Source organism: Narcine bancroftii, chromosome 1 (assembly GCF_036971445.1).
Source record: "Narcine bancroftii isolate sNarBan1 chromosome 1, sNarBan1.hap1, whole genome shotgun sequence".
In the NCBI taxonomy this organism is placed as follows: Eukaryota; Metazoa; Chordata; class Chondrichthyes; order Torpediniformes; family Narcinidae; genus Narcine; species Narcine bancroftii.
In genome coordinates, this window is record NC_091469.1 from 422,872,834 (window position 1) to 422,944,922 (window position 72,089).

Sequence of the window (72,089 nt, forward strand, 5' to 3'; positions counted from 1 at the left end):
CATAATGAAGACAAAACAGAAATATTATGAACTAGGAGGAAAAAACGCACAAAATTCTAGCATGGCAGCTTAAAACAGAACAAACTAAGAGAATAGTATTGGCATCAAGGAAAAAAGACAAACAAATCACATATAATCCAACGGAGATTAATGAAAACTTCAGAGAATTCTACGAACAATTATACCAAACTGAAAACGAAGGGAAAGATGACAAAATAGACAAAATCCCACTACTGATGACAGAAGAATTCTCGTCATAATGAAGAAAAGTCCCCAAACATATGTCTGACAGATCAGAAACAATCTTCAGGAAGCAGATGTGAATATCAATGACTACTGTCTACAGAAGACTTTTTTAAATTTTTTATTTTTCACACTATAAACCACATTGATCAAGATACATACATTTTCCTTTTCAAATATATACAGTGTCGTTTTCTCCCACCATTTCCATCCCACCCTCCCTACCTCCCCTCCCATTCACTTAAACTACAGAATCTAAGACACATTAAACCAGTCAATGTTGTCACTCAATAAAAATAAACAAGAAATTCGACTGAGTCAATTCTTTTCATTCCCTTCTCCTTCTGTCATTTTAGGTGGCAGATGTCCCCAGTAGGTTTTCTCTATTGTGTTTCATGTATGGCTCCCATATTTGTTCAAATATTGTAATATTATTTCTTAAATTATATGTTTTTTTTTAATGTAATACATTTATTCATTTCTATATACCATTGTTGTATTCTCAAGTTATCTTCTAATTTCCAGGCTGACATAATACATTTTTTTGCTACGGCTAGGGCTATCCTAACAAATCTTTTTTGTGCACCATCCAAATCAAGTCCAAATTCTGTTTTTTATGTTACTTAGGAGGAAGATCTCTGGGTTTTTTGGTATATTGCTTTCTGTAATTTTATTTAATATCTGGTTTAGATCTTCCCAAAGTTTCTTCACTTTCTCACATGTCCATATTGCATGAATTGTTGTTCCCATTTCTTTTTTTTTACAACAAAAACATCTGTCAGATACTGTTGGGTCCCATTTATTTAACTTTTGAGGTGTAATGTATAGCCTGTGTATCCAGTTATATTGTATCATACGTAACCTCGTGTTTATTGTATTTCTCATAGTTCCAGAGCATAACTTCTCCCATGTTTCCTTCTTTATCATTATGTTTAGATCTTGTTCCCATTTTTGTTTAGTTTTACCATTTGTTTCCTCATTCTCCTTTTCTTGCAGTTTAATATACATATTTGTTATAAATTTTTTGATTATCATTGTATCTGTAATCACATATTCAAAATTACTTCCCTCTGGTAACCTCAAACTGCTTCCCAATTTGTCCTTCAAGTAGGATTTCAGTTGGTAGTATGCCAACACTGTATCTTGAGTTATATTATATTTATTCTTCATTTGTTCAAAGGATAGTAATTTATTTCATGAAAAACAATTTTCTATTCTTTTGAACTTTTTTTCTCCCATTCTCTAAAGGAAAGGTTATCTATTGTAAAAGGGATTAGCTGATTTTGCGTCAGTAGTAGTTTTGGTAATTGGTAATTTGTTTTATTCCTTTCTACATGAATCTTCTTCCAAATATTGAGCAGATGATGTAATACTGGAGAATTCCTACGTTGTACCAATTTTTCATCCCATTTATATAATATATGTTCAGGTATCTTCTCCGCTATTTTATCTAGCTCTAATCTAGTTCAATCTGGCTTTTACCTTGTTTGATAAAAATCTGATAGGTATCTTAATTGTGCGGCTCTATAATAATTTTTAAAATTTGGCAGTTGTAAGCCTCCTTGTTTATACCATTCTGTTAATTTATCTAGTGCTATCCTCGGTTTGCCCCCTTTCCAAAAAAATTTCCTTACTATTTTCTTTAACTCCTTGAAGAATTTCTCCGTCAAGTGTATTGGCAATGCCTGAAATAGGTATTGTATCCTTGGGAAAATGTTCATTTTAATACAGTTTATCCTTCCTATTAGTGTTAGCGGTAAGTCTTTCCAATGCTGTAAGTCGTCTTGTAATTTTTTCATTAGTGGATAATAATTGAGTTTATATTGATGGCCGAGGTTATTATTTATTTGTATACCTAGGTATCGCATTGCCTGCATTTGCCATCTAAATGGTGATTCTTTCTTAAATTTTGAGAAATCCGCATTATTGATTGGCATTGCTTCACTTTTATTTGGGTTAATCTTGTAACCCGACACTTCTCCATATTCCTTCAATTTCTTATGTAATTCTTTTATTGATAATTCTGGTTCTGTTAAGTATACTATAAAGTCATCTGCAAATAAACTGATTTTATATTCCTTGTCTTTTATTTTTATCCCTTTTATTTTATTTTCTGTTCTTATCAATTCTGCTAGTGGTTCTATAGCTAACGCGAACAATAAGGGTGATAGTGGGCATCCCTGTCTTGTTGATCTGCTTAAGTTAAATTGCTTTGATATATATCCATTTACTGTCACTTTTGCCAATGGCCCCTTATATAAAGCTTTAATCCAATTAATATACTTCTCTGGTAAACTGAATTTTTGTAATACTTTGAATAAATAATTCCATTCTACTCTGTCAAAGGCCTTCTCTGCGTCTAAAGCAAATGCTACTGTTGAAACTTCCGAATAATAAAACACCAGGAGAGGATGGATTCCCAATAGAATCCTATAAAACATTTAAAGATTTATTAATTAATCCCCTCCTGGAAGTAATCAACCAGATTGACAAAACACAAATATTACCAGACTCATGCAAAACAGCAATAATTACAGAAATACCAAAGACAGGGAAAGATCCACTCGCACCAGCATCATATAGACCAATATCTTTACTTAACACAGATTATAAGATAATAGCTAAACTATTATCAAACAGATTAGCCGACTATGTACCAAGAATAGTAAATCTAGACCAAACTGGATTTATTAAAAAAGACGAACAACAGACAATATTTGTAAATTTATTAACTTAATTCATGCAGTAGAAGGGAATAAAGCTCCAACAGTGCAGTTGCTTTAGACACAGAGAAGGCCTTTGACAGAGTAGAATGGAATTATTTATTCAAAGTACTACAAAAATTCAGTTTACCAGAGAAGTATATTAATTGGATTAAAGCATTAGATAAGGGGCCATTGGCGAAAGTGACAGTAAATGGATATATATCAAAACAATTTAACTTAAGCAGATCAACAAGGCAGGGATGCCCACTATCGCCCTTATTGTTCGCGTTAGCCATAGAACCACTAGCAGAATTGATAAGAACAGAAAATAAAATAAAAGGGATAAAAATAAAAGGAATATAAAATCAGTTTATTTGCAGATGACGTTATAGTATACTTAACAGAACCAGAAATATCAATAAAAGAATTACATAAGAAATCGAAGGAATATGGAGAAGTGTTGGGATACAAGATTAACGCAAATAAAAGTGAAGCAATGCCAATCAATAATGCGGATTTCTCAAAATTTAAGAAAGAATCACCATTCAGATGGCAAATGCAAGCAATACGATACCTAGGTATAGAAATAAATAAAAACCTTGGCCATCTATATAAACTCAATTATTATCCACTAATGAAAAAATTACAAGACGACTTACAGCATTGGAAAGACTTACCACTAACACTAATAGGAAGGATAAACTGTATTAAAATGAACATTTTCCCAAGGATACAATACCTATTTCAGGCATTGCCAATACACTTGACGGAGAAATTCTTCAAGGAGTTAAAGAAAATAGTAAGGAAATTTTTTTGGAAAGGGGGGAAACCGAGGATACCACTAGATAAATTAACAGAATGGTATAAACAAGGAGGCTTACAACTGCCAAATTTTAAAAATTATTATAGAGCCGCACAATTAAGATACCTATCAGATTTTTATCAAACAAGGTAAAAGCCAGATTGGACTAGATTAGAGCTAGATAAAATAGCGGAGAAGATACCTGAACATATATTATATAAATGGGATGAAAAATTGGTACAACGTAGGAATTCTCCAGTATTACATCATCTGCTCAATATTTGGAAGAAGATTCATGTAGAAAGGAATAAAACAAATTACCAACTACCAAAACTAGTACTGACGCAAAATCAGCTAATCCCTTTTACAATAGATAACCTTTCCTTTAGAGAATGGGAGAAAAAAGGGATCAAAAGAATAGAAAATTGCTTTTCAAGAAATAAATTATTATCCTTTGAACAAATGAAGGATAAATATAATATAACTCACGATACAGTGTTGGCATACTACCAGCTGAAATCCTACTTGAAGGACAAATTGGGAAGCAGTCTGAGGTTATCAGAGGGAAGTAATTTTGAATATGTGATTACAGACAATGATAATCAAAAAATTTATAACAAACATGTATATTAAACTGCAAGAAAAGGAGAATGAGGAAACAAATGGTAAAACTAAACAAAAATGGGGACAAGATCTAAACATAAAGATAAAGAAGGAAACATGGGAGAAGTTATGCTCAGGAACTATGAGAAATACAATAAATACGAGGTTACGTATGATACAATATAACTGGATACATAGGCTACATATTACACCTCAAAAGTTAAATAAATGGGACCCAACAGTATCAGACAGATGTTTTCACTGTAAAAAGGAAATGGGAACAACAATTCATGCAATCTGGACATGTGAGAAAGTGAAAAAATTTTGGGAAGATCTAAACCAGATATTAAATAAAATTACAGAAAGCAATATACCAAAAAACCCAGAGATCTTCCTCCTAAGTAACATAAAAAACAAAGAATCTGGACTTGATTTGGATGGTACACAAAAAAGATTTGTTAGGATAGCCCTAGCTGTAGCAAAAAAAATGTATTATGTCAGCCTGGAAATTAGAAGATAACTTGAGAATACAACAATGGTAAATAGAAATAAATAAATGTATTCCATTAGAAAAAATAACATATAATTTAAGAAATAATATTACAATATTTGAACAATTATGGGAGCCATACATGAAACACAATAGAGAAAACCTACCGGGGACATCTACCACCTAAAATGACAGAAGGAGAAGGGAATGAAAAGAATTGACTCAGTCGAATTTCTTGTTAATTTTTATTGAGAGACAACATTGTTTGACGGGTTTAATGTATCTTAGATTCTGAACTTTAAATGAATGGGAGGGGAGGTAGGGAGGGTGGGATGGGAATGGGGGGAGAAAACGACACTGTATATATTTGAAAAGGAAAATGTATGTATCTTGATCAATGTGGTTTATAGTGTGAAAAATAAAAAAAATAAAAAAGTCTTCTGTAGACAGTAGTCATTGATATTCACACCTGCTTCCTGAAGATTGTTTCTGATCTGTCAGACATATGTTTGGGGACTTTTCTTCATTATGACGAGAATTCTTCTGTCATCAGTAGTGGAGGTTTTCCTTGGAATACTAGTCCCTTTGTGATTATTTAGCTCACCAGAATGCTCTTTCTACTTAATGATGTTCCAAACTGTTGATTTTGGTAATCCTAAGGTTTGGGCAATGTCTTTTACTGTTTTATTCTTGTTTTTCAGCCTCATAATGGCTTCTTTGACTTTCATTGGCACAACTCTGGTGGTCTTTGTTGAAAATTAACAACTACAGGCTCCAAAAGTGATCAAAAGCTTAGAAACAAGCCTAGCTGTCTTGTACATGCACCAATGAAGCAATTAAACATAATTGAGTAATCACAAACTGCTGTGAAACCAAATGTCCCAAACATGATGCCCTGAAAGAAACAGACTCTGTACAAAAATGTTATCATTTTTACATGGTCAAACCAAAATGTATACAAATAAACTTAATATTTGGAATGTGCACTTTAATTATATGTGAATTGTTCGATTACAAATTTAAAACTGGATCGCAGGCAAAAAAGGAAAAAAGTATCTTTGTTCCAAACATTATGGAGGGCACTGTATTTGGGTTCCACATAAATGTAATGATGTTACAATATGAAAAATCTTTTCTAATTTCCCAGGCACAAATATTTTTAAAAAAATGTAAATCATCTATTTTTTTCCTGAGAATCGAAAACAAATGATTCTAATGAAACATAAGTGTACACTTCAAATCACAATGACAAGATTAAATTTCTCTAATATTGTAACTTACTCATTTGTATTTTAAATGTTCTCCATTTATTTAGGATTTAAATTCTGCAAATAAACGGTATGTTCTTGTAACCAGTGTCCTAGCTGAAATACAGGCATGATTTTCTGGAATTTTCCAGTACATGATCAGTTATTTTCCAAGATTATCTGTACCAAAACTAAAGCAAATTTTAAAAATCTTTACTGTGCTTGTTTATTAAATATAAAAACAAATTAGCTTGTGTATGTTTGAGAAGAGTGAAAGAAATAGAAAAGTCTACTGCTTATTTACCAAGTGATATCACTTTCTAATTTAATATACTGTATAATATATTGTAATTGCTTTTTTCATGAAATATCTGTTTGATTACAGCAAGTATGAATTTTGATGTTTATGAACACTGTGTACGGCAATAAACTTGTTATCATTATTTTTCTCAGATGATCAGTCTTTTCACCACCTACATGTGGCTTGTGTGTTCCTAATGCATGACTTTTAAATCCTCAATACCATCCTGAATGCTCTTACTCTGTCTTGGGCCACAGAGTCTCAGGAATTTGTTGGCATGCTGCATTTCTTCAACACATTTTTTAATCATTCATTTTGTGTGCTTGGTAAACCAAAACTTCAATAAGGGGAAATGTTTGCCTGGGTAGAGACACCAGCCTTTTTTTCTTATCCTTCAAATAATTTTGGAAAATGTTGTGAATGCTGTTTAGTTTTTTTTTGTGGTATTTTTCCAGTGCCTTGAAGTGCCTAGGTTGTCCAAATTTCTCAGAAATTATGGGAGGACAAGAAGCCATGCTGTCTGGTAAACCATAATCTTTGTGGCACATCTATCTTGCTCTTCAAATATTCTATTCCTCAAACAACCAAAAGCCCATTTGTCTGCATTTGGTTCACATTCCTCTAAGCATCCCCCAGCCATAAATCTGTATAAGTCTTTTTTTGGAGTATTTTATTTTTGCTTTTCCAAGATTCCCACAAATCCAGAACAACAATGCAATACATTCAGAGCCCTTTTTCCTTGCCTAATCCTCTACCTTCCCTCCCCATACCCTAATATCACAAGAAAAAGATGATTTAAATTAAATAGACATTTTTAAAAAATCTTTTGAATCACAGACCCTTAAAGGAATCAAATATAAACCCAAAGTAAAATGAAAAAGACACAAAACAAGAGTACATCATCTGCACCATGACCCACTTCATTTCACTATTAGTACAGATTTTTACCTTTCTTCTATTTATAAGGGGTGTAACTATAATCTGCGTATCTATAGGCTGCAGATAAGGCTGCAGATAAGGCTGCAGATAAGGCTGCCTATAGCCCAACAAATGTGTTATACTTCCTCCTCAAATTGTACATGATTTTCTCCATGAGAATACAACTCTGCATTTCTGCATTCCATTGTGCAGTATTTAGTTGGGATTGGACTTCCATGTGACCATTATACATTTCCTGGCTACCGCCAAGGCGACCTTCACAAATGGAATTTGGTATTTAGTTTAAAACTCGCATCCATAATGTTTCCCCAAAGGTACAATTCCAGATGCTGTGGAAAATCTGCCTTCATAATTTTTTTAAGAATGTCCCCCAGGCCCTCCCAGAAGGATCTCACCTTTGTACACAGCCCAGGTTGAATGGATAGAGGTTCCAATCTCCACACGACACCTAAAGCACATTTCCAAAATTTCTGGTTTATATTTATGTAATTTTTGTGGTGTGAGGTGCAGTTGATGTAAGAAATTATATTGCACCAAACTGTATCTGGTATTAATAACTGCTGTCGTGCTGTCCCAACACAGGTCTGACCAACACTGCTCATGGATTGTTGTGCCCAAGTCTGTCTCCCACCTTTCCCTTGCCTTAAAATCTTAATTATTTTTAGTTTTGAGGCAAACATAATCTAAAGCAGGGGACAGTACAAAGCTGTTTGCTATTCCTGTGTGCAAGGCCATTAAATCCTGTCCCAGCCTGGCTTCAAGCCCTCACTTTGGAATAGTAGATACATCATAGAAATCAACTTATACATATTCCCCCTTTGAATTAGAATCTCCATGGGTAGAGCCATTGATGGTCCCAAATTATCCCTTAAGAAAGATCTTAACTGAAGATAGCAGAAAACAACTTTTATTCAACAAATCATACTTATTCCTCAGCTGTTCAAATGACAATCTGATCCCCTTCCAGCACCAGGTGTCCAGGATATTATTATCCAGAGTCATAGGTTAATCTCTTCTGGGACAAGGGTGTTTTAGGAGATAACACTACCTTTAGCCAATACATGTCTTTTTTTGCCATGTCTGAATTACATGTTTTAATATGTAATACATGATTCCCTTGATTTCAATTTGGTGTCTCATGTATATAGGAACTCTCCTATCTTTTCTCCTACCATATGCAGTCCAATTTATGTCCAGGATGGGATACCACCTCCCTCATGGAGAGAAATGATTAACCTGGGCTGCATAATAGTATTTTTTTTTTGTAGTCTGGTAATTTCAGAAGTCCATTTTTCCATAGAGACCTTAGCCACCTTACTGTTCCACAAGAACTTCCTGACACATCCTAAAGAAGCTCTGGCACAATGGGATAGGCAAGGACTGAAATAGATATTGCAGCCTTGGCATTACATACATTTTAACACAATTACCCCATCCCACCAAAGTTATGGACAGGGTTTTCCATCTATCCAATCCTCCTCAATCTTCCAGAGCAAAGGGAGATAATTGAGTTTATATATATAAATTACTCAAATCCTTATCTATATCTATCCTCAAATATCTAAAGCCATTTAAACTTGCTCCCTTGTTGGGACTGTCTGTAATCCCTCTTCATTAAGGGCATGATTTCATTTTTATCCAAAATTTATCTTGAACCCAGAGAACTTGCCATAATCATCCAGGGTGGTCTTCAGTCTGACCAATGATCCCTCTGGGTCAATCTAATTTATTAGCATATCATCCACACATAAATTGATTTTGTGCTCTTTCTGGCCCATCTTGATCCTCTTTATTTCTGTATCCCATCAGATGGCTTCTGCCAGTGGTTCAAATAACTAGTATAAACCATGTTGGGGACAATGGGCATCCTGCCTACTGGAATCTACCCAGCAGGAACACTGGAGACATCTTCCCATTTGTTAAAATTTTAGCTTGGGGTTTATGACAGAGTGCTTTTACCCAATTAATAAATGGTTGTCCCAGACCAAATTTCTACTGTACTTTGAACTGAAAATTGCGGTCATCAGTGACTGTGCCAGATGCACTATATTAAGTAATCTACTTATGTTTTCTGCTAATTGTCTCTTTTGTACAAATCCAGCTTGGTCTGGATTTGTGAACTTTGGCAAATATTGCACCAATTTATTGGACAAAGCTTTTGATATAATTTTATAATCTGCATTCAATAATGAAATGGGCCTATAGGAGGAGGGATTCAATAGATCCCTTGGGATCACCTAATAGTTGCTGTTGAGAAAGACTCCAGGAGAGTATGTGTCTCTGCCGCCTGATCCACCACCTTCATAAGAAGGGGCATTAAGAGATCTTTGAAGTCTGTAAAATATGGCAGGGAACACATCCTCCCCTGGTGACTTGTTGATCTGTAATGATCCCAGAGCTTTCTTGATCTCCTCTCTAGTGAACAGTACATTCACACCCTCTCATTCATCTTGATCCAAATTTGGTGATTTCAATGTAAGCAAGAAATCATCTATTTTAACAGTTCTTCATAAAACTTTATTTATAAAATGTTCTAAATGTTTTGTTTATTTCCTTTGGTTTATGTGAAATCTTGCCTTCCTCTTTTTGGATCACATTGATTGTACTGAGATCTTTTCTGCTCTCACCTGCCAAGACAAGACTTTATGGGCCCTTTTCCCCAGCTTGTAATATTGTTGTCTAGATATTAAGATCAACTTTTCTGTCTTATACGTTTGGATTTTATTATATTTGTGCTATATTTTTCTTCCGAACCTGATAATCCTTTTGCAATTGGGCTATTTCCTGTTTCAAGTTGTTAATCTCTTTCATATGTTCCTTTTTGATACCTTTGGTATTTCCAATTATCTGGCCCCTTAAATAAGCCTTTAATGTGTCCCATAATAAGAAATTATTGGTAGTAGAGGGACAGTTTGTCTCATAGCGCAAATCTATCTGAGCTCTAATGAAGCTGCAAAATTCTGCTTTTCTCAACAGCAATGAGTTAAAATGCCATCTATACATTATGGCCTGCTTATCTGGCATTATGATAGATAGAGTCAAGGGTGAATGGTCAGACAGTAACTAAAATTGGGCTGATGCCAAAAATAAATCAATTCTGGTGTAGGAAATCATGTTGTCTCAAGTAAAAGGAGTAATCCCTCCCTCTTGGATTCTTCCTTCTCCAGACATCTAATAAATTTAGCTCTTTCATGAAGGCCAGGATAGACTTAGCTGCCCTGGCCCTTGTTACTTTCCTTACTGACTTGTCCATGTCCAGATTCAGACACAAGTTAAAATCCTCTCCAATCAAAACATTTTTACATCCCTCTGTTACCTTCAGAAATATATCTTGTATGTTTATCATCAAAATGTGGGGCATATAAATTCATAAGTGCCCATGGTTCAGAGTATATTTAACAGTGGATCATCACAAATCACCCACCCGGGTCAGTGACAACACCCTGGACCACCACTTGAATATTTTTCCCTATGAGGATAGCTATTCCCTGACTCTGGAAATGAAGGAGGATATCACCATCTGGCCTACCCACCCCTCTTTTAACTTTCTGTGTTCTTGATATGTAAGGTAGGTCTCCTGTAGAAATGCTATATCTACCTGCATTTTTAGGGGTGCCAAGATTCTTTTTCTCTTTATCTATAATCCCATTTATGTCAAAACTTATGAATTTAATAGTTTTATCTATTACCCCAGGACCTCTCCATTCATTTCCTCTCCTTTCTTCTTTTCCCCTGATACTTATCTTCCGTTCATCTTATCATCCAGTCTCTGATGCAGATGACCACCCTCCAAATAAAACCTAAACAAACTAAAACCAGCAAATTAGACAAAGAAAAAAAGCCAGAAACACCCCCGGTACCCCTCCTTCCTTCTCCTCTTCCTCCTCGCTCTCCCTTTCCCTTCCCAGCACACAATCCCACAAAACTGGCACCAACTCCCGACTGCACCCATTTACCTCTTACTCTATTTCTTCCCCCTTCCCAGAGCTCCCCATATGATTTCTTTATTTAACTTAGACATTTACATTTCTAGCAATACAACAATAAAACATTCCCCTCTATCTTCATATAATTTCTTTCCCATTTATATTTATTTAATCCTGAAAGGGTGGCAAGTTTTTAACATAATTTATTAACTCTCTCGCATCCACAAAGAATTTTCTCCCCTCCTGGCCTTGTTATTTTTAAAATTGCAGGGTGAAGGAGCGTGAACTCTATCCCCTTATACTTTAGATTACTTTTTTTTTTAACTGCTCCACGCCCTGTTTAAATGTCTTAACATTGTAATTGTACCCTGCTTCTACTGCTTCCTCTGGCATATACATACCATTCTTTGTGTGGAAATGGTTGCCTTTCAAATCTTTTTCTTCTCACTTTAACTCTATGCCCTTTGGTTTTTGACTCTCTAATTCTGGGAAAGAGACAATGAATACTTGTGCTATCTATGTTCCTTATGATTTTACATGCCCCTATAAGGTCATCTCTCAATCTCCTAAACTCCAGTGAAATTAATTTCCTAGCCGATCCTGGTTCAACTTATAACTCAAGCCCTCCAGTCCTGGCAATGTCATTCTGAATCTTTTCTGAGCTTTTTAACATTATTATCTTTTGAACAAATGAAGGACAAATATAATATAACTCACGTTACAATGTTTGCATACCACCAACTGAAAACCTACTTGAAGGACAAATTGGGAAACAGTCTGAGGTTACCAGAAGGAAACAATTTTGAATATGTGATTACAGACACAATGATAATTTAAAAAATTATAACAAACATGTACATCAAACTGCAAGAAAAGGAGAACGAGGAAACAAACTGTAAACCTAAACAAAAATGGGAAAAAGATCTAAACATAAAGATAAAGAATGAAACATGGGAAAAGCTATGCTCCGGAACTATGAGAAATACAATAAACACAAGGTTACGCATGATACAATATAATTAGTTACACAGGCTATACATCACACCCCAAAAGTTAAATAAATGGGACCCAACAGTATCAGACAGATGTTTTCACTGTAAAAAAGGAAAGGGGAACAACAATACATGTAATTTGGGCATGTGAGAAAGTGAAAAAATTTTGGGAAGATCTAAACCAGATATTAAATAAAATCACAAAAAGCAATATACCAAAAAACCCAGAGATCTTCCTTCTAAGTAATATAAGAAATAAAGAATTTGGACTCGATTTGGATGGAGCACAAAAAAGATTTGTTAGGATAGCCCTAGCCGTAGCAAAAAAATGTATTATGTCAGCCTGGAAATTAGAAGATAACTTGAGAATACAACAATGGTAAATAGAAATAAATAAATGTATTCCATTAGAAAAAATAACATATAATTTAAGAAATAACATCACAATATTTGACAAATATGGGAACCATACATGAAATACAATAGAGAAATCCTACCACGGACCTCCACCACCTAAAATGACAGAAGGAGAAGACAACGAATGAACTGACTCAATATATAAAAGTAAAAGACAAAAATTTCTTGTTTATTTTTATTAAGTGACGACATTGTTTAACGAGTTTAATGTATCTTATAGATTGAACTTTGAATAAATGGGAAGGGGGAGAGGGAGGGAGGGAAGGGAGGGGGGAAAAGGGGAGAAAATGACACTATATATTCAAGCGTAAAATGTCTGTATGTATTTTGGTCAGTATGGTTTATAGAGTGAAAAATAAAAAAATTAAAATTTTTTAACATAATGTCCCAACTCCTTTCCTGGAGCCAACACACAAAGCACGTCAATACCTCTACTTCCTCAGGAGTTTGGAGAGGTTTGGTATGACATCGAACACTGGCTGCATCATGACTTGGTATGAGGGCACCAATACCTATGAGCAGAAAGCCCTGGAAAAGGTAGTGGACGCAGCTCAGTACATTACAGGCAAAATTCTCCTCCTAACATCAAGAAAATCTACACGGAACGCTGCTTTTGGAGAGCAGCAGAAATTATCAAAGATCCACACCACCCAGGATATGCTCTGTCCTAACTGCTGTCATCAGGAAAGCGGTATACAAGCCAGAAGAATCATACCACCAGGTTCAGGAACAGTTGCTGCCCCTTCATCGTCAAACTCCTAAACAGCAAACTCAGAGACTCATTTAAGGCCTCTTAATGTGCACATTATTGATTACTGATTTTTTTTTGTATTGCAGTCAGTTTGTTTACACTTCTTTCTCTGTTTACATTTCTCTCTTTTGTACATGTATCTTGAGTTCAGTTTTTGCACTACTGCCAAGAAGAAATTCTGCCTGGCCAGCAGGAAAAATAATCTCAGGATTGCATGTGATGGGATGTATGTACTCTGATAATAAATCTAAACTTTGAACCTGAGTGCCAAGTGTGCCAAATGCTGCCTTCACCAGACTCAAAAGACTACAGGTGCTGAAAAGGGAAACAAAACAATCTATGGGCAAAACTCAGTGGGTTGAACAGCATCAAGTCAAGTTTATTATCATCTGATTGCACAAATACAATCTGATGAAACAACATTCTTCGGTTCTCTGTGCAAGGTGTGCAGGCACACAACCAGACATAATACATCTACAAGCAAGCAATCCATATGGAAGGTAAGTATTCATATATGCAAATAAATAAATATTGTTTTGTGAGTATAAACGTCTCGGATAGCTAATGTGAGCATTTCCTTTAGTCGTTTCGCATTCTCACTGCCCATTGGAAGAAGCTGTTTCTCAGTCTGGTGACGCTGGCTCTGATTTTCCTGTATCTCTTTAACGACAGGAGCAGCTGAAAGATGCTGTGTGCGGGGTGGAAGGGGTCCACGATGATTTTGCGTGCCCCTTCAGACAACGATCGTGGTAGATCACGTTGATGGCGGGGTGGGGGCAGGCGGTGTGGGAGGGAGACTGCTGTGATCCTCCATGCCATGAGATTGGCCTCCGATCCATTTCTCTGAACAACTGGACCACACTGATTCAGCCAGTTAGGTGGCTCTGGGTAAAGCTCCTGTAGGTTGACCTAATGGTGGTCAGTAGTTTTGCCCACTTCAGTCTTCTCAGAAAGTGCAGTAGCTCTTTCCTCTTCCTGACAAGAGCTCATGTGTATCCATTATAAGTCACTCGTTAACTTGGTGCAGCAGCGGGAGGAGAATTTATTTTGAGTTGGAACCCTACAGGACAAAATCAGTCTTTAAATGCATAATTTTGATGAAAAGTTCGGACCCACTACGTTAACAATAATTGTTCTCTCACAGATGCTGCTTGGACCGAGTTCAGCCAACAGAAATCTCTGCTTCGGCACCCCTTGTCAGCACTTACGTTCCCCGGGTCTCTGCACCGCAATACTCAGTCGCCTTAGTCTTTAACCGAGCAGAATGATACATCTTGCTCTTCATCCATCTGCTGCTCCTTGGTGCCACTTTCCCAGTTGATTCCCCCCCTCCCGATAAAAGCCCGTGTGTCTCTCCAAGTGCGCACCGAAACAGCGTGCGAGGTCCCCCGTGTCCCCCCCTCCCCTCCCCTCCCCTCTCCTCCCCTCTCCCCTCCCCTCCCCTCTCCTCCCCCCTCCCCTCCCCTCCCCTCCCCTCCCCTCTCCCCTCCCCTCCCCTCCCCGGCGCCCCCCGTTTCAGACTAAGAGCTATTGTCGTGAAACAAGGGGCAACGATGGTGCCTGAGCGCACGTATTATTATATATTCGGCCCATTAGGTGATCATTGAACGATCAGCACCCAAGGGCTAGTTTGGTGCCCAAGACCAACAGGTGCACAGGGGGCCAGAGAGAGGGAGCTCTCGGCGCCGGAGCCCCCGCCCGGTCGGCACTGCTTTTTGGCGCGGAACCTGGCAAATCGTGACCTTCGGCTCCGCCGCGACAGCCAATAGCTGATCGGGTTGTCTCGTCACGTCGAGTTTCCACGTCGGCAGAACCCGGTGGAAGAATCGAGGGGAAAGAGAGCGTGTTGGGAGGGGAGGGGAGGGGAGGGCAGCCCCCCCGCCCCGCCCCGCCCCGCCCCGCCCGCCCGCTCCGTCTCCTTGCTTCGGCTGGCGGGAGCTGCGTCCCACCGCCGCCCCTCTGGCTCGGCTGAGCTCTGGCTGTCTTTCTCCCACAAGAGCTGTGGGCGGACTCGCTCCTCTGCTTCGGGGAGCTGAGATCGGACTGTGGTTCAGGAGAGATGTGATTCGACTCTGGCGCCTGGTTCTGGAAGGGCTGTGCTCCACTTCAGTCCTCTGGCCTGGGTGGGGAGGTGGGGGGGGGGGGGGGGGGGGGGGAGAAAGCAATGCTCTGGCACGGGAAAACTCGGCCAGTTCCTGGCCTCTGGCTGACAGGGGCTGTCTCTTGCTTCTGTCCATTGGCTTGGAGGAGCTCTGCACAGTCGCCGAGCAGGTATCTGTCTGTTTCCAGGCTTGGGAGAGCTGCGACGTTGGATATCATCCTCTGTTCTCTCTCTAGCTTGGAGAAAAAAAACAATGCACGAGAGAACTCTGATCAGCCTCTGGCCCAGAGTAGCTGTCATCTGATTCTTTTATTTGACTCTGAAAAGCTACTCTGGTTCAAGAGGGCACTGAGGTTCAGTCGAGCCCTCTTCCAGGATACCTGTGCTCCCCATTTGTTCATCTAACTTGGGTAAAGTTCTGCTTTGGTGTATGAAAGCTGATCTGCCTCTGCTTTACTAGAGGTCCACTTTGCATCTTTGTCTCTGGACCACTCACTGGCGTGAGTCCTCTGCTCCGTCCCTGTTCTTTGGCATACCATACTTTGGTATGGTTCTAACTAGTGGAGTTTGGAGAGTTTTCTGCTCTGACGTGAGAGGTGAAGTGGGTGCAGCTTGTGATGAAGGATTTAGCTGTGCCTTGCATGGAGTCATTGGCTCTGGTTTGTTTGTTGAGGATAAGCAGCTGAACTTTGCTCTAAGAGGAGTAATTGTCCTGATTCATACGAGTTCTCTTTCTTCATTCAGGTTGACTGTTGATTTCTGATGTCAATATATTGGGGTTTCAAATAATTCCATTAGACTGGACTTGGCAGTGTTGAAGTGATGTTTGGACTCATCTCGAGGAGTAGGAGGTGCAACATGTTTTGAAACATTGGAGAACATAGTTCTCCAACATATATGAATCCTGCTGCTGCTTCTGGAATCGTGTGTCCTGGCTTTAAAGTTTTGAAGAAAAAAAATCAGGATATGAAGTGTAAGTACAAGAAATAATGTGCATTTCAAATACTAACCTTAAGGAGCAATTGTGATTTATTTTCCCATTAACTAACAGAAAGTATATATTTTTAACATACTGTTTTTCAGTCTGAGGATCTATTCAAGTCCACAGTTTTGATCCACTTGATGTAAAGTGTAAAATGTACATTGGTTTGAACTAATCTACGGTAATACAAATATGTACTGTTGCATAAAGCAACCTTTTTTTTGCTTCCTTTGCCCCCCCCCCCCCCAACACACACATTGTATAGTGCTGAGAATCATTTAGCAGTTTCGCTGAAGGTTTTGATCACAATTTTGGGGAACTTAGTCTTTCAAGGCAAAGTTCTGTAACACTTCGACTCTGAGTAAATAGTAGTCAGTGCACTACAGAACTTTGTTTTGAGAGTCTGCTTCACTTTGGATCAAAGTTAGAGATCACAAGACTTGTTTATAATTTCTGAGGCAGTTTGAAAGTTAGGATAACAGAGGACAATGAAATACTACTAAAGAGTAATTAGTCTTTTAAAATTTAATAATTCTTTTTGATCTGTATATGGGGATTTTTGTGTAATATTAAGGCACTTGAGAGGGTTCACTTGCTCGGAATTGTCAAAAAAATATGTATTGTATGTCAGGATTTTTTTGCTGGACTTGTATAAAAATATATTTGAATCTGCATTTCATTATTCATACATCAACATTTTTTACTATTCTATTAATGATGTAAAATTGCTTCAGAATCAGTTGATTAATATCACTAGAATTGTGGTGTGCAAACTGTAAAAAAAAACAACTAAACCTTTGACGAATCCATCTTGCTTACCTTGTGCAAGAATTGTTTTTATAATTTCCATAACTGGAACAGTGCTGGAAATATCAGTATCTGCATTAAATTCTCCAGAGGAGCCATTAATACATTTGTTTTATTTAGAGGTGAGTTTTTTTTTAAAAACATTGCTTTTATGTTTCCCATTCCACCATTTTTTTTGGATTGCGTACAATCTGACTTGTTCTCAAACCAGCTCTGAAGATGTTCTTGCTTGAGATCCTAAATGCAGTTGAGCATCTTTGGGTTAATTGTTCAGAATCCAGCTCCAGTTGAAAGTCACAGTGCAAACCAAAAATATGAATATAGAATTAAAGATGGTGGGAGTAAATTTAAGAATAACTTAAATATTTGACTAAGAAGTCTACTGAACATATGGTTTGAATGAAGGCCACTTGGATGAACTAACAGCTGATAGATTTACACCTGTGCATCATTATTTTTGGTTAAAAAGTAGAAAAAAGGGAGGAGCAGTTCTTTTGCAGTTAAGGTATAAAGTTGAGCCAACTTTAGTTTGAGTAGAGTTGGAGTGTGGATGTTTTTTGTGTGTTTTAAAGTAATTTAGATGGAGAGGAGGAAAGAGTGAAAGATTCTTTGTGGTTCATGAAAACAGGGATGTTATCAAACAATTTGATACTGAGTGATAAAAGAGTGCATTTAAAAGGATCACCTCAGAAAACATGAAAATAATAATTTGCATTTCACGGCTTCTAATATATTGACTTAAAATTGCATTTCCTACAGAACCGATGAAGATTATTTTTAAGAAATTTATTTTCCTATGTACCTATCTTTTGTCATAACAAGCCTGCCTATTGTCCTTGAGAATGCGGCCTTGAACTACTGCAATTTGTGTGACAAACGTTCATACTTGTGATCTAAGGTGGAAGAGTTTATATTTTTGTTCAGGGGTAATGAAGGAAGAGTAATTTATAATTCCAAGTCACAGTGGTGTTTGGCTTGGAAAGGAACCTGGACGAGTGGGTGTTATCAAGTGGTTACTCTCTTTATCCTTTGGAGGCCAAGGTGGAGTAAATCTTGGGTTCAACTTTTAATAATGTTTTTAAGGGTATGTAGAAATCTAATTATTGAGGCTAAGTTAGATACTTTCATTGAGTACTTTAATCCATATTGATCTTGTGTTTAAAAAAAAAAAACAAGACAGTGATATTTTTCCAAATGCATATTCCTTGCCGTGGCAGGATATTTTGTTTTCATTAGATGTTTCCGAAAGGCTTGCAAGGATGAGGGCAATGTTTAAGGATTTCATTGTATTTTGGTCCTGCTGGAATGTTTGGCATGTATTGAAACACATGAAATATTTAATGTTATCGGTTATTTGATACAAACGAATCTATTATCTTACTTACAACAAGATTAAAATATTGAAATTGTTAGATGCATTCTTAAGGAAGTCGATGTTAAAAGGTTTGCCCTTGATAATATGACGTGACTGATAAGACTAAAGTGGGAACTATAGATTTATCTGCAGATGGAACAGGAGGCACCTAATGGAGCAGGCAGATAGGACGTTCAGGAGGTGATGTGCACCATACATCATTTGCATTTCTCACTCCAGATGCTTGGACTTGAGATTCTCCCTGTCATCCTCAATGATCTACTTTGAATGGACTTGAGGTAGGAGTGATGAAGAATAATTGAACATTTTGTATTTTTTCCAGAATGTTTGAGCGCATGCACTTGAATCTTTTTCGTATATCACATTGTTACCCTCTACCCTTGACTGAACTCGGAAGTGAATGTGTGTTTTGAGGAATCTGGTATTGATCAGGTGACCAGCATAGCCAGCCAGTGGCACCCATTGACTAATCAGTCAATGCTTGGAATATTGGCTTGTGAGGACAGCTGGTTTAATTGTCCTTCCAGTGGATTTGGAGGATTTTGCAAAGTTGAGTTTTCTTTCATTACATTGAGAAGGTAGGAAAATTGGGGGCATTTAAGAGACTTTTAGACAGACACATGGATGAAAGAAAAATTGAGGGTTGTGGGGTAGGGAGGATTTAGTACTTTTATTTAGTAAGGGATATATGGATCAGCACAACGTCGAGGGCCTATGCTGTATTGTTCTATGTAGGCAAGATTTCATGTATGGCCATGTACACTAAATTTATTTTCATTTGTTTGCCCTGTAGAGGCACACAGAGGTACCATTATTAAGGCGAGAAAAAGAAAATATATGATAGTTTCCCCCCCCCCCCCCCACCAGAGACAGCGAGTGTCTGTGGATCCCATCACCTCCGCCGATGTCACTGCCTCCTGCATCCCCAAAACTACTTTAGCCTCAGCTAAACAGTGAACCCAAGCTTGAGGCATCCGAGTTACATCCCTTAGTTCCTGGTTGTGCCCATCTAATCATTAGGAAGCTGTCAGCACCCAAGGCCCTTTGGGAGCCCTGCTCATTATCAGCAGCCAGCTGCCTGGTGAGATGCCTTAGGCTGCTGAGCCCCTCACTGGTCGTTTCCTACCCTGAAGGGTCATCTAGGCTTCACTTCTCATTGAGGGGTTGTGCCCTGTGCTGGTCTGCTGCTTCCTCAGAGCTGCAGCCCTTAAAGTCTAGGTTGTCAGGTCTCAAAAGTTTATAGGAAAGATGGTATCACTGCTGGCTTCATCGATAATGAGTTTTATGCCAGGTCTTGATCTTCCGATAACCTTTTTCTCTAATTGGCCAGATGTGAACCGGCAGATTGAAGGAAGTGGTGAATTGTTTCATTATTCTTTTGTTGAGAATGGCTCCAGGATCTCACCATGAATCTTTACCATTTTTTGAATGAAGTGTTCCACAGAAGTTGATTAGTAGAGCACCTTTGTTTTGTAGCTGTTTTCATGAAATGAGTTGATGGTGATTGGAGCATGGCCATCTGTATACCACAGCTCAGTCACTGAGGTGGGAGCTTTGCAGTTTGGGTGTTATGAGTTGAATAGTCTTGCATTCATTCGGAAGGTTGGCATCATTCTAATTTGGGGTAAAAGTGTTAGGCCAGTGATGCAGCAATGAAAAACTGCAGATCTTAGAATCTTAAGCTGGAAGGACTCAGTGAGTCAAGTAGCATCCATGATGCAAGTTATTTGGTGAAGGTTAAATGGTGTAAAAGTGAGAAACATCTATTCATTGTGCCCTGCCTCTATGACAATAACTTCTGTATTCCTTATCATTTAGATATGAAAGATGGAAGCCAATGTGATTAAAGCATGAAACTTTAAAAAATAACAATTGTGGTCCACCTGAAAATGCCACAAGGTATGCAAAAATATGTTCTGTTGTATTCCTGTCAGAGGTCATATAATTATTTTGTTAAATGTAATTACTTTTGCATGCCACAGAAAATACTGTATTTTAACTTGAACAAAATGACAAGGCAAATAAAACAGTCATACACAGTCTAATTTTTAAACAAAAAATATAAGGCTTGAAAAACTCAGTGGGTCAAACGGTATCTGTGGCAGCATCTGCAGAGTTCCTCGACATGGAATGACTTCCTTAAAGATAAGTGGGTCATTTGCAAAGCCTCAAATGGGGTTGGGTGGAAATCTTCCATTGAATTCTTTTAAAGTTCTGTCATGGTTAATAACTTTTGAAATCAAGATAATGGGCTACAGATGAAGATCTTGATTTCAAAAGTTGACCACTTGTGAGCTGCACCATTTGATGGCCTAATTTGATGAATATGTTTTATTTTAAGATCTTTTATCCAACAACCAGTGAATGTTATTGCTTTACTATAATTAGAACCAAAAACAATTTTGATGACTGACAGGAAGAAACCACAAAATGAATATTCCCACACTGGGCTTTTTAATTTTCTGAGTATGCTAGATCAGAGATTCCTGACTGCCAAAGCTCAACAAAAAGAATTTGTGACAATTGGTGGTTTTTTTTTTAGATGTTTTTGTCCTTCAAAGTAAAATTTCATTTTACCAGGGAACAAAATATTTTTTCTGTTATGGATTTTGAATACCCTGTGTTCACCATGGCCCAGAGAAACATCGTTTCATTGTGTTGTGTAGGTACAGTCAGATGATAATAAACAAACTTGAACTATGGCATAATAGATTCTTGACTAGTCCACTGATTCAGCAATGGTTAAGAACACACCTCTGGCAGAGGGCGATAATCATTTAAGTTGGTGGAAAAGTCACATTAACTTAAGAGTTAATCTGACATAGATTTGGATTTGATAGTAACTGACTAATTTAGGAACAAAAGTTCAAATTTTAGATTCGGCTATACCTCTTGAAAATATACAGTTAACCTACTACAAAAGTAGTCAAGCATCAGTCTCAATTAATTAAATTGATTAAGAAGTTTAAGAAGAGAAGTAGGATTAATATCCTGGAGAGAAATTAAATTATATAAATGTGGCTGAAGCTATTTATCCTGAATTAACTGAAACAGAGGAGTTTTGAGGTAAATTAGAAAGCATGAAAGAGTTATTGAATATCATCTGGCTAATATGTCTGTTATTAAAAGTTCACAGCCATTTTCATTTTAATTATGCACAACGGGAAGATGTGAACTTTATTTGTGCATTGATACTTTAAAAAATAAATTTAGGGATTCAGCTTGCTTGACTCTTTTTGTGGGAAAATAGGTTGAAGGTCATGATAACTGGAGCTGCTTAGATCCTTTAATTTAGATAATGGAGGGTAGAAATCTGCAGCACAGTACAGGCCCTTTGGCCCACAATGTTGTGCCAATCTAATAACCTATTCCAGTGTTTCTCAACTTTGTTTATTCCACTCACATTTCAGCCTTGGGGAAAAGCCTCTTAATGAATTCTTATTCCCAGAATTTTCAAAAGGAATCCAAATTTACTGAGTCCTGAAGTAGGATTTTAAGTCAATTTCTCTGGATAATTGGCCCAGGCCTGTTAGCTGCTAACATGGTAACAACACCACAGTAAAATAACAGACAAGGAAAATTCCCACAAGCGCCCAGATCAAACAATGCTATTTCACTGAGTGCAAGTTGTTCACTGACCTCTACCCCTGCAAAAATAAAGCAAATGGTGTCATTGCTTTTGCAAGCTTTGCACTAAATGTTGCAATATAATTGGTGTATTAGGATAACTCTGGGGGGAAAAAGCAGAAATCTGAAGTTGAGAAAAAAATACTGGCTACTGCTAGGTGAATTCGGTTTCATTGAAGAACGGAGTGGATGCCACAGGTAGTTGCATTAGTCAATGACTTGGATTCAGAAATTCAAAACAAATGATGGCAAGTTAGAAAAAGAGAACATTGATTCCAGGAGGCATCTTGAAAAATATAAAAGCAACTGTATAAAATATGCCGTGGGACAATAAGAGATATATAATATAAACACATGCAACAACATACTTTCAATTGGTAGAAACCGGTCTTTCATGAATGATGTCAACTTGACTAAAGGCCAGATTAATATTTAAAGATTCCTTGAGTGAACAATCACCATAGGCTGTAAATAGCAAAGCAAATTGGGGAGTGAACTGTTGTTTAAAATACCTGCTACACAACAGAGGAAGCACCTCCAGTTTGAGACATCTGAGGCACAAAGGGGAGGTTTATAGTCACAGAGTTCAAAGAGTCACTATGTATTCTTGGTAAGAAAAAACCTGGAGGGAATTTTACTTTTTAGTTTCAAGGAATTTATGAGTGTGGTAAGTAAATCGTATGAATTGGGCAGATTTGCAAAATGGCTTTGATCCAAATAAAGAATTTAGTGCACGGTCAGTAGTTCAAACAAATAACAATGTGCACATTGTATATATTGCAATACAGACATTGAAAGCCTGAGAGGAAGTGAAGTGAACATTTCAGCTTGAAGAAGAATTGAATATTGAAGTAAGGAAATGTGGAAGAAAATGTGTTTTAATAACTGAATGTAGGTAAATGAATTAGAAACGAAAACCTGCACAAATTCCAAACAAGAACTTGCATTAATATACTATCTTCTGAATATAGTAAAAGCATCCTTGGGTATTTATGATGTTCATTTGTAATGGAAATTTGACATTGAGCCATATGATGAGTGAACAAAATCTTGTTGAAAGATACAAGTTTTAAACATTGCTTTGAAGGAAAAAGAAGTAAAGGTTTTAGTGAGGCAATTTCAGAGAAATGTTGGATAAAAGCCAACATTCTGGGAATAAGAATTCATTAAGGATGGCCAGAGGCTTTTCCCCAGGGCTGAAATGTGAGTGGAAAAAAAAAGTTGAGAAACACTGGAATAGGTTATTAGATTGGCACAACATTGTGGGCCGAAGGGCCTGTACTGTGCTGCAGATTTCTACGCTCCATTATCTAAATTAAAGGATCTAAGCAGCTCCAGTTATCATGACCTTCAACCTATTTTCCCACAAAAAGAGTCAAGCAAGCTGAATCCCTAAATTTATTTTTTAAAGTATCAATGCACAAATAAAGTTCACATCTTCCCGTTGTGCATAATTAAAATGAAAATGGCTGTGAACTTTTAACAACAGACATATTAGCTAGATGATATTCAATAACTCTTTCATGCTTTCTAATTTACCTCAAAACTCCTCTGTTTCAGTTAATTCAGGATAAACCAAAAGGTTTATTAAGAATTACCAAAATAGAACAGCTAAGACAGAATCTTTACAGAATCAATATGGGGCAGGGGCTGAGAAATTCAAATGAGAATGAATGGCATCTCAATGATACCAGCTATGTAAGGGAAAAAACAAAGAAGGAATAGACTTTTAAAACATATTGCACATGTAAATTGGAAGAATTAAGGATTTTTCTTTGGTAGCTATAGGAAGTATACCATAGACAAGCTGCCCTGTTGACCTGTGTCCATGCTGCAGGACTCTGTATGTAATATGTCTGTTGATGCAACATTTCTAGCCTTTATTCTAGTTCAATGATTCTCAACCTTTTTCTTTCCTTTCACATACCACTTTAAGTATTCCCTATGCCATAGGTGCTATATGATTAGTAAGGGATTGCTTAAGGTGGTATGTGGATGGAAAGAAAAAAATTTGAAAACCACTGTTTTAATCGTACCTAATTGACTCGTTATGTGCAGTTTCATAACTCCAAAGGAAATGGGGCAATGACAATTTTTCTCAAGCAAAATATTTCAGTAACAATTGGGTCTAGAGCAGTGATTCTCAACCTGCCCTTCCCCCTCACATACCATCTTAAGCAATCCCTTGCGATCACAGAGCACTGATGGCATAGGGATTACTTAAAGTGGTATGTGAGTGGAAAGAAAAAGGTTGAGAACCACTGGTCTAGTTCCTCCTTCATTTGCAGTAAATACTGCTTCTTTGTCTATCTATGGCTTGTAAATTTGCAACTGTAAATCTAAAAGAGATTATAATTTGGATTCAGTTACACAAAAGGGAATATGTCATTTGGATATATTTACTTTGGATGAAAAGAAGTTAGATGAAATTGAGCATGTATGAAATTGGAGGAAAATGCATCTGAGATATTGATACTTATGCCACCAGAGGAAAATGAATCATTAATCTAATCTTGCTGATAAGATGGGAAATATAAACCTGACTTTATATTTAAAGACTATCTTATTTAGTAGTCTGTTAGCCAGTCAGCTTCCCAAAGGGTCTAATTTGAACTTAATCTCATAAATTTATAGCAATTTTTGAAACTGATTCAAACTATATTTGTAATGGAGCAATGAATATCCAACAACTGCCTTCATAACTTACCCCATCCTACCTTTTCTATTTTGTTGTATGATTTCTATTAACAATTTGTTGAAATGGGTAAATTTATCCATTCTGCAGCTCTGTCAATCCTAGTGAAAAGACAGTCAAGCAAATATGTATTATGGGTATAAAGGGATGTGACCACAGAATTGTAAACACACTTAGTGTGCTACCCTCTCATAAGAGTATATTTTCCCATACATTAAAAAGAAACAATTATTGCTTTCTCCTGACATTTTTTTTGTGTGGTGCAGGAAAATGTATCTTAAAAAGTTGTGACATTTGAGCCCTATGATTTAAATGAACCCCATCATACCCAAAGTGATTTGTTAATGTTCAATGCTTAAAAAAAATTGTCTTGATATTCCAAAAAATATGGAGTTCAAGGAGGATTGAAATAAATTACTGAACTAAGTTGGAAGATCTTCATGTCAAAGTTATGGACTTCATGATTATCTGAACCTCACAATTAGCTAATAGGAATTTTGCTTCAATGGTCATGAACAATTGTGTGTAAATTTCCTCTCCAGGGTTTTGAAGCACGGGGGGATAGCTTTCCCTCTCATGTTTTCTTTGTACCTCCTTCTTGAGTAGCACTGCATTTATAATCAGTGATCCCATGAGAATCTGCCTGTGTTCCTCACAATAAGGTTAATTCTACGCTTTTCCTCATAAGGAACATGTCCTTGCTGATTTGTCAATTGTATTTTCTAACTGGACATCAGATAGGAGCTGGTGTCCCATCTCAATATAAGTTGTAGAAAATGAGTAGAATTTTACTGAGTTATAACCATAACCATATAACTGTTTACGGCGTGGAAACAGGCCATGTCGGCCCTTCAAGTCCATGCCGGTTCACTTGAACAATGCAACAGATTCACTTCTTCATGTAACATATGCATAGTATCTCATATAATTGCTCTGTATCTTTGTGCTTAATGCCATTTATGACTTGAGACTAGCAGGCAGCTGGCTGAAGTTTTCTTTTCAAAAAGAAAACTTTATGCCCTAGAATTTAATAGAAACATGTTGGAATTTATTGCCTATCTCATGGGTGGCTAACCTACAGACCCCGGGCCAACTGCAGCCTGCCTATTTTTTAAGTGGCCCATGGTTAATTTTAAAAATAAAATGAAATATGGCCTGTTAGAACATAGTCTCTAACAATAAAGCGCACTGTATGTACATAGCACTTTTTAGTTTCAACTCTAAATATTGCTGCCATTTTGAACAACGAAATGAACAAATGAATCTGAGGTGATTAGGGAATTAAAGGTTATGGGACCCTTAGGATCATAATATTATTTGAGTTCAGTCTCATATTTGAAAAAGAAAAGCTGATATCAGGTGTGGCAATATTTCAGGTGAACAAAGGAAAGAGGAACTGGCCCAAGTTGACTGGAAAAGTAAGCTAGATGGAGAGACGGCAGAGCAGAATTGGATGATATTCCTACAAGAAATAAAATGAAGGATAGATATATTCCAAGAAAGAAGAAAATTATGAATGAAAAAATGTGGCAAACAAAAGAGGTTAAGGCTAAAATAAAAAGAAAAGGGAGGGCATACAAGGAAGCAAAAATTAGTGGGAAAACAGAGGACTAGGAAACTTTTAAAAACTTACAGGAAGAGACAAAGAAAGTCATAAGGAAAGAAAAGTTGAATTATGAAAGGAAATTGGCAAATAACATACAAAAGGATACTAAGAGTTTTTTTTAATATATGAAGAGTAAAAGAGAGACACGGGTAGATATAGGACCGATAGAAAATGATGCTGGATAAATTATAATGAGTAACAAAGAGATAGCAGAGGAACTAAATGAGTATTTTGCATCAGTCTTCACTGAGGAAGACAATATTCCTGATAGTCAGAAGTCTCAGGGAATAGAATTAAGTAGAGTCAGGATTACTTAAGAGAGAGTGCTTAATAAGATGAATGGACTAAAGATAGTTAAGTCTCCCAGACTGGATGAGGTGCACCCATGGGTTTGGAAGGAGGTGGCTTTGGAGATTGTGGATGCATTGGAAATAATTTTCCAGAAATCAATAAACTCTTGCATGGTTCCGGAGAATTAGAAGGTCACAAATGTAGTTCTACTGTTTAAGGAAGGAGGGAGGCCGGAAAAAAGAGGAAATTATAGACCTATTAGTCTGACGTTGGTAGTTGGAAAGTAATTGGAGTCGATCTTCAAGGACGAGGTTATGAAATACCTTGAGGTGCATGACATGATAGGGCCAAGCCAGCATGGTTTCATGAAGGGAAGATCTGGTCTGACCAACCTATTGGAATGTTTTGAGGTAATCTCAAGTAGGATGGACAAGGAAGAGGCTATGGATGTTAAGTTCTTGGATTTTCAAAAGGCCTTCGATAAGGTACTGCATAAGAGGCTGCTTAATAAGCTGAGAGCAAATGGAAATACAGGAAAGATATTAAATAGGGTGGAGCATTGGCTGAGATTCAGAAAGCAAAGGGTGGGAATAAAGGGATCTTATTCTGGTTGGTTGCCAGTTACTAGTGTTCTGCAGGGGTTGGTGTTGGGGCCGCTTCTTTTTACAATGTATATTGATGATTCAGATTATGAATTGAATGGTTTTGTGGTGAAGTTTGCAGATGACACCAAGATAGATGGTGGAGTAGGAAGTGTTGAAGAAACCAAAAGGTTGCAGAGAGACTTGGACAGCTTAGGAGAGTGGGCAGTGAAATGGCAGATGAGATGTGATGTTGAGAAATGTATGATTGAACATTTTGCAAGAGGATATAAACAGACATTATTATTTGGATGGGGAGAAAATTCAAAATTTGGAAGTGCAAAGGGACTTGGGGATCATCGTGCAGGATAACCTAAAGGTTAACCACCAGGTTGGATTGGCAATAAGGAAAGCGAATGCAATGTTGGCATTCATTTCAAGAGGAATAGTTATGAGTAAAGAGATGTTGATGAGGGTCTATGGGGCACAAGTGATACCTCATTTGGAGTAATGTGTGCAACTTTGGGCCCCTTATCTTAGAAAGGATGTAATGATGTTGGAGAGACTAGAGAGAAAATTTACCAGGATGATTCCTTGAATGCAAGGGCTAAATATGAGGAACGTTTAGTGGCTCTTGGACTGTATTCATTGGAGTATAGAAGAATGAAAGGGGATCTCATAGAAACATTTTGAATGCTGAAAGGATTGGACAGAGTAGATGTGAATAGGATGCTTCTCTTGGTGGGTGAAACTAGGTCAAGAGGACACAGTCTTAGAATTAGAAGGTACCCATTTAAAACAGAGATGAGGAAAAATTTCTTTAGCCAGAGGGTCATGAATTTGTGGAATTCATTGCTACATTCAGCTGTGGAGGCCCGATCATTAGGGGAGTTTAAGGAGGAGATTGATAGGTATCTAATTAGTCAGGGTATCAAGGGATATGGGGAAAAGACCAGAATTTTGGAATTAGATGTGAGAATGGTTTAGCTCAGGGAGGAGTTGCAGAGCAGACTCAATGGACCAAATGGTCTACTCCTGTTCCTTTATCTTGTGATCTTGTGAACTACTAGACCGACTATTGCAATGTCACTCATTTTATTTATTTATTTTTTTTAATTCACACTATGAACCATACTGACCAAAATACACTCAATCATTTCTCTCTTGAATATACAGTGTCATTTTCTCCCCTTTTCACCCCTCCCTTCCCTCCCTCCTTCACCCCCCCTCCCCACCCACTCAACATTCAACATATATGATACATTAAACTACAAATTGATGAAAATGTTTACCCCAGTTAATTAAACATGGCTGAATTGAAAAGTCAGAAAATAGTATGGGGATGCTAAAAATTTCAGATGGTGGGAAAATGAATACTTTTTCACAGAAATCAAGGGGAAGTGTGTTTGTTTGATTTTCAAGGTATCTGTTAACTTTACTAGCCTATCTTTCATAACCTATCTACAAATTTACACATTGCATCATAATAATTAAGGTGGACATTTGGGCTATGAACTGTATTCACTGTTAGTTGTGGAGAAATGTTGGAGACTGCTTTGTAATTTTCTTGATCTTTTCTCCTGTTTTTCTTTTGCACCCAGCTTTGTATTTTGCACTGCTTTTTGAATGAGAATATTAAAGAGTTTTATTGTATTCATTTAAATCAAATTTAAGAGCAGCAGATACAGAAATGCCTACTGTAATATATGAAAAGATAAATAAGCTACTGTAACATCATCAGTTAAACTGTTTAGTAGTGTCGTATACTTATAATGAATAGATAATGAATTTTCGATGGCACAGGAGTTCTCTGGACTAAAAACACCATTTTTCTTACAGTGTAACTAGTTTATAACTGCTGGGCTTATTATTGTTTAGCCTGTTTTTCCTTATGTTTTTCTGTATGTGGCCCACAGCTGAGAAAGTTTGGCTACCCCTGGCTTGTCTGAACAATATTTAACCAACAGAAGGAAAAGCTTATCAATTGTTGTATACTTTATCAAAGTCTCATGATTCTGGTATGATCAAACAGCGTATCAATGAACCTGCCAACATTCTTCCGTACCTTGATGAAGGGCTCAAGCCAAAAACATCGGTTCTGTATTTTTACCTTTGCTACATAAAGGACACAGTTTGACCAGCTGAGTTTCTTCAGATTTTACTATCTCAATGGGTTTTTAATATCAGTGAACATTTGCTAATGTTGCATTCTTTTCTTTGGCTTGGCTTCGCGGTTGAAGATTTATGGAGGGGTAATGTCCACGTCAGCTGCAGGCTCGTTTGTGGCTGACAAGTCCGATGCGGGACAGGCAGACACGGTTGCAGCGGTTGCAAGGGAAAAATGGTTGGTTGGGGTTGGGTGTTGGGTTTTTCCTCCTTTGTATTTTGTCAGTGAGATGGGCTCTGCGGTCTTCTTCAAAGGAGGTTGCTGCCCGCCGAACTGTGAGGCGCCAAGATGCACGGTTTGAGGCGATATCAGCCAACTGGCGATGGTCAATGTGGCAGGCACCAAGAGCTTTCTTTAGGCAGTCCTTGTACCTCTTCTTTGGTGCACCTCTGTCTCAATGGCCAGTGGAGAGCTCGCCATATAACACGATCTTGGGAAGGCGATGGTCCTCCATTCTGGAGACGTGACCTACCCAGCGCAGTTTGATCTTCAGCAGCATGGATTTGATGCTGTCAGCCTCTGCCATCTCGAGTACTTCAATGTTGGAGATGAAGTCGCTCCAGTGAATGTTGAGGATGGAGTGGAGACAACGCTGGTGGAAGCGTTCTAGGAGCCGTAGGTGATGCCGGTAGAGGACCCATGATTCGGAGCCGAACAGGAGTGTGGGTATGACAACGGCTCTGTATACGCTAATCTTTGTGAGGTTTTTCAGTTGGTTGTTTTTCCAGACTCTTTTGTGTAGTCTTCCAAAGACGCTATTTGCCTTGGCGAGTCTGTTGTCTATTGGAAGAATTCTATTTCCTGGGTTGTAATATAGTTTTTCATTTTCTATTAGCACTTTTTTTAGATAATGTGAAACTTTATGCTCCTGTTAGGTTAAAAGGTAGAGTCAAAAATTTGAGAGAGCCATGGTTTTCAAGGGATATTGGAAACATGGTTCGAAAAAATAGGGAGACCTACAATAAATATAAGAAACAAAGAATAAAGGAGATGTTCGGAGAATGCATTGAATGTAAAAAGAATCTTAAGAAAGAAATTAGAAAAGCCAAAAAAATGTACGAGGTGGCTATAGCAAACAGGGTGAAAATAAATCCAAAGGGTTTCTGCAAATATGGTAATAGCAAAAGGAGAGTGAGGGATAAAATTGGTCCCTTAGAGAATCAGAGCGGATAGCTGTGTGTGGAGCCCAAAGAGATGGGGGAGATCTTGAACAATTTCTTTTCGGTATTCACTAAGTAGAAGGATGTTGAATTGTGCAAGATTAAGGAAGCAAAGAGGGTAATTATGGAGACAATGGTGATTAAGAAAGAGGAAGTATTGGAACTTTTAAAGCATATAAAGGTGGATATGTCTCCAGATCCCATCGGGATTTTCCCCAGGACCTTGAGAGAAGTTAGTGAGGAAATAGCACAGGCTCTGACATTGATTTTTCAAATGTCATTAGAGATGGGTACGGTGCCGGAGGATTGGTGTATTACACATGTGGTTCCTTTGTTTAAAAAGGGTTCGAGGAGCAAGCCTAGCAATTATAGGCCTGTAAGACACACACACACACACACACACACACACACACACACACACACACACACACACACACACACACACACACACACACACACACACACACACACACACACACACACACGTACACACACACACACGTACACACGTACGTACACACACACACACGTACACACACACACGTACACACACACACGTACACACACACACGTACACACACACACGTACACACACACACGCACACACACGTACACACACACGCACACGCACACACACGTACGCACGCACACGCACGCACACACACGTACGCACGCACACACACGTACGCACGCACACGCACACACACACACACGTACGCACACACACACACACGTACGCACACACACACACGTACGCACACACACACACGTACACACACACACACGTACACACACACACACGTACACACACACACACGTACACACACACACACGTACACACACACACACGTACACACACACACACGTACATACACACACACACGTACATACACACACACACGTACATACACACACACACGTACATACACACACACACGTACATACACACACACACGTACATACACACACACACGTACATACACACACACACACATATACACACACGTACATATACACACACACACATATACACACACACACATATACACACACACATACATATATATATATATATATACACACACACACATATATACACATATATATATATGTATGTGTGTATATATCTCTGTGTGTGTGTGTATATATATATATATATATACACATCCGGTACCGCACGGATGGCAGTCTCTTCAATCTGAGGCTCCTGCAAGCTCACACCAAGACACAAGAGAAACTTGTCCGTGAACTACTCTTTGCAGACGATGCCGCTTTAGTTGCCCATTCAGAGCCAGCTCTTCAGCGCTTGACGTCCTGTTTTGCGGAAACTGCCGAAATGTTTGGCCTGGAAGTCAGCCTGAAGAAAACTGAGGTCCTCCATCAGCCCCCCCACATCTCCATCGGGCACACAAAACGGTCAACCAGGTTACCTATCTCGGCTGCACCATTTCATTGGATGCAAGGATCGACAACGAGATAGACAACAGACTCGCCAAGGTAAATAGCGTCTTTGGAAGACTACACAAAAGAGTCTGGAAAAACAACCAACTGAAAAACCTCACAAAGATTAGCGTATACAGAGCCGTTGTCATACCCACACTCCTGTTCGGCTCCGAATCATGGGTCCTCTACCGGCATCACCTACGGCTCCTAGAACGCTTCCACCAGCGTTGTCTCCACTCCATCCTCAACATTCATTGGAGCGACTTCATCTCCAACATCGAAGTACTCGAGATGGCAGAAGTTGACAGCATCGAATCCATGCTGCTGAAGATTCAACTGCGCTGGGTAGGTCACGTCTCCAGAATGGAGGACCATCGCCTTCCCAAGATCGTGTTATATGGCGAGCTCTCCACTGGCCACCATGACAGAGGTGCACCAAATAGGAGGTACAAGGACTGCCTAAAGAAATCTCTTGGTGCCTGCCACATTGACCACCACCAGTGGGCTGATATCGCCTCAAACCGTGCATCTTGGCGCCTCACAGTTCGGCGAGCAGCAACCTCCTTTGAAGAAGACCGCAGAGCCCACCTCACTGACAAAAGACAAAGGAGGAAAAACCCAACACCCAACCCCAACCAACCAATTTTCCCTTGCAACTGCTGCAACCGTGTCTGCCTGTCCCTCATCGGACTTGTCAGCCACAAACGAGCCTGGAGCTGACGTGGACATTACCCCTCCATAAATCTTCGTCCGCGAACCCAAGCCAAAGAAGAAGAAAGAAAGATTATATATATGTGTGTGTATCTGGAGAAATAAGGTCTGATTAGGAACACTCAACACGGATTTGTGAGTGCAAGGTCACGTTTGACTAATCTTGTTGAATTTTTTGAAGAGGTGACTAGGAATGTTGAAGAGGGTAGAGCAGTGGATGTTGTCTATCTGGGCTTCAGTAAGGCCTTCAATAAGGTTCTGCATGGAAGGTTAGTTAGGAAGGTTCAGTCATTGGGTATTAATTTTGAGATTGTCAAATGGATTCAACAGTGGCTGGAAGGGAGATGCAAGACAGTCACAATGGATAAGTGTTGTCAGGCTGGAGGCTGGTAACAAGCGGTGTGCCTCAGGGATCTGTATTGGGTCCATTGTTGTTTGTTATATATGTTAATGATCTGGATAATGGGGTGGTAAATTGAATGAGTAATATGCAGATGATACTAAAATAGGTGGAATTGTGGATATTGAAGAAGGTTTACAAAGATTGCAGAGGGATTTGGACTGTTTGAAAGAGTGGGCTGAAAGATGGAGTTTAATGCTGCTAAGTGTGAGTGCTTCATTTTGGTAGGAATAATCAAAACAAGACACAGGGTTGTGATTAAGGGAGATTTTAATTTTCCACATATAGATTGGGAAACCCATTCTATGAAAGGAGTGGATGGTTTGGAGTTTGTAAAATGAGTGCAGGATAGTTTTTTTACATTAATAAATGGGAGGTCATTGACGAATGAAGTGGAACAGAAAGATCTAGGAATAACGGTGCATCATTCCCTGAAGGTAAAAACTCGTGGATAGGGTGGTGAAGAAGGCTTTTAGTAGGCTGGCCTTTATAAATAAAAGCATAGAATACAGGAGTTGGGAAGTGATGTTGACTGTTCAAGGCATTGGTGAGGATAAATTTAGAGTACTGTGTTTAGTTCTGGTCACCGAATATTAGGAAGGATACCAACAAGGTCGAGAGAGTGCAGAGAAGATTTATGAAAATGTTACCAAGGTTTCAGCATCTAGATTTCAAAGAAAGATTGAGCAAATTAGGTCTTTATTCTTTGGAACATAGAAGTTTGAGAGGGGATTTGATAGAGGTATTTAAGATTATGAGAGGGATAGATAGAGTTGATGTGGATAGGCTTTTTCCATTGAGAGTAGGAGAGATTGAAACCAGAGGTCATGAGTTAAGGGGCAAAAGTTTAGAAGTAACATGAGGGGGAGAACTTTTTTTACTCCGAGAGTGGTGGCTGTGTGGAATGAGCTTCCGGTGAAGAAGTGGTGGCAGGGTCAATTTTGTCATTTAAGAAAAGATTGGATAGGTATATGGATGGGAGGGGAATGGAGGGTTATGGGCAGGGTGCAGGTAGGTGGGGCTAGAGGAGAATATTTAGTTTGGTGCGGACTAGAAGGGCGAGAATAGCCTGTTTCCGTGCTGTAATTGTTATATGGTTATAAATAATAATCATTAGAATCTAAGAGGGAAATAGATTTTCAGAGTGTGCAGCTTTGATGGAGTGAAGGTCTGGGAATGCATGAAAACCAGTGTTGAAGAACTAGAGGCAGCACTGGAAAGGACAAGAGGTGGGGAAAAAGTTTGAAAACCACTGTTTTAATCCTCCCTGATTGGCTCGTTATGTGCATGGTTTCATAACTCCAAAGGAAATGGGCCAATGACAATTTTTCACAAGCAAAATATTTCAGTACTAATTGAATCTAGACCAGTGATTCTCCATCTTCCCTTCCCACTCACATACCACCCTAAGCAATCCCTTACTAATCACAGAGCACCGATGGCATAGGAATTACTTAAAGTGGTATGAGAGTGGAAAGAAAAGGGTTGAGAAGCACCTATTTAAATAAAAGCAAGTTTATGGTAAATTGTTGACATTGAGAATGCAGGAGTCAATGAGAGGATAGCAAGGAGCAGAGAACAGTATGAACTGGACAGATTACAGCCAGCAGAAACTAGGTATGTTTGTATTACAGTTTTGCCTCATCGTGACTTAAGCAAGACAAGGTGTGGGATTTAATTTTTAAGATGGTTTAGACTAAAATCTTTGTTATAATTTAAAGTTGTACACAGGGCCCATATGTCTAAAGTCAAATGATCTCATATCTATTCAGATGTAAGTCCTTGGTGTGATAAGAGAGGAGAGGGTTCTTTAATTATTATGTTCTGGATATGTCTTAGCTTGAAAAATACTGGTGGTGTGTTTCAAACTTTATCTTTAATTCCTAATGTAAATTTAGAGCCTATCCCTTTGATTGCTCTTTTTGGTACAACTGGAGAGAATGATGTTCTTTTAACTCCAGTCAAATGCCATACTCTTGTCTTTTGCCTCTCTTTTGACCAGATGTGTTATACTGCTTAGATGGAAGGATCCTGCCCCAGCCACTCATGCTCAGTGGCTGAGGGACATTATGTCCTGTTTAAATTTAGAAAAGATCCATTACCCAATTAATAACTCAAATATAAGGTTTCAAATGTTGTAGGTACCATTCCTGAATTATTTACATAACTTCCAGGCATAATATAAATCCAGAATTTCAGTTTTATTTCAGGAATGAAGTACATTTTTTTATTTAGTCATATAACATTGGTTTGGGGATGGGGCTTAGAGGCACGCCTATATATGATAAAATTTTATTGTTAATGTACTTTTGTATTTTGTATTATGGATGGGTTATATTTGTTGAGTTATGTAATTTGTCATTATTATTGTGCATTCCATAAATATTTTGTCCATCTTTGTTTATTTGTGTGATTTTGTTTTAAACATAAAATGTGACAGTATTTCACATCTGTGGCATCAGTGGTTCTTTTCCTCATATTAAACCAACAGCGTATGTTGTTTCTTCTGCACCCTAGTTGACCTGTGGCCAGGTGAAATAGTTGCAGTTAGAATTGGGGGGAAAAGCACGATGGGCAATATTTTACTTCCTCTGAGATAAATAATTGTTTTTTTAAAAAAAAAAGCTAAAGACTAAAAGTAGGGGTAAAACTATCAACTTAAAAAAAAATAACTGGCAGATCTGTCACAGAGGAAGAAATGGTAAAGGTTCCATTATTGTCACGTAATACTACATTTAGAATGTAACATGTAGAAATTCTTTAACTTTTGTCTTCCGCAAGGAAGACAGAGAGTTGCCCCTCACAGAAACCTACTGCACCTGGTCTCCCCCTCATTACTGACTAAGCCTAACATAATAGTTGGAGATACTCTCAAGTTACGGTGCTAAATGTCCTATAAGGTGGAAAGTATATTAAATGTACACCTTGTGACAAATTCTGGTCTTTTATGAATAGATTAGTATAATGCCTTTAAAAATCCAGGCAAATTTAGTCTGAATGAATTAGACATTCATATTATAGTATCAAAAATATTTTTCAGGTAGAAATTTCATGGCTTATCAGTTTATAGTTGAATATGAAAATGAAAAAAAAATCTTAAATGCCAGGACCTTAGTTTCTCCCATTAACTCTTTCCTCTATGTACTACTGGGCCTTGTGAGAAAGTTCTGCCTGGTCTTACTTTTTTGTATCATCCAGATAACTTTTTGTGTTCTACCCACAGACAAATGCTTTCACTAAAATGAGTTGACTTGTTTAGATCATTGAACTACTTTCCTCCTTCAAATGCTGGATATCCTACGCCCTTTTAATCACACTGTTTTATTTCATATTTTAATTATTTGGATCGATTTTCTTTTTCTTCTACACTGTTTGTTATTAAGGATGCTGCCTACTGCACTTGATAACTAATTAAAAAAAACAATTAAGATCATTGTATTCACACTCCTTCAGAGGGAACATGATCTACAGGAATATGTTGCCTAACCACTTGGCCTATTTGACATTGCCCCTGGATTGCTTTTACTCTGTGCATTCATGCCGCAAATATTGCATGGCTGAGTAAATCTGTTCACTGCTGGATATATAGTCAGGCTGGTGTAAAGAGAAAGTTGTATGGTTTCATCACATTATCTGTTCTACAAAATGTGTCTTGACCTTGTAAAATGAATTGACAATCTAAGTTTGGAAAATCAAACTTTTAGAGTCAGGAATAAAATAGGTTCTGGTGGTCAATAGGTTTATAACCGTTCAAAATATATCTTTAGTTTCAATAACTGATAGGCCCCTTTTCCTGTCTTCATGAATGAATCTATTCATAATGTGATGGGGTAACTCAGTCTTGATGTCCATCTATCATCTCAACTTTACACTGCTTGGGAACTTTATCAGGTATGAAAGCAGAAACACTGCCAACAATATGTTCAGTGGAGCCCATTGATCAGTGATGTAGTGAAAATACAGTAGCATCAGAATAATTTTATTCTGCTGATCTGCCCCCTTCCCCCTTTTTATTTCAAAGCAGTAGAAAATCTGAGTCAAGTGTTTTCAAGAAGAAGCCAGTGTTTAGGGAGTAAGTTGGGCTGAGACTGGAGTTGCTTTTGGCTTTAAAAACAACCTTGTGTGAAAACTGGGAGTCACCTAGATGTCTTGAGTAACCAGTGGCAGGAGTGGAATGGTTAACAATACTGGTAGTTTAGTGGGACAGTGGATGTGTCATGATAAGACAGAGTAATATCAACTGTCTTATCTTCTTAAAACAGTAGTTCCACAAATTGACTATATCACCAATTTGTGGCTTTTCATCTCTCCTGTCTGCTGTGTGTTTCTTGTCTATTCGTAGGTAAATTAATTGTCTTCATTTGATCATCTTGCCAAAAATGAATATCATTGGTGATTTTTTTTGTACTTCAATCTTAAGAACAGCTGCGACTTCATTTTGATGTGGAGAAACAATTTCTTCCATGCTGTTTATGGGAGTTTTTTTTTTGTTGGAGGATGTGGAGATTTAATTGAAAGTTCGTGTTCTATCCTAATGAGTTCATTATTATTTGAGAAGGTGACTCCCTTATTCTCATGTATAAGTTCTCCTCAATCCAGGAAGGGTCTCTATTTCTTCTCAGACACCTCTGGTTTTCACATTCACACATTCCTTCTTAAGGTTTTTTTTTTAATTTTAAAACTTTGGTTTTCCTGTACTTCTAGCAAGTTTCTTTGGGGATTCTCACTTTCAACCTTTTTTGTTTATGCAGCAGCTGTGATGTCAACAAATTTTAATTGGCTACAATTCAACTGCATTAACAATAAACTGTTTCTTGAGGACACTGGAGACAACACAGAAGATTGTTTACAAGCAGTCCTACGTTGAGAGTGGCAAGGACTTGGAATTAAATTACAGTATCTTTGTAGTGTGGATTGTGGAGGGTCATGTGAGAACCCCATTTGGAACCTAGTCAGAAGTCACCTCACCTGCCAATCAAGGTCAAGCCTTGCCCATGGGTCTACACACCCCTCTTTAATTGCCTCATTGATACCGGAGGTGGATTCTCCAGTCGATGGTACTATAAAGCCCACCATGTGTGAGCCATTTGCCTCTTCTGGAACAAACTCCAGCTCCACTCCGTTAGGAACCATGGGCAATACTGGAGAGTCATTGGTAAGGTGTGCACAGGCAAAGGTTGGGAGCTGCAGGATTGTGTCTAGAAATTACTATCTGTAGTTCAGATAGATAAGAGCCGAGCCTACTAGAGATATCAAGGCATTGTGGATGTTGTATGTTACAACTTGATTAGCTTTCTATCATGAGTGGTTGCGAGTGTGTTGTTTAATCCAGCAAGTATGTTTGTGTCTTTTACTCCTGTTGTGACTGTCTACACATCTTAATTAAAAACTACTGTTCAACCAGACCGTGTTCAGATTCGTTGCTCTTGGGATGCATCAAATCGGTTTCACACACACAACAATTGGCACTGTGAACAGGGTCCTGAGAGTTTTGACTGAACACAGTTGCAGGGGAGATGTTTTGGAATCGGGGCAGGAGAGCAAGTGCAGGCAGAGAGGATCGGATCCTCGGGTGGACTGACACTAGTACAGGGTTTGGGAGGTTGGCAAGCATACTGGCAGACCACAGAAAACCAATAGACTGGTGCAAGCACTAGGACCCATGTAGTGAGAAAATGGGTCTCCACATAGTGTTCCTCTTGAAAAAGTTGGGATTCCCAAAAACTAAGCGGAGTCAGGGGGTGGTGGGGGGGGGGGATTTTGGCTGCTAGCATCTTCTCTGGGACGCCAGTGTGAGATCAGAGAAAGGAACATTTGGGACTACCTACAAAAATAGGGGGATAGAGATGCTCTAACAGTGCTGCTGTACGCTGCAGGATACAGCACAGGCTGCCCCAGCCTGAGCCACCAATCTCGAGGTGAAAGGGTCAGAGGTAGCCTGCAGGCTGTTTAAAATGTGGCAGCTGTGCACAGCTCACTGGTCTAGCTGGCACATAGGCCTGGTTAAGGTCCGACCCATTGTTCGGCGAAGAGATGGGCTCGACACATAGATGGGGGAGGGGGACGTTTGGATAGGCAGTGACGAGAGTGAAGTGGATGAATCCTGCCCCAGGCATCCTCCCCCCTTCGCACCCAAACCTCCTGCAGGCTAGACTGTTGACCACACAGTCACAGACTTGCCACAAGAGTACCCCACTGAATGGGGAAGCATTAGAGAATGAGGGGACATATCTGTGGCCACTGCAAAACCACAGTAACATGGGAACATTCAGTGAAAGCTGACCCCGCTGGATGACGGATATCGCTAGACCCCAGGTGAACACCTGGCCCTGTGGCTGCTCAAGGTCTGGGAGGAGGGGGTCCCAAAAGTATACTCTCCCATCAGAAAGTGAGCGCTTTGGGTAGCTTATCAGACTGGCAACGAGTCCTTGTGGGATCGGGTGGTGATGGCAGTGCAAGCCTGATACTCCACTGCTAGAATGGAACACAATTAGCGAGGGGACAAGATCCTCAGGGAATGGGATTTAATTATGGGCATTATGGGGAACCCATAATCATTGTTGCCCTGAGAACACAAGGGTGACTGAAGCCCTATTACCTATCACTACAGTGCACCCCAACCTAAAATTGGTGTCCTGCCCCTCATGGGACTGGCAACCAGGAAGTCATCAGATTATTAGAAGGGTTTGAACACATGAACTGGGGGGGCACCCAGTCAAGTCTGCAAGGCTGAAGATTGGGTAGGCGATAAGGTCCCCAGTTTACCTGCAAAGAGTCATTTATGGTGTTGGTGTGTGCCAGTGTGGAGCGCACTCACATTCATGGGATCCCACTTCTGTTTTGTACGCGCTCTGGAAAGAGGAGACGACTGGCTGTAGAATGTTTCACTTGAAATAAGGGAAACAAGGAACTCTGTGGTGACCTGAAAGAAAGAGGTTATCATCTGGAAAACTCTGATGGGGCAAGCTTCTTTGACAAGACACTGAAGTGGCTGATCAGAAAGAATCAGTTTGTGTCCAACGAGCAACAAATTTCTCTGAAAACCGACAAGAACCTTCCTGAGCGGTAATCATTTGCCTGGTGAAATTCATAAATGATAAATTCTGTGCTGAGTACAATAATTACCTACAACCAGTGAACTTGGAGGAGTGAGAAGTGAGATTGGACTGTGAATCAATGAACTTTTCTGAACTTACACACACATTACATACACATGCGCTTCGGATTAGAGGGGTGTCAAGTTAGGTTACGTTAATAGTAATAAGTTAACATTTGATCCTGTTTTCATGTTTAAAGATAATTAAAAGCAACTTTTTGTCTTGGTGAATTTTTATTGCTGCTGGGTTTTGGGGTCCTCTGGGCCCATAACAGAACTAAGAACTCACAACCATTTTCAAAATGGGGTTTTTCCATAAGTTTGCCCGCTTGTTTTGTTCCAGTCCTAGATGCTGCTGCTGAACTATAGAACTGAATTCTCTCTCTCACTCACTCAGAGAAAACCACATGAACCTCTTAGAACAGCCAACTGCACTCAGACAGACTGTGGCTCTGGACCTAAACTATAGAACTGAATTCTCTCTCTCACTCACTCAGAGAAAACCACATGATCCTCTTAGAACAGCCAACTGCACTCAGACAGAATGTGGCTCTGGACCTAATCTTCCAAGTCCGTTCATCTGTTGCTTTCCAAAACAATAATCCATTACTCCACAGCATGTCCAATTAACACCTACTTGTGAAGTTCTTATAGGCATTCTTCAAATTTTTTGCAAAGGCATCCAGAGCCTGGACTGTCTGGCTTGAGCAGAGCTCTGGCATTTTAAATGAGATATTTTTTCATGTGTTTGTATGTGACCTACACTAAACAATCTGCCACAATTTATTTCCTTTAAAACATATCTATATACAATATAAAATATAATATAATCTATCACAGTACATGTCGACTACAGGTGAAAGTTAAAGATAAAGAGCACCACATGTTTGCAGTCATCCCAGATGGATATGAATCACTGTTTGGTGACAAAGCATGTGAAAACTTAAGCCAAGTCATTAACAGTGTAGAGAAATACTGGATCAATTTCCAGACATCTTCAAGGGGCTTGGTGTTCTACCATTCACCTATAAGATACAGTTAAAGGAGGACACACAGCCATTAGTGCATGCCCCAAGGTGGGTTCAAGCACCACTAAAAGACAAGTTCAAACAGGAAATGACCCAATGATGTCAATAGATCAAAAAGAAAGTAGAGGAGCCCAAAAAATTGGTAAATTCAAAGGTGTATGTCAAAAAGAAGAAAGGTGACCTACGGATGTGCATGGACCAAAAAGACTGGAATGCCAATATCAAGAGGGAACATTATTACATTCCAACCAGGGATAAAATTACAAGTGAGATGGCCAGTGCAAATTTCCTCACTAAATTGGATGCATCCCAGGGCTTCTGGCAAATAAAACTGCATGAAGAATGCATAAATGTCAGTTTGGTGTGAAGGAAATCACCTTTCTGGGAGATAAAATGTCAGAGGCAGGAGTGGAACCAGACGAGCAAGGTGAAAGCAATTCTAGAGATCCTCAGACCCACAGACAAAAAGGGCACATTGAAAGTGCTGGGAATGATCAATTTCATTGGTAAATTAATTCCAAACCTGTCTTCCAAAACAATGTACCTAAGGAAGTTGTTACATGACAAATGTAAATTGAAGTGGACAGTCAGCCACGAGGAAGAAAGGGGATGACAGAAGACCATTCTAACAACACAACCAGTGCTTTTGACATTCTTCCAGAAGGATGAAATTATCTATTGGCACTTTGAAAGATGGAATATGTGCCATACTACTTCAGCCTGTGGGAAAAAAATTGGAGACCAGACGCATACACATCAAGGACAATGACCATATCTGAATGTCAATATGCACAGATAGAGAAAGAGTGTTTAGGTCTGATCTATGGATTCGAGAAATTCCACACTTATATGTATGGTCTACTAACATTCATGGCAGAAACAAACACCAGGCATTAATGGCCATAACCAAGAAAGATCTCAGTGAGATGTTACCACGAATCCAAAGACTGATGATGAAGCTACAACGTTATGACTTTGAATTGGTGTACACACCAGGGAAATTTATTGTGTTGGCTGATGTGTTGTCCAGGGCATCGATGCAGAGTGAAGCACAAAATGAGAGTTCTACAGGGACAGCAGTGAATCTCCATGTGAACCTGATCACTGAATCTCTTCCCATATCTGACATGAAATCAAGCAGTTCACAGCTGAAATAGAAGAGGACACAGTTCTACAGAAGGCCATCAAGAACCTCAATGAAGGATGGGCTAGAGGTGAATGTCATCTATACTACAACATCAGATCAGAGCTGAATGTTGTCACTGCGCTTCCACTATGACAGAGCAGAATTATCATTCCTCAATCACTGTGACAAGAGATGCTGAAAAGGTTGCATGAGGGGCACCTTGCAATTGAAAAAAGCAAGAGGAGGGCCAGAACTGCTGTTTATTGGCCAGGGATAAATGCTGACATTAACAGGATGGTTTTAAGCTGTGAGACCTGTCTGAAACATCACACAAAGCAGCCAAAGGAATCCATGATCATAAGTGACTTACCAGTGGAACCATGGCAAAAAGTTGGGACTGATCTGTTCCACATGGATGGAAATTTCTTTTTGCTGGTTATTGACTAGCTATCAAACTCTCCTGAGATGGTGCTGCTTCCTAACATGTCTGCTGCTTGTGTGATCAAATATATGAAATCGATTTTAGCAAGACAAGGAATTCCTTAAATCATTTACAGTAACAATGAACCATGTTACAATTGTAGAGAATTCCAGAACTTTGCAGAAGAGTATTATTTTCAATATGTGACTTCAAGTCTTTAGCATCCCCAGTCAAATGGTAAAGCAAAGAAAGGAGTTGACATAGTTAAACAGCTGCTCAATAAAGCATAAAACTGTGGCTCATATCCTTTTTTTTTAGCTCTGTTGAGTTATCCAGCTTCACCACCTGAACATGGCATGTCACCTGCTGAGTTCCTGATGAGACATAGACCATGTCTATGTCAACACTTCTGTACTCTGCAGCCCCAAACATGAATAGAGATGTCAAATGGAAACAAAAGCATCTGCAAAGGAGACAAAAAACAAACTATGACAAGTAAGCTAGAAGCTTAGGGCCACTGGCACCACATGAGCCAGTGAGACTCAGAGATTCCAACACCTGGGACTAAAAATGTCACTGATTTTGAGGAAGTAAATCCAAGATCCTTCACTGTCAGAACAGAGGATGGTCAAATACTGAGGAGGAAGTGAAAGAGCCTGCTGAAAATGCAAAAGACACTGCAGGAACAGACAAATGCAGAAGATCCAGGCTGCAAAGCAACAGAGTTAATACCACTGGTGCTAGACAGTAGTGGACCAGCAGATCTGACACATGCACCAGTGTGGAGAAGATCTGCAAGCGTTATCAAAGCACCTGACAGGCTGAATCTCTAAAAGAAAAAGAACTGAACACATAAAATGTTTAGTTGATGATATTTTAGTTTAAGTTGGTGTTTAACTTTAAATTGAAATGAATATTGTATTAGTGTGTAATGTTGCTAGATTGAATATCTTAAGGAAAGGGGGTGTAGTGATAGAGTGCTCGTGATACTCCTGACCATTTGAGAGAGTGGGAGATTAATGCTGCACCTTGGGTTAGATATAAAAAAATGGCTGCACCATGAGGTCATGAATTGTTAATAAAATATTGTTAATATAAAAGAAGCCAAGTTTATTTATTACTTAAAATAAACATCACAGGTATCATACCTCAAAGTGTAGAACTGACTTTGTAGAGTGGGCAACAGAAATTTACCAGCATTTAATTTGGATTTAAATAGGTCTTGTAAAGTGGAAGGCATTAAGATATTAAATGGAATAAAATTTTATTTTGCTGAGTTGGGGAGTCGAAGTCTATGGGTACAACATAAAAATGAAATATTTTTGGAGTAATTAGAAAACTATATGTAAAAGGTGTTAGAAAGGTTGGAACCCTTCCAGGTGAAGTAACTGAGGGAAAATTCAATCCTAAAGTTTACATTTCAGATTAATGATGTTTCTTTGCCAAAAATATTATTCATGTGACAACGATAACTGTATGGACTTAGATCACCAATTCATCTTGATCTTTAATTCCATTTAATGGTGACCAGGCTCAAATGTCTAAATGGCTGACTCCTCCTATGTACCTTTAATAATCCTGGGCATGAAAGAAATAGGACAGGTGTCCAAAAATAGTCAAAGTAAATATTTGAATTAACTTTGTGTAAATAACTTGGCATTTGTCCTTGAATAGGTTGAATTATTTGAAGACATGAACCCACTGGTGCCAGTTTTTTTTGTATGCGTTGCAATACTAAATTAAATTTCCAGTAATGTTGTGTATTTTGCAACTGCAATGTATTTTATAACAGTTCTGGACAAATACTTGAAATGTATGTTTTGAACCCAAGGGCTATGAAAGATTATTCTTAGTTGATGACTTACTGGTAAATTAAATTGAACTTGAACTGAATTAACATGTTATCTTGACATTTTTTCTGCCTGTGGAAATTAACAGCTGTGGCTTAGATCTTGGGAAAGGACATCTGACCTTTTGGGTTACCTGTTCAAACCTGGAAGTTATAGCAGGTGCATTTGTGGCTAAGCACAAAATTTACCAAAATTCTCTGGGCTGTGCAATTCCTGATGACTTGGAAGATAATAAATGTAACTCCACTATTTAAAAAGGAGGTAGGCAAAAGGCAGGTAATAATAGGCCAGTTATCTTAACATCTGTAGTTGAGAAAATGCTCGAAGCATAAAAGCAGAAACAGGGCATCTGGATAGAATTGTTCCGTCAGACAGGCACAGCGTGGATTGAGGAAGGGCAGCTCATGTTTAACTAACTTTCTGTAGTTCACTGAGGATCTATTGAGTGCAGTAGAGGGGAATAGATGGATGTGGCATACTTAGATTTTCAGAGGGTGTTCAGTAAGGTTGCTGCATTAGGATGGATGGATTTGGTGATAATGTATTAGCATAGATAGCTAACCAAAGGACGGCAGAGATATGAAATAAATGTGTGTTTCTCTGGTTAGCAATAAGTGGTGAGTGCTCCGTCCACAACTGTTTGTGTATATATAAATGATATGGATGAGGGACCAAATGTAAACCGTCTATATTGGAGGAACACGCTAAATTCAGTGGAAAAGCAATTTGCCCAGGGGATGCAGTGTGTCTGCAGAGAGACATAGATAGGTTAAGTAATTGGGCAAGTGTCTATCAGATGGAGTATAATGTGAATAATTGTGAGACCCACTTTGGAAAGAAAAATAGTAAGTCAGACGGTGAAAAATTGCAGCATGTTGTGCAGAGGAACTTGGGAATTCTTGTGCATTAATCACAAAAGGCTGGTTTGCAAATGCAACAGGTCAGGAAGGCAAATGGAATATTGGTCTCATCACTGGAAGGATTGAATTTAAGAGTGGAGTGGTTCTGCTGCAATTGAATAATGTAGTAGTGAGTCTGCACGTGAGGACTGCATGCAGTTCTGGTCTCCTTACTAGTTTTGGAGGTGTTTCATCAGGTTGATAAATGAAGATGAGAGTTTGTCAACTGGGACTATTCTTACTGGTATTCAGAAGAGCGAGAGGGGATCTGGTAGAAACGTATAAAATTATGAAGGTAATAGGCATCATAAGGGCAGGAGAGTCGTTTCCACTGGCAGGCCAGAGGACATACAGTAAAGATTTTAGACAAAAGGAAGAACTTTATCACTCAGAGAGTAGTGAATCTGCGGAATTCTCTGCCTCTCTAACTATATTGCAGACGCCGCCACATTTTTGCAATAATAGTAGAATTATGGGGAGCAGGTAGGTAAGTGGGGCCTAGTCCAAAGTCAGATTCAGAAGCAGGTTCGACGCTCCTTTCTTTTTGGTAATGTTAAAGACACGCATTGACAGTGTTGGACAGTCAAAAGTCTGCAGATGCCAGAACACCTACAAAAACAAAACGTGGCAACCATTCAGCAGGCCAGGCCACATCTGTGGAAGGGCAAACAGACCGAGCGCTTTCAGGTCCACGGCCAAGAGCCGACCCGCAGCCGGTTTCCACCCAGTCGGGCTCGGCGAGCCGGAGACGCCCCCCTCGGAGCGGCATTGCAGCGATAAAGCGCAGTTCCCGGTCACAGGAGCCTGCTGCAGACCCAACACATGAAGTCAGGTCCGGCCAGGAGATTGGGCTCTTCTCCCATGGCTTGCTGCACCTACACGACGAGTCTCGCGAGGAAGCAGCCTTTCCCAAACATCAATCAAGTCCCGAGTCCTACTCAAGGCAACAGTGCAGCGGACTGGGGGGGGGGGGGGGGGGGGGGGGGAGAGGATATGCTCGGGATCTGCTTCCCCAGCTGGCGTCTATCCGAGCAGAGCGAGCGCCATCTGCTGCCCATCCTTTATGCTGAGAACCATGCCGTGCTCTGCCCATCAGATCCGGGACCGGCGCCAGCCTTTCCAAGCTACTCACAGTACTTCGCAGCACATTTCTGCAAGCTGGAAGGTTTATTCACGAATGCATACATATTACCTTAAGCATAGTTCAACGTTGTCAAAAAGACTGACGTGCAAGCCGGCAGGATGACAACTTCAAATACAATTCATATTTACCTTTTTTTTTATATAAAGGAAAAGTGAGTTAATCCTTTAGACCTTTCCTAATACCTACTCCGGATTGGGTCCAGTACGAACCCCAGTACAAATCAGCTGGTGGTTGGGTATAAAACAAATCCCGGGAACATGGAGTCCAAAGGGGTAATCCAACAATATTAAAATATTATTCACCACCTTTCCACAGGAATTCAAGAGCAGGTAAATATTAATATGAATATATATAAAAAACAACTGATTCTAATTATCTGACTCACAGCAAGTTAAGGTTGGCATTTTTATATTTGGTGCATTTGATCGAAGAGAAAAGGTAACTTTTGGAGGAACACTGAGGTATCTTTCTAATGCAGTATGTTTAAACCTAGAAAACATTATCTTTTACCTGTGGTATAATGAATAAAATCAACTGTAAATGAATATTTAATTCACAACATTTTCTAACTTGCATTATATTTGGAATTAAACTTAATCTTTTAAAAATATTTTTCATTGTCCAGTAACATTGCCCCTTCAGTGTTATGAAGGTTATGGATTGAAGTATAATATTCTACATTAAGTTCTTAAATTCTGGAATGCTTAACATTATACACCTCTGTGTGGTCCCGCATAATGTTAAATTGCAGGAGGCATCGTCTTTTGGATACAATATTAAATTGATACAACTCCCTGATTAGAAGAGTGGATTAATTATCTGGTAATTTTACAATAGATTCTTCTCTTGACAATAAATGCAGGAACAGTTTAATTGACCATTCATCTAGTTGTTTTCTGATGGAATCATGTGGTATGCAAATTGGCAACCACGTCTATCTACACAACAGTAATTATATTTCACAACATATGCAGTGGTGAAGCTCTGAAGCAAGTGGTTCAAACTCCTATTTCTTCTAAGAATTTTATCTTAAATTATGCTCTTTGTCACAGCAGAAGTTCTCTATTCCCATTAACAAACCCAGAGATCTTAATATTCCTTTACTTTTGACGGAGTAAATATAAACAAAATGTAATTACCTGTCAGGCTACTCGCCAACAACAATCATAATCATTTTGATTTTTAAAGTTCTTGGTTCTCCAATATGTTGTTCATCAGTCCACATTTCTTAATTGTTCCTATGTATATATATATATATATATATATATATAAATATATATATAAATAAATATTAAGTGTTCAGGTAATCTTCCACTATTTACATATATAAATTTATTTCAGGAGTATTATTTAAAAATTGTATGAAAATATGCAAGCAAGTTATTTAGTAAAAAATCTTCTTTGATTGTTTAAATACTTTTAGAAGAAACATTTCCACTGGTGAGACATTTAACAGGTGGCAAAAACTGGGTCACTAATTGAGTTCTTTATTTGATTACCTAACACATGACATACACATAAACAAAGCTGAGAGGAGGCAATCAAGTAACCTGCTGCTTAAGTGTATGTTCTGTTTATCGACTGCCAAGCTATACATTTTCACTATCATAGTCTTTAATGGAATGGGCTTCCATATAAATTAATGGGCTTGAAAACAGTTCTTAAAAAACAATATACTTAATTGGACTAGACTGTTTTTTCCTAATGAAAATTGAATCTGGGGACCACTTGGTAGTGATAAAAGTCTACTCGTCTTTAACAAAGCTGGGTTTTATACATGCTCTATCTCACTCAACATTTTATGACAAGCCCACGACTGGCATCCAGAATTACCTTTATACCAGAATTCTTTTCTTTGCCCTTTGCATCTATTTTGTAAACCACCTTCCATATCAGTGGTTCTGCTGTATATTTTTTCCCCTCAGTAGTAGATTTCCCTTTTCAAGTCGACAGGTTTCCTTGGTGACTGTCATAGGACATAGAACAGAGAAGCACTGGTGCAGGCCGTTCACACTGTGATACAATGTACAAATCAAACTAAACCTCTGCTGCTTGCCCCTGATAATATGTACTGTATGTGTGTGTGTGTGTGTGTGTGTGTGTATATATAAAGGGAGATGCTATCTGGAAACCTCTTAAAAGCTATTATTGTATCTGCTTCCACCATTGCTCCTGGAAGCCCATTCCAGGCAGCCACAACTCTCTGTGTAAAGTATTGGTCCCTTAAACTTCCTCCCCTTCGCCTTTAACACACGTCTTCAAATCTAGTATGTGATGCTTTTGCTATGGAGAAAAGATTCTGACTGTCAACCTTATTAATGGCTCCCATAACTTTTCCACCTCTATCAGGTATCAATTTCTTGCACCTTTCAATTCATTCTCTTTCCTTTTACCCCAGAGCCACTCTATGGCTCACCTTAATCTCATCTCTCATCTCAGAAAGTTCTACATTCAATGAAACGTGTAATCTCCAGGGTGATGTCATAACAAAGTGCATCTTCTATAGGTGCAACACATCCTTCTGGACAGAGGAACCTGCTATGAATCTTCATACCTCAACCTACTATGAATCTTCATACCTCCTCCCATTATAATCTCCCCTTTGCTATTTAATCTCATCTGCTTTCTCTTTTATGACAAACCTCCTGTTTTCTTTCCTTGATCCTAAAACTTGTTCATCTCTAACTTTCCCCATTCCGATGTAATCAAGCTGATGTTGGTCTCCCTTCACAGATGCTGCCTGATCTGCCGAGCAGCTAGCAATTTCTGAAGGGATTTCAGCATGTGCAGCATTTTATTTTCAGTTTACTGTCATGTTAGATTTCCTTGTGACCAACGCTGGCCACTACTTCCCAATCCATTTCAGTGAAATCTGAAAACAAGTAGCCTCTTTTTCAAGTAACATCTTCTCCATCTGACCCAGAACGATTTTCAAACCCAACCAACTTCTCAATTACATGTAGACGAATTTGAGCGTCGCCGTTAGAGAGGCGCTGTCTGTAAGGAGTTTGCAAGTTCTCCCCGTGTCTGCATGGGTTTCCCCGGGGGCTCCGGTTTCCTCCCGCCATTCAAAACGTGGCGGGGGTGTAGGGTTAATTGGGACTCGTGGGGCGAAATGGTTGATGAAGGGTTTACCTGTGTACCTGAGAAAGATTTAATTGTGGGGATGCTTCTCTGTCTCTCCAGTCCTCAGACGCTGGGTTTTGTACATGCTCTATCTCACTCAACGCGGAAAAAAAACAATAGATATTCGTTTACATATCAACGCATTTGCAAAGCTTGTTTGGGCAGCGATGGAAGTGAAATGAAGCTTCAGCAGCGAACACGAGTGCAGAGCTGGCGGGATGTTTAAACGCACCAGCAGTGCAAGGGTTACAGCATTTTCTGCTCTTTCGGAGCAAGCGATCCGTGGTGTTAGAGCGACCCCTGGCGCTCATACTGCGTCCCAGCACTCATTCAAATGCCCACGTTCTACCATTCCATTGCAGTCGTTTGAATGGTTATTTTAGTTCACGAATGTATTTTTTTTAATATTGGAAGGAAATGGGGAATCTATTTGGGAAGTTTTTTCGCATCTTGTTTTTTTTTCCCCCAAGATGTGAACCAGCAATCGCATTGATGAGAAATGGGTATTTCATTTATTTAAAATTTAAGGAGAATTGACGTGTCATTTTAATTGTAACAGTTGCTTCGTGGCATAGATTTGCTTCTGATCTACGCTGGGTAAAGTGATGGCTCCCCTCAACAGGTGCTTGAGACCTGGGGCAACTGTTACTCGGGTTTGTCGACATTTTGCAGTTGGAATTAACTGGGCTACATTTTTTTTCTCGTGGGAATTAGAGAAGTTATTACACGCACGCTCGAGGCATATTAGAAATAGGTAAAGTTGCATTTCAAAACACGTCCTTTATGATTATAGAGTAGTAACTGCAGGTGTGGATCTTGGTTGAGGAAACCTGTATATTCTTCCCACTGTCAGTCAAGTTAATTAATAGCAGTTTTAACTTTGACATGGTTTAATTTTCGTTACATCTCTCTTTTCCTGAAATCAGCAAACCAAATCAAAGTGCATTCATTAGAATCATTTGTTGCCACGTCAAATGATCATTCAGACTGGAAAGTGGGCGGTTTTAGGGTCATTTTGCTGTGGATGTGCTCATAACAACAGGGAAGAGGGATGAACTTCTGTGCATTTGTTTGCCGATGAAAAACAAGGATAAAATCAAACAGAAAATCAGCACCAATTTAAGAAGGAGATATTCAGTGAGGGTATTGCAAGTAGTTTTCAAAAAAAGTTGAAGGAGGTGGAGGTGGAGAGGAGTAAGGGCATGAAGTCCCAGTGCGAAATTATCCGTTGTCTGAACTGGGAGGGTGTCAGGAACTCTGGATTGACAACATGCCATGATCATGGTGATAATCTGGGGTTGACGGTATTATATAACTGAACACAAGAAAATAGCATCAGGTGCAGGCGACTCGCCACCCCCACCCCAAGCTTGCCCTGTCATTCAATATGGACATTGCTGATCCTCACCAGGCGTCAACTTCTCCTCTGTGCCCAATTGCAAGTGCCTTCAATCTCCAGATCTTTCAGGCATTTATCAACCTCTGCTCTGGAAGTAATTCTAATAACGTGATCTCCATAACTCTCTGGGATTGATAATACACCACCTATGTATTTCTGTATGAGGAGTTTGCAAGGCTAGGAAGGAGAAAATCCATCTAAAATTTGTAGCTGAGCATGGGATTTTCAAATTGGAGGTAGTAGAGGACCAGGAAGCAATGCAAATCCCAGAGGGAGCAAATGACCGTAAAGAGGGAGCAACGTTTAGAATGTATTGATATGTGGACAATGGCATGAAATATGAGGATTACCAAAGAGGATTACCTTTCATCCTTCGTCATCAATTGCCATTCATTGCTTAATTCATTGAATCCAGTGTAGCTGAAAGGCAGCAGGAATTAACAGGGTGGCTCACCAGTGGTAATTAAGGATAGATTAGTCTTCCCAACAAAAACCACATACTGACAACTCATTTTATACAAACAACATTACAAATAAACAAAAACTAAGAGTTCCGGTTGTTCAAATTTCTCTTCAATGCTTCACGTTAACATTCAGCTCCATCTAGCTTCAACTCTCAGCTCAAGGAATCATTTTTGTCAGGCTTTTTGACAATAGCAATTGCAATGTTTCACTCATAGACAGCTAAAATGCAGATACTGTGTCAAATGTTTTCTCAAGTCATGCACCTACTGCACACATTATGTTCCATTCTAAAATATGGCCATTGGCCCCAGGCAATGTTTCATGGAGACCAACATTTACTGGAGAGGTGGTCTTGCAGTACCAGTTTAGTACTAGTTTGCTTACCCTTTTTGAAACTTGTGTACGTACCCTAATTCCTATTAATATTGCAGAAATGTGCTCCAGTCATTTTTAAAGTCACCTATCTTGCTGTTACTTGCAGCTGCCAAATAATTTAATGTGCTAATTCCTTTGGAGAGTACAGTGATATTTTTACACCAAATGTGTGAAAGATTAGATAGCAGAGCTGATGAGAGCTTCAACAGAAATGTTCTCTTCCTAGAGAGCCATGGTTGCTCACAGTCACAAATACTGGGTGGAGGAGAGCTGCCAGGGATTCAGGAGATTGACAGTCGCCAATCATTAGATTGATTCAATGTGCCTTTGGGAGCACGATAATGAAAGCCATTGCCACTGGACCACAAAGGAAAGTTGACTATTTCTTGATTGTCCGTGAACAATAAAGACAGAATTCTTGTTTGAATGGGAAAATCATTTATTGTTTTGCACATGAAAGGACAAATCAGTGGCAAAGAACTGTAAGTCTTTACCAAGTGAAATTTCATTTCCTTGTGTCCTGTGACACAAATAGAAATCTAATCTTGAATTGCTACATTTAAATGACATTTTCTTCATTGGTGGTGATCCTATGGGCACATAATTTGCTTGCTAATCCATGTGATAAAATGACTAGAATATCTGTCAAAAACGCCGCCCTGCATTTGAACTGAAATATCTGTACAATTTACATAAAAATGTGGAAATACTGGGAAAATGTAATATCAGTGGATCCCATCCATGGAGAGAGAGATTTCAGGATGATGACCTTCCAGCAGAATTGTTTCTTGTTTAGTATTTGCATTTATAGAATCCCTTTCAGGACATCTCAATACTGATAGGGCAATATTATGGACCGCCCAATAGTCAGAGAAAATTGGAGAAGCAAATTTGTGGAAATGAGAAAGAATCAATGAAGAGTGCATTGGGATATGTTGTTTTCTGGCAAGGGTATGCTAAGTAAGTGGACGTCCTTCAAAGGTGAAATTTTGAGAGCGCAGAGCGAGCATGTTCCTGTTAGGATTAAGGCAAAGTCAACAGGCATAAGTAACCTTGGTTTTCAAGGGATATTGTAGGTCTGGTTAAGAAGGAAGTATATAGCAAGTAAAGGCAACAAGAAGCTAGTGAGGGACTTGAAGAGTACAGAAAATGTGAGAAAATACTTTAGAAGGAAATCTGAAGGCAAAAAGAAGACATGATGTTGCTTTGGCAGATAATGTGAAGGCAAACAAGAAAGATTTCTACAAGTATATTAAAAGTAAAAGGATAGTAAGGGACAAAATTGGTCCCCTAAAGGATCAGAGTGGTCAACTCTGTGTGGAGCCTCACGTAATGAGGGAGATCTTAAACAGTTTTTTTGCATTAATATTTACTTAGGAAACTGGCACAGTGTGTAAGGAAGGGAAACAAAGAGAAGTGTCATGGAATGAAAATTAAGGAAGAGGAGCTGTTTTTTTGCCTTAAAGTGAATAAAGGTAGATAAATCCCCCTGGCTGGATATGATATTCCCTTGGACCTTGAGAGAGGCCAGTGTAGAAATTGCAGGGGCCCTTATAGATATATTCAAAATGTCCTTAGCCATGGGTGAGGTACCAGAGGTTTGGAGGGTAGCTCATTTTGTCCCATCATTTAAAAAAGGCTCAAAAAATAAAGCAGGTAATTATGAATGGTGAGCCTGATGTCAGTTATAGGTAAATTATTGGAAGGATATCTGATAGATAGAATATATAGGTATTTGAACAGCCATGGGCTGATTAAGGATAGTCAGCATGGCTTTGTGTGTAGCAAGTCATGTTTAATAAATCTTCTAGAGTTTTTAGAGGAGGTTACTGAGGAGGTAGATGAAGGAAAGGCTGTGGATGTTGTCTACATGGACTTTAGTAAGGCCTTTGACAAGGTCCCACATGGGAGGTTAGTTCAGAAGGTTAAGACACTGGGTATCCATGGAGAGGTTTTAAACTGGATTTGAAATTGGCTGTATGGGAGAAAACAGAGGGTGGTAGTGGATGGTTGTTTCTCAGACTGGAAACCTGTGACTAGTGGTGTGCCTCAGGGATCTGTGTTGGGACCATTGTTGTTTGTTGTCTATATGAATGATCTGGATGATAATGTGGTAAATTGGATCAGCAGGTTTGCTGATGACACTAAGAGAGGAGGCATTGTGGACAGTGGGGTAGATTTTCAAAACTAGCAGAGGGATCTGGACCAACTGAGAAAATGGGCCAAAAATGGCAGATGGAGTTTAATGCAGACAAGTGTGAGATGCTGCATTTTGGAAGAGAAAACTAAGGTAGGGCATACACAGTAAATGGTAGGGCACTGAGGTGTGTGGGGGAACAATGAGATCTGGGAATACAGATACATCATTAAGGTGGTGTCTCAGGTGGACAGGGTTGTAAAGAAAGCTTTTGGCATCTTAGTCTTTATAAATCAAAGTATTGAGTATAGGAGCTTGAATATTATGTTGAAGTTGTTTAAGACATTGGTGAGGCCAAATTTGGAGTATTGTGTGCAGTTCTGGTTGCCTAACTATAGGAAGGATATCAATAAGATTGAAAGAGTGCAGAGAAGATTTACTAGGATGTTGCTGGGTGTTCAGGAGTTGAGTTACAGAGAAAGATTAAACAGAATAGGACTTCATTCCTTGAAGCGAAGAAGAATGAAGGAAGATTTGTTAGAGGTTTACAAAATTATGAGAGGTATAGACAGAGTGGATGCAAGTTGGCTGTTTTCACTTACATTGGGGGAGATAAATATGAGAGATCATAGTTTTAAACTGAAAGAGAAAAGGTTTAGGGGAATATTAGGGGAATGTTCTTCTTTCAGACAGTGGTGGGAATGTGGAATGTGGTGAATACAGGCTTGATCTTAAGTTTTAAGAATAAATTGGATAGATACATGGATGGGAGAGGTTTAGAGGGTTATGGAATGGGAGCAGGTCAATGGGACTAGCGGAATGATGGTCAGCACAGACTAAAAAGGCCAAATGGCCTATTTTCTGGAGCGTTCTATGGTTCCAATATGCCTAACAGGCAATGAAGCAGCCCCTGAAGCCATTGATGAAATGTAAGGAATGTGGTAGTCAATGTGCACGCTACAAGCTTCTCCAAAGACCTTATGATAATGAAGAAATAATCTGTTATTGTTTGATTGGTGTAGGAACTTTCCAGCTTTCTTCAAAATGGAGTGATTGGATCTTTGATGTTCAATGAGTAGAGCAACCAGCACTCCAGCTCTGTCTCATCTTGGAAGGACAAAATACCTTATATTTGTGTGAGGGGTTTTCCATCGACAAGCAGTGAAACAAGTTGATGGGCTACATTTTGTGGACTGCCCATTTGCATTGTATTCTGGGATGCAGAATATATTAATGCAAACTCTCTGGCCATAATTGTTCACAAGTTACCTGAACCAGTTATTCTAATACAGTACTAAATGATGATAGCTTATCCATACTCCCAGCCCTCAAAGGAAACAAATGAGCTGCAAGTTCTTTGCAAGTCACAACCCATTATGATGAGGAAACTTATTGCCTCCTCTTCAGGGTTGCTGGCTGTCCATGTTTGTTGGTGGAGAACCTTCTACCAGAAGGGCTGCAGTGGTTAAAGGTGGCATTTCACCACTTCTTTGTCAAGGATGTTAAGGGTGTAAATGCAGGCCAGTAATGTCCATATTGTATGGTAGTCAACAGAAAATGGAGCTTTCTTCATCCCCAAAGCCTTTTCTTTATTCTGTTAGGCACATTGGGGAAGCAAAGGGGAATCCTGCACTTAAATGTATGTACACAGCTCCAACAACACATAAGAATCTCATGAAAGATGAATCCTTTTACATTAACACCTGGTCCATAAGTTGAAATGTTCCTATCCTACTTCAAAGGTACACTGTGACTGCAGAGTATGTCATCTGCAAAGTATTCTGCAGTGACATGTAACTTCATTAACAGCACCTCCCAAATCTGCTCCTCTGCCATCTGACTGGGCAAGGCCAGCAGATCAACTTCCATTCCAATTCTGGTCCCATCTTGATGTGAAATATAATCCTGTTTTTCTCATGTTCCTGGATCAGAATCCACGATTACTGCCCTATTTGCTAACAATGGGATACTGGCAAATTATTTCATATTAGTGAAGAACGAGCAGGTCTTGATGGACTTTTTCCTTCCCATAAATGCGACAGCTGTTTGGATGGTTGGGAGGTGGTTCATTTTCACAGGTTGATAGTCCAGTTGTTTATGACTTGATGAACTTGCACGTGGAGGGATGAATGTGTGCTGACAACACGTAAGAGAGGGGAATAAACCCAGTTTTTTAAAAAAACGTGTTTGTTTTTTATTTGGGAAAGGAAGGACATTAATAATTTCTGTCATTCTACATTCAGACATTTTTTTATTTGAATTGGAATTGCAAATGAAGCCAATTTTCACCAACTGTTAACACCTTGAGATGGAATTTCATTCACCATGAAGATCCTGGTTATTTAAGTTAATTCTCCCTGGCCTGTGTTCAACCAATCCCAGCAGGGAAGTTGCAGAATAACACAAAGTCTCTAGGCCACCCATTGAGTCCAAGTAGATGGTTAAATTGAGTGATGAGACTTCCCCATGGGAATTGTAAATGAGGAATTAAAGTGACTTGAAAAGAATGTCTGAGTCATTTCAGTGTCTCCTGCAAAGGAAGAACAAATCTATTTGGCCCTCCTTACACCTCCATTCTATTCTCTGCTGTGGCAAGAAGGGGAAATGCATTATGGTCAACTCTTCATGTTGCCAAATTGGACAGCATTGGACCTGCTCCAGATAGGGACCCCAGTGACTTTGGACAGCAGTTTTTGCCACCTTCCCAGTTCAGCACGTTAAAATGGCCAAGCATCAGCTCCCAACATTTCAAGGAAAGGAGTTGCTTGGGCATCTTTTTTTTATCTGAATATACTTACCCTGTTTTAATGTTGTGTTATATCCTATTTTCTGATGGATCAATAGTTGCATAAATTTATTTGCTTTTAACTCTTCAGATGTGTATGTTCATTTTATTGAAATCATAATATTCCAGTAAAAATATATTGAATATGTTGAAATACTACTGTAAAAACTGAAAAACCCAAATGAGCTTGTCATGCCAATTTCCTATTAATGTGGATACTTTTTCTAACTCTTAATAAATTAATTTAGTGAATTCATGATGGGTTGTGAAATATATAAAACGGAGCAAACGACAGCACTTAATATCTGACCAACTATTTTTGTTTCAAATCATTTAACCAGATTTAAAACATTAAAAGTTGCAAATTATTCTATTTCCTATTAAAATCCTATAAAACAATTTGGAATTATTTCACTGCTAAATGTTTGATGTGTATAAAATTTTCACTTTATATTTATTCATGTAAGAAATAAGAAGCAGGAAGATTTGAGGGTTCTTTCTGGGTTATTTACATTCTGTTTGAAATGGTAATTGCAGTTTTTACGAGCACTTCCCATGCTTACAATGGAAAATCAGTTGAGCTTCCAGCTCCTGATTGCTTGACAGTGACGGTTAGAAAATCCATATGTGGACAAGATATAGTATAGCCCGGTGACATACATTGTTTAGGCTTACACATTACATACATGGCGAAGGAGCAAAATCTGGAGAGAATGGGTAATACCTTTAGGGTCCAGAGTGTGGAGGAGAAAGAGAAAAGGAATGCACTGTGTACAGTATGTCTCAAAGGTGGTAGTGGGGAATAAGCAATAACTGTAATTTAATCTAAAGTTTCAGATGAGAGAAATTGCTTTGGTGGTTTATTACCTGTGAACACTTAAATTAAATTTTGACAGTCTTAATTAAATTGCTTAACTCCCAAAGTTCCCAAATTCTACATTTTATTTCTCCAGTGTGAAATATAATGGGAAGGTGATAGATTTGAAAATAATTAATGTGCCTGGAATAAATAGCAGTAGCTCCAGGCATGCCTGTCAACTGGTATGAAAGCAATACCTTTGGATTAGTGCAATAAACAAAAGTGCTGGAGAAATTCAGCAGGTCACGCAGTGACTATTTTCTTGTTTAAATATCTTCGCATTAGTTCCTTGTTGAAGCAAACCCTTGGTTCAGCTAGGTGCAACACTATTTCCACAGTTCCCCACGTTATTTTAGAATTATTTTTACTATTCATGGAGATTTGTTCATGCTGCTAACATGATAACTAGTTTAATTGCAAATATATATTTATAGAAAGCCTTGAATGGAGTGGGTTAAGTTCCCTCAAGAGAAGCAGTTCTCCAAATTGTCTGTTGAAAGATCTGAGGAAGGTGTGCTGAAGTGGCTGGGGAAACCTTGTGGCAATTTGACTCGGTAGAGATCATTTGAATGTTCTTACCTGGCTGATTTGTGCAAGTTAGAGGAGCAAACACATTCATACAAGCTCTCAGCCACACTGTTTCCCCTCTCCTCACCTAGTTATAAGAAATCTGTAACCTCTATATGAAGTAAAAAACACAAATTGATACAGGTTCTTGACCTGTAACATCAATAATTCCTCTCTCCACCACACAACCATGCTGCGCAAACACCTCAGGTGTTTGTTTTTGGCTCCAGATTCCAACATCTACAGTTTCTTGTGCCCCCTGAATGAAGTACCTTCTGAAAAAGGTACTGTAATGAAAGACTAATAGAATATTTAATTTTTAAAAAATTTAAATGTAGACATACTTTTCAGCCCATGAGCCTGTGCCATCCAATTGCACCTAATTAACCTACAACTGGTATGTTTTGAATGGTGGGAGGAATCCAGAGCACCCGGGGAAAATCCACGCAGACATGGGGAGAACGTACAAATTTCTTGCAGAGAACGCAGGATTTGAACCCTAGTCCTAATTGCTGGTGCCATAACAGGGATTGGGTTGCCAACCATGACACCCCAAATTTCCAAAACAGGATTACATGTGACAAGGAGAGGAGGCTGCAAGTGATGGTGGTCCTGTATGGTTGCCCTTGGTGGCAAAGGCTGCAGGTTTGGCAGTGATGCTGGAATAGTCTTGGTGAGTTAATTTTATAGTTAAGGTCCAAAAATCCAGATGTCAGTAATCAAGGACTTCTCAAAAACTCTTGGTGTGTGTGTGTGTGTGTGTGTGTGTGTGTGTGTGTGTGTGTGTGTGTGTGTGTGTGTGTGTGTGTGTGTGTGTGTGTGTGTGTGTGTGTGTGTGCATGTGTGCAAAAGAAACATAGATAAGTTGGGGAAATGTAAAAAATGTTTTGTTCATAAACTATCAAAATTTACCTGTTAGTTGTTAATTGTAAAATACCAACAAATTAAAATGCTGTTTTGTTGGGTTGTATTTGTACAATAAACAACACAAATTTGATTTTTAAAAGTACTGCCCAAGAATCCAGAAAATCCTAAAACCTGGACCAACCCAATTCCTGAGCAGTCCAGATTTTAGGACTTTTACTGTATTATAATGCTGTGGTGCATTATATGGGAAAGAATTTGAAAGTTAGTGGATGGCATTGATCATCTTGACATTGTTTAAGCTGTCTTTATGCAGACAAATTGTGATTCTTGTCACTTGTGACTTTTTGATGATGGAAAGGCTTTGGCTTTTCAGGAAATGAGTCTCTCACTACAGGATACTAACCTTGGACATCCCTAGGTACATAGAATTGTCAAAAATTTATGAAGTAGAAGAAAGCTAATTGGCCCATTTTTTTCTGTGCTGATTGAAAAAGAGGCTCAGTATTATCAGACTTAAATAGCCACTATTTTTATAGTGATCCAGTGAAATTTCCTGTTAACAATGGCCCCTGGAATGTTAACGATGGAGGGTCTAGCGATGCTATTGAATGACATGTTTGTAGTTGGAATCTCTTTTAGGAGATGGTCATTGCCTGCACTTATATCATATAAGTGTTACTTGTCTCTTATCTGTCAGTGCTGGAATGTTGATTACAATGCTGCACACAGATGTGGACTGCTTCATTTTATGAAGGATTTGTCATGTGCAATCATCGGCAAATATCCCCATCTCTGAGAGTGTTCATTTATTGCAGCTGAGAATAGTTTGACCAAGGTCAGTGACCTGAGCAAATCCTGTAGTGATGTCCTGGGGCTGGGATGATTGAACTCCAACAGCCACATCCTCCAGGTGAAACTCCAACAACACTGGACAACAAAGGTTTTGCTTCCTGAACACTTTTGGGTGGATTTAGTGGATTTTGGACTGCTGATCACGGAAATCGCCTTAAAATTTTCCTACCATGTACAGTTTTATTTAGATATAACTTATTTTTGTGATTTCATATCGTATTTAAGTCTACTAGTATATTGCTCATAAAGCAAGCTGTTCTGGTCGGTCCAAGCATGCCTCGGCATGCACTCCGTTCAGGTGCTATGCAAATGTTGTCTTAGGCTTGAGCATGCTTAGTCAGGATAGATGCAGACAGGCTATAAAAGCAGCTCACATGTAAAGATGCAGTCCATTATATTGATATAAATTGAACACATGTTGATGTACACAGTGACTGTATTAATAATAGCATTTACTATCTTCAGGAAGATTCTATACAGCAGAAATGTCTGACAGTGTCACAACAGCTGAGATACATTCTGTTATATTTGTGGTAAATATTTGCTTAAGGCTCAAAGACCCAACATAACTGCGCTTATTAAGAAAGCCTACGAGCTCTACCTTGGTTGTAAAATTGGTGACCAAGACAAACACTGGGTCCCTTACATTTGTATTGCAACCTGAGAGCTTGGCTCAGAGGTACTCGGAAGTCAAAGCGATTAAACATGCTAAATTCAATAAAAGTTAATTTAATGTTTCTCCAACTTCCTACATGATACAGCAAATATGAAATTATCTTTTTGTTCATCTTAAAGTTGTTTATTATAGTCCTCATTTTTTTTCCCAAGAAGCAAACCTTTTGAATAAAAATGTCCATTGTTTGGCCATTGACTTCAGTTTTAATTTCAGATTCTACATTTGGTCAAGAGCTGCCTTGATGTTGAATGCTATCATGTGGCACGGTCCCACAGAGAGCATTACAACTATGACCAGATAATCTGCTTCTCTTGGTGCTTGAGGGGATAAATATTGGCCAATACACTCAGCATTAACTCTTCCAGAAGTAGTACCATGCAATCACTTTCATCCACCTGAGGGAAATCAACATGACTTTGAATTATAGTTTTGCTTGAAGCTTGTACCTCCTGTCGGTGTGAACCTGACATCTCAACAGTAATTAACAGAATTTTTATGTCTCTGGAATGAGATCTGAATTCTTCAAATTCCTGTGAAACAGGTTGTCGGTTTGTTGAGGCTTACTTTTTTCATTGTGCTGAATATGAATTGATATTATAAGTTGTTCAAAGTATTATTCCAAAATCAGATGAGGGGAGCTAAGCATTTCCAAATTTCTGTATTTTGTTGTGTTTCTTTCAGAGTTTTTATTCCCTTTGGAATGTCATATTTGGTGATTTATTTTAATTTATGGATTACATATTTTTATTTATCCTTTGTTCTGACAATATTATGTCAGCATGTGTTTCTAACATGAAGTATGCAAAATTAAAATTTTTTCATCCCAGAACTTACTAATTTGACCACTTATTTTGAGATTGCGATCCTTGGTTCTGAACACATACGTGAAGTGAAACATCATCCTCGCATCCATGCTGCCTTGCTCTTTAGGGACCTTGCATGTTTGATTGATAATACTTCTCAATCTTCTAAACTTTTGTTGCTTTCCTTTAATTAAAAGTACATCCTTCTTTGGTTAGGCAACAGTGCCTTTAGGAAGTTGAAGCTATCAGAAACATTTCTACATGTGTTATGAACGGTTGGGAGTGATACATGTAGAGTTCAGAAGCATGAGTCAATGGGTTGTTTCCGTAATATACACTCTCGTTTACATAATGAAATACCAATAGAATATTTATATTGAAGTTGTTGTCACACGTAATCGGAATGGAGTGGGGATTGTAGCCAGAATGTATGTAGCGGGACAAGGATGAGGAGGACGTGCTGTTATTTGGAACGATGCGTTGCATTAGCTCCAATTTATTGCAGAATGACACGTGCTAAGGAATTATGACATAATTCGTTTAATTTTATTTACATCAATGCAATAAAAATATAACCTGAAAGCTTTCATCATCGGTAGAAGCACCAGTGCAATCTACTGTGGCAGTGCAAGGAGTGGAATTTGTTCTGGGAGCTGTCGACAGCCGGTTGGAAGTGATACAGCGCGGCGGGAGGGAGAGGGGAACAGCACGGAGGTGGGAGAGGGGAACAGCATGGAGGTGGGAGCAGGCGGATCACTTCTCAGCGTCTTTGTCCGCAACGAGACGATTTGCATACATGACTCTTATTGGGTCACAACCGCTATCTTGCCGTGTTTCATTGGAGGGGTGGGAAGGGCGGAGATAGAAACGCATTCAATGACGTTAGACTACCGCCTCTCGCTCTCAACGTCCGCCCTCTGCCTTCGGGTTGGTTAAGGATGCGTAACGTCATAATTAGAAGTGAGGATCTGATTACAATAGATCGTCACAGTGGAGACTCCTCCTCCTTGTTTGCCCAACCCCGTCGCGCTTACAACCAATAGTAAAACGGTGCATCGGAAATTGTCTTTCAATATTAACCAGTGGAAATGCGGACCACCCCAAACATTGCATATTCATGAGCGACGCCAAGGCTTTTGATCCAATGGAACCTTGCGCATTAGACACACCTCCGCGATTCTCCGCAGCGCATCAGTCCAATAAAAGGCAGGCTAGGGTTTCAATTTATAATCCGATGTTAACTTTTTATTCGGAAAAATACTTCCCCTCTTGACTATCTTGTAACATATCGGGTTGGCAATAAAACGAGGTTTCGATTTCATTTTATTGAACGCCTTAAGATATTTTAAATAGTTGACATGGAAACAAAGATTGAATAAAATTAATTACTAATATAATTGACGGCGAAAAATAATTTCAAGAATGTTATAGGTAATGAGTTTTAATTTCGATTTATCATTTTAACATGAACACTTATTTTCATCAAATCTCAATTTTCTGCAATTTAAATGTAATTGCATTTGAACATTGTAGACAATCACACAGTTACAGCGCAGCTAGGGTGTATTTATGAAATGATTTCTGCCAGATCCGTGTAAGTTGCTTCAAATTGTTCATAGAACGTAATATAAATTGCTGCTCTTTTGCTTCTTGCTTGCACATTTATTCAATTCTGCATTTCTGTCAGTAGACGTCATGTGAGAAATATATTTGTTAAAATGACTCCGAATGCTCCGAAAATTATGTGGGTAACATTTGAATTAATATTGTAGTAAATTGAATGGACTTGCCCTACAACTAGGACATATTCGCTACACGACTATAAATTTTAGATGTATACTTTATTTCACAAGTACCTTATAATGTGATCAAACATATCGAACGAAAGGAAATTTAATAACTTCGTTGGCTCCAAGATTCTAGCAGAAATGTATTTTGTTACAATTTTCCGTAAGGACATTCATATCAAGAACGAAATAAACGCTGATCTTAATGAATACATTGGCCACTAACACGTCAAATATATACAAAAAGTATCAACGAAGTAATAATCTAATTCTTAAAAAGTTTCCAGGACCTCCCACCAACTTTTTTACTACTAGCATTGTAGCACCTTGACAAAGGGGCCAAGCCCGAAACGTAGGTTATGTATCTTTATCTTTGCTATATAAAATTCGACCTGCTGAGTTTGTCCAGCATTGTGTTTTTTTTTACTTCTAGCATTCATTGTTGTTTTAAGCACACAGAACTTTAAACAAAATACTAACACGTCATTTACACGTTTGCACGAATCTGTTTACACGTCAATTCCTGGTCTGAATTTCAAACATAAGATTTTTAATTTTTAAAAGTTAACGAAATCGACCTTGTGATCGCTTTTAGCGATTCCCATGCTAACTCTAGAGAAAAGCTACATTTACATATTTCTAGTCTGCAGACTGAAATTACTCTAATTTCATCGCACCCAAATTCTCATATCAATTAAAATGATAGAATTCTCGAAGAACGATTTTATTCAATCTATATGTCTATCCGCTGACCTTTATTTGAGATAACATTATTAAGTAGGTTTGTGCATTAAGTTCAAAATTGATGGCAAAAAAAGTCGTATCTTGCTATTTCAGTTGGCAGATCTTCAAACTCGAAATAAAACAACCAGTCTTCATGTAATAATAATAATTCTAATTGTACTATGAACATCGAGTGTCCTAATCCCATTGTTATTCTACCGGTTGAGGTAGAATGTTGCTTCAAAGTAAACATGTTAGAAGGGAAACAAAATCCATTTTGGGATACAGAACGAGGTCACAGACCTGGAATCAAGATTACGATACCAAGTTTAATGGCTCCTGTTGGTTTTGCAAATTATCTTGCCAAACAAAATCAAAAGAATCAAATAAATAACACAAAGCAGGTTTAGAATTGCCGATTTTTTTTGGGAGTGTGATGTCATTTATGGTTTACAATGTCTATAAAATGCTCAGATCATTAAAGACAAATTGGGGCACAGTCAGGAGTCTTGAATAACCTATATTAATGGGGTTGACGTTCAAACATGAAAGCACAAAATTCCTTATTGATTTAAAGGTGTGTGGTATTACACGAGATCGATCGAGCCACTCCACACCGTGTTATAGCTAATCCAATTCAAAGGTTGCAAACAGGAGTGAAGCGGCAGCCTGTCGCATTGCTCACTCTGCAAGGCTCAACATCAATATATCTGATAACCCCTTTCGCAGTTATGGAGATCTCATCTTGCAAGTTTTGGTGTCATGTTTTTTTTAAAATAAATGATACTGTTAGGAAATGATTAGCCACGGTCCTCAGAAGAAACGATGCGGGTGAAATATCACCTCCTGCTGCCGTCCTCTTCCCAGATTAATTGGGTAAACATAGCAAGGAACGTGGTTGATTTATGTGGAAGGGGCGTCGTGTGCTTTTGGCTTCGTTGATAGTTGTAAAGTATAGTTACTTTGATTGGAGCGACTTGACTCATGCCGCCGCGCAAGGTAAACGTTATGCCTTTTACCCAGCAGGTTCGGCGATGGGGTCTCGTGTTGATTTATCAGCAGTGGTATTTTTTTCCAGAAATTAAACCATCTAAAATTATGTTTTTTTTTAATTTTTTTTTATATTGATCTACTCTAGTCAGAAATGAATACATCAATCCAGGGCTCACTAGCCATCACATCATTAACCTTTGAAAATGACGCCGCGAAGTGTAGCGGCCGTAGCTTTCATGATGGTGTTTTCAGACTTTACGTGTAATTGAAGGGGGCAGGCTCAATCCCTATCGGTTTCCACTAATTGCTTTTATAAACGAAAGTGTGAAGGAGCATTTCCTTCCGAGGGATCACTTGCAACAAATAGGAGTCGACCTCTCTCGACCACGTAACCCAAATAAAAGGTTGGCACGCCACAGCGGCATCGAACCTGCTTTAGCTTCTGCCATAGTTGTCTCTACATCCACAGCTCATGAATTCGAATAAAGTAACAAATAAAAGAAATGAACGGATCTGATCAATTAAACACCCGTGAGTTTTCAACATGAGAAGGGACCGTAATTCCACTACACAACGGCGTTGCTCCACAAAGACGTATTTGTGCTTTAAGCCTAACAGCAGGAATTCCATCTGGTGACAGATCATTGACTTCAACCTGTTTTTCTCTCTCTACACTGATGCTGCCCGAACTGTAGCCGTTCCTACGTTTTCCCTTTTCTTGACGGAAAGTTTGAAGCACAATTAGGCAGGTGCGCCAATGGGATTAATTTTAGAGGGATATGGACCGAAGGGAGGCAAATGGGATTAGATTAGGTAGACAACTTGGTCATCCATGTTTACAACTATGACTCTTGTATATCTGCGATGAATTGAAATTCAGCGGGTAAGTTGTGTCCAAACTGAAGCTAATCACAATTTTATTGCTTTGCAACACAGAGATTGAATTTCCTTGATATATTTTAACAATAATCGCAGCAAATTTTACTGCTTGCACTAGTCACAGATTCGGGATTTGAGTGGATTTGGCGAGGAGCATGGCCATCGTCGAGTACGAGAGTTCTCTAGATTATGGATATGGTAGACTTGATTTAAACCAGGAAACGACCATTCGAAAACATGGATGGAAGCAATTCCGTCCTCATTCAAATCCACATTCGCTACCGAAAATTTGGAAGACCCATTGGAGTCCTTTTTGTTAAAGACGATCTCTTTCGCTCTGTACCAAATCACCCTACTGGGCGCTGCTGAGAGGTATGAGCCGGGTGCAAGGGAATTGTCTAGGCAATGGCGGTTTACAAACAGCAGCCCGCACTGCCATGCCCAAAATACTTACCGTGTTAAATGTTAGCAAGCAATATTTTTGAATATTTCTGGCAAATGCCCACGGATCATGAAACATTCTACACTCTCCATCTCTGCGACACAGTCATTTCATCAAAGGATGACATATTACTTGCTTGAATGGATACATTTATATGGATTAGTCTCCATTACTCACTAATCATTAATGTATAATTTCCTAAAGACCGTAAATTAATTAAACAAAGTTCATGATATTAAATCGTGTATTTTCTTAAAGGCCCATTTGATTATTGAAACATTATGTGGCATCAAAATACATCTTTCCCTATGGAAAGTCAACCCATGACAAAAAAAAACCCCAAGATTCTTAATACAACCCTATCCAGCACACTCACCAATGGAAGGTGAGTGTATCTAGACAGAAGTCTGCTTAACGTAGAATGGTTTATCGAAAAGATCATCTATCTTGATTTTGCTTTTTTGGGAAGGGAGGTTTTAAATTCAGCATTTTAATGCAATGTTAAGTGCAAAAAGCTTTGCCCCGAGTTCTGCATTTGGACGCCGTTGTTTTTGCCTTATCCTCAAATTTAAGATTTATAGTCAAAATAGATACAATACGCCCCTGAGATTATTTTTTTCCTGCGTCGAGGCAGAATCACTACTTATTGGTAGAGCAAAAATAACTGTACACAATGTACACATATAAACAAATAAATAAATTTGAATAACTAACTGTGCAATATAGAGGGGAAAAACAATCAAGAAGAGTCCTGATTGAGTTTGTCATTGAGGAGTCTGATAGTGAAGGGGTAGCACCTGGCGGTGCGAGTCTTGTGGCACCTATACCTCTTTCCTGAGCGAGTCCTGGGTGGTGTGGATCCTTTATGATTGCTGCTGCTCCCCGACGGCAGCGTTCCCTGGAGATGTTCTTGATGGTGGGGAGGGGTTTGCCTGTGGCTTTACGCTCAGGGTGCATTGGTGTCCCCATTCCCGTACGTGATGAAGCCGGTCAGCTCTCCCCACATACTTTCTTAGCTATGTTCCAACAATGTACCGAGAGACTATTGTCGCTTTAATTTTGGAAATAGAAAGAAATACTACCATCAGTCGAACAAAAAGAGTAAATAAAAAAAAGTGGTACCTATTGAGATCCAGCTGGTAAAACAAAGATGTAGGAGTATCAGCAAGAAAAATGAAAAAGTTCTGTACAGCGGGGATACTAAAGAATACATGAATTATTGGTGAATTTTCGGTGATCGGCTATGAGGGGTGATTTTTTTTAATGCAAGGATTTAATATTGAATTTTAGTCTCAGGATAAGTGGCAACTCGGTCCCTACAGTGCTTTATTGGATTCGGCTCGCTGCAATTATTTCAGTGTCTGCACGGCTTCCTATATCTGACTGCATTGACTACTTGCTTTCACAGGGGATCGTTAGCTCCTATCTATCCAAGGATTGTCAGGTCAACCCCCCCCACCGCTTGTTTCGGTGGGTGCAGCTGGCAACAGCAACGCGTTTTTCGTCTGGTCTGGTTGGATGACGCCACAATTGGCAGTTGAAGAGTTCCCATCAGAGCGATCGCGATGCATTGATTTGGGATTTAATAGTGGAAGGAACTGCATTTGAGTTCAGCGAGTTTGCGGACCATTTCTGTTTAGTTGACGATTCAGTCAACAGAGTAATAATCAAAATTTGTATCTATAATAGGGAGTTTTCTGCGAAAGATGTGTGTTGGCGTGAGGAATTGTTTTACGATTGAGCACTCGCACCAGGAATTCAGACATTGAGAGGCAGGGTGATCAGCAAAACTACGGGAACATGTACAGTAGATGTTATGTTTTTCTTTCTTCAAATAGCCTTGCCACAAAGAGAGAGGCTCTTCAGCTCAATGAGTTGCTGCCTGATCCTAGATCACCCTCATCAAGTTTATCCCACCTGCAATCTTCTCTCACCTCCACCTTGTATATTTTTATATATTAGTATCACTCGCTGTGTTCTGGTTTTCAATTGCATTCAACGTTGTACTTGATTTATGTGAAATAAATAAATAAATTTATTTTAAGCAGGCGAGTCAGTTCTCCAGTTTAACGTGCTTTCGATGCAAAAGCAGTGGGGATTAGTGAATGAATCGTTTGTGCATTTTTAAAAAAAGTATTGCCTTAGCAATACCGTAATTCTGTACGTTACGTCGACTTTTAAAATGTGCCATGAATTAACTACTGTATATTAATGCAGCAACATACAGCCAACTCTCAATTGCAACATTCATCATGAAATAGTATTAATGTCTTTCGCTATGGGAGGCTCGAACTGATTCCCCAATGGAAAGGCAATGAGATTCGGCAGCATCTCGTCACTCTGCCTCCTCCCTCCTCCCTTGACGTTGCAATTTTGCAAACGTCACTGGTTATCCTCTTGGCGGAAGTGAGTCGGCTCCCCAAATCACGTGGGCTGGGAGCCCCGGGTGCGCATTAATCAGGTTCTTCCGATCCCGCATCAATCATGGAATACGACAGCAATCCAATCGCCAGTTGCAACGTCAGCCGATAAATCGGATTGGTTGAAGCCTTGGCGACGTCATGAAATCGAAGGCGCGGCCTCTGCACGTGAAACCGCACCTCCTTGCTGTCGTGCGCCCCACAGTGTCCAGAGCGGGTAACGCAGAAAGTCAAACCTCGCTTCGCCGAGCTTCGAGCGGCGTTTGAGAGAAGCAAGCTCTGCCGTCCGGAGAACACTTAGTCCGTGACGGACAGTATCCCACTCACCGCTCACCGAGTCACCTAATCAAGGACTATATTGATCAATATTGTACTTTTACTGAAAATGAAAGCTAACCAGCTCGAAACATAATGCATCTCTTTTTAGTTGGACCTCGAAGCTGTTTAGCGAAACACGTTTAAAAGGGAATCCAGAGAACTGTGGTCGTGCAGCGTTTCATGTTCGCCTGGACTGCAGTAGAAAGTGCCACATGGCTAGATTTAAAACTAAAACGCAGAAAAACTTCTAGATCTTGAAAGGCAGATTGAAATTGACAATCAATAAATTAAATTGCACCAATCGTTTTCCATTGCCTAGTTGCAAACCGTTTTTACATTATTTTGTGGAAATAGCATTTTGCAAATAGAATGATCCAAAAACAACCCTGGAAATGTTTAAAAAGGTAACTCCTTGAAATTTGATTAAATAATCGTAAAAACGTACGTTTTATTGTCCTTCTTAATATGTAACAAAATATATAAATCATGAGACCCGTTTTAAAAGGTTTCCCACTCAGAGCATTCGTCCTAGTGTTTTATTTTTTTTTAAATTATTTTAGCCCGTTCACTTCCTTCGTTATTTTAAATGTTCTTCGTCATTTTAATTTCAGAAGCAGCAATTAATTAATTCTCCAACACTTGTAGCTTGTTACTTGCCACAAAGAAATGAAAGGACTCGTTCATCTCATCATACCCCATCCGTTAACCATGCCTCCAATTACGCGCTGGTTTCGGATCCCAGAGAGCTTGAGATGCCTGTCAGTTCATCTCCCCCCATCTCCCCTCGCCCCCACAAATAAAGATCTTTCAGCCAGCCGTTCATTTCAAACAGATGACTACATTTTTTTTCTTGCGAAGAATTATGTTCATTTCCTCAATCAAGCATTGAATGTTTTTGTTTTCCTTTAATGAACATTGTTTGATTATTTTCCTTCCAACCCTGGGTTGTATTATCTTCAAAGCGCAGTGGGAGAAAAGCTCACGTGACAACCCCAGTTAGAAGACAGGCTGCGGTTTCTTATATTTACAGAACTTGTTCCGTTTGGTGGGCTGTGAGACTCCACATATTACCATATATTATTTTATTCTCGTATTCAGCGCTTCGACGGTGTTTTGCTAAGTGCTATTTACTTAGTAACAAATAACAATCATTGTGAATTTGACATTCCTTTGGTAGGCACTGGCTAAAACTAGCCACCCGATGTAAAATCTTTTATTAAATAACAAACTGGCCTCATTGAATGTTATTATATACGATACATTTGCTACATTATAAGGGCATTGTTAGATGCGCTATTGACAGATTTCTAGGCTTTGAAACGGGGTTTTGTACATGACAATCCAATTACAGTTGTGACATTCGGATTAAGCCCCGATTTAAATTGATTTAAGTGTTTGTTGCATTCATTTGCTTCCCATTTGAGTGCCTGAATGACAAGATGCAGACAGAAAATTCTTTGCCTGCTTTAGATTTAGTCGTTGCAGTCATTAGGTGCAGAGAACAGACAAGAGACCCCACAAGTGACTCTTAGTGCAAATACACTTAGAGTATCTTTGAAGTTTTGCCAGAGTGCACTTGGTGTTGCAGTAGCATTAGGTTGAGTGCGTTTTGTTCAGTAGCTGGCGAGAGATGGAGACCAGATCTCTCATGACTGCTGATTGACATGTACAGTGCGGGAAGTGCCTTTCTTACCTACAGCACCGAGCTTAACAAGCTTCCAGCAATAATTATATATAAGAAATAGCCCACAACTCGAATGAAAACATACAAAATGCAGGCTTGAATCCTATTAATGACGCGTTATTTCTTTTGAATTGATTTATTGTGGAAGCAAATGTTGGAGACATGAAAAGCATTGAGAACATTTTAAATGAAATTCTGAAGGAAAATTTCAGATAAACAAACCACATGAACAGATTCAGCGATCAATGTAGTGAAAAGCATTAAGCTTTTTTTTAAAAAAACAATCTTTTGGATTGAATCTTAACCAATTCATTCCTTGAAGAACATGTCAAATTTTAACGTTTTTTTTTGAGAGCGAGACATGAAAGCTTTTTATTAAAATGCTCAATTATGTTTCTCCAAAGATGAATCAACTTACGATTCATGGGATGACAGGCGTCTCGATGTGTTTCTTTTAGATTCACAAAAACATTAGTGTTCAGTTGAGTAGAACAAATTTCATGGTAATATTTCGGGATCAGAACCCACATATTTTAGATAATAAATCTTATAGAAATCAAATGCCTTAAATTAATTCTCGATTTACATAAAAGTTATCGTGGTTTTTTTAAATCCTATCTTCATATATTTGTTGTGCCGATGAGGAGAACCACTGCCACCAGAGCGTGCTAGAGACCACAGAGGCAGCCCCCGACCAGCGAGAATGATACTACTTCTTGTTTAAAATGACGGATTTCTGAGCTGTGCTGTCAGCGACAAGAGTTTTGGGTCAAGAACTTTATGTTGGCTGTCGTAGTAAAATGTCCTGTGTGAAATTATCAGCAAGAACTGAAAATAGAGGGTCCCGTAGTATTTCCCGTTTCGAGTAGCAGTCAAAACGTTATCATTTTTGGAGCTGTTTATTTCTCAATTCTGTCTTAATGGCTCTCACACCTGTAATATCGTAGAGAAAAATATGCCACGCCCCGTGCAAATTAAATCCCCGTCCAATATTGACGACGTGGAA

General features: G+C 38.9%; 1 long non-coding RNA gene across 6 annotated transcripts; it reads left to right on the forward strand.

The window, feature by feature from the left end:
* The first annotated feature begins 15,573 nt into the window (after window positions 1-15,573).
* Window positions 15,574-38,767, forward strand: LOC138751619 (uncharacterized). 6 transcript variants are annotated; one of them, XR_011350091.1, is made up of 6 exons: window positions 15,574-15,687; window positions 16,262-16,490; window positions 18,802-18,959; window positions 20,500-20,580; window positions 23,097-23,159; window positions 29,398-29,739. It is a non-coding gene; the product is annotated as an uncharacterized lncRNA (long non-coding RNA). The 6 variants fall into 6 exon arrangements; XR_011350087.1 differs by lacking the exons at window positions 23,097-23,159; window positions 29,398-29,739 and adding an exon at window positions 38,114-38,767; XR_011350089.1 differs by lacking the exons at window positions 23,097-23,159; window positions 29,398-29,739 and adding an exon at window positions 38,114-38,767 and having other exon boundaries at window positions 18,814-18,959.
* The last annotated feature ends 33,322 nt before the right edge of the window (window positions 38,768-72,089 follow it).